Source organism: Rhincodon typus, chromosome 20 (assembly GCF_021869965.1).
Source record: "Rhincodon typus isolate 14 chromosome 20, sRhiTyp1.1, whole genome shotgun sequence".
In the NCBI taxonomy this organism is placed as follows: Eukaryota; Metazoa; Chordata; class Chondrichthyes; order Orectolobiformes; family Rhincodontidae; genus Rhincodon; species Rhincodon typus.
Window position 1 is genome coordinate 12,145,962 of NC_063351.1, and position 72,089 is coordinate 12,218,050.

Genomic DNA, 72,089 nt, shown 5'->3' on the forward strand with positions numbered 1-72,089 from the left:
TGCACTTGGCCCTTAACCTTCTAAACCTTTCCTATCCTTGTATTTGCCCAAATGCCTTTTAATTCTGTCAAATGCTGATACAACAAAATAATACCTGGACTCCAAGAGTTAAATTATGAGACAAAATAGCACAAGCTAGAGCTGCATTCCCTGGAATTCAGAATGTGAAGGAGTGATGTGACCAAAGCTTTTCAATGTACATATTAAGAGTAGCATAAATAGAAGGAACATTGTTTTTTGCTGGTTGGGGAAACCAGGGCTCAAAAACACAGTCTAAAAATGACAGTCAGACCTTTCAGTAGTGAAATTCAAAACACTTCCACTGGGGCTTTTCCACACCACAGGGAGTTCTGTCGTGGGGAACTGATCCTGTGCAGTCAGGCTTGCAGCAAGACCCTGTGAAACATGGTATCAGCCATGGCCAGTGAAGAGATGATTGTCCAATTAATGCTGCCTCCAAGCTCATACAAAACTCTTATAGCATTTTAAACTATCCACCAAGACCTCCTTCCCACTGATGAAGGCACCTGATGTAAGAGCTTTAGTATAACAATTCACATGTCCCTTTTGAAGATGCAGATAATGCTGGCAAATGGAATTAGGTCAGATTGGGAATGTCTGGTTGGCATGAATGGGCTGGACCGAAGGGTTTGTTTCTGTGCTGTCTGACTCTATGACTCTATGGCTAAGTCTCTTGCTTGTAGATTATTTTCAAAATGACTTCGGATTTAATGCCGTAAGAGAAAAGGTTGCTGCTGAGTTTACACAGAATCATAAATTCATACAGTACAGAAGAGGCCCTTCAGCCAATTGAATCTGTACCTCAAAAAATGCACTACCATCTACACCAGTCCCACATTCTCACACTCGACCCATAGCCTTAAATGTTATGACGTTTCAAGTGTGCATCCAAGTGCTTTTGCAAGGTTGTGAGGTTACGCGCCTCAACTACCCTCTCAGGCAGTGCGTTCCAGATCTCCACCATCCTGTGGGTGAAAAAATAACTTTCCTCAAATCTCCTTTATACTTCTTGCCTTTCACTTTAAAAAAATGTGTGCCCTTGTCATTGAGTCTTCCACAAAGGACAATAGCTGCTTTCTATTCACGCTGGTTATTTGCTCGTTGAGCTGGTAAGTTTGTTCGCAAACATTTCATCACCATGCTAGGTAACATCATCAGTGCGTACTGGAAAAACATGTAATGTTTTTGGCAGAGCTAGTAAGAACTATCTTACTAGTCGGTCCCGAACCGAAACATCAACTTTCCTGCTCCTCTGATGCTGCCTGGCCTGCTGTGCTCCTCCAGCTCCACACTGTGTTATCTCTAATGTTTTTGGCAGTCTTTGTATAGAGCAAACCGGAAGGAAACTAGCCATCAGGATTCACGAACACCAACTAGTTACCAAGATACATGACCAACTGTCACTCATTTCAATACGCGAGGACAAAGAGGGACACCAATTCAACTGGGACAACATAGCCACCCCAGGACATGGCAAGCAAAGAGACGCACGAGAATTCCTGGAGGCCTGGCACTCAAACCGGAATTCCATTCACAAACATGCAGAGCTGGAGCCCATATACCAACCACGAAGAAACAAGTCTGGAAACGATGACACCCACCCCAGCAAACCGAGACACATAAATAGCAAGTGGGATGGAACGCCGACACTTCACCGGAGGCGCACTGATGATGTTACCTAGCAGGGTGATGAAACATTTGCGAACAAACTTACCAGCTGGGCGAGCAAGTAAACAACCGCATCAACAACCTGAGCTACAATCTTCTCAAAATCCTTATCCACTTCTATCAGGTCTCCCCTCAACCTTCTCTGCTTCAAAGAAAACAACCTGAACCTATTAAGCCTCTCTTCATAGTTCACCAGCGTCTTGGTGAATCACTTCTGCATTCCCTCGAATACAGTCACATCCTTCCTAATAGTGTGGTGACCAGAACTGCACACTGTACTCCAGCTATGGCCTGGGACTTTTTTCACTGGAATGTAGGAGGTTGAGGGATGACCACATAGAGGTTTATAAAATCATGAAAGGCATAGATACGCCGAATCGCAAGGATCTTTTCCCTAGGGTGGGCGAGTTCAAAACTAGGGTCATATTTCTAAGGTTAGAGGAGAAAGTTTTGAAAAAGACATGAGGGGCAACTTTTTACACAGAAAGTAGTTCGTGTGTGGAATGAACTGCGAATGGAAATGGTGCATGCAGGTACAGATACAACATTTAAAAGATATTTGGATAAGTTCATGAATGGGATAGGTTTGAAGAGATATGGGCCAAACACAGGCAAGTGGGATTAGTTTAGTTTGGAACATGGTCAGAGTGGACTAGTTAGACCTAAGGGTCTGTTTCCATGCTGTACGACTCTCTGACTCTAAAAATGATCATCAGTAAGAGATGACACATATGAAAACGATGCAGGCAAACATATTTTTCTTTCTGAGCCAGGAAAATAGCCTGATGTAGGAAATGATAATTAAATCAAATTCGTTTGGAATGTTGTGCAATTCAGAGCCATCCTCTAATCTTTTAATACAGGCCTCTCATTAAAGAAATAAACGACCAACCATGCCCAGGGATTTGTGAGGCCCATGACTTCAATGGAATTTGATAGTTAAATAAATCTTGTAACCAAAGTGGGTTGACTTTCAGGAAAATTAGTAATGATCAAAAAACAAATTTAAAGCATTAAAATTTGCATTAAAACAATAAAATGAATTCATTACACCTATATTTAAGATTAATTGTATTAGAACTAATCATGCAGTCCAAAGATAGACTTCGTATGAGGATCAAGTTGGATAAGTCAGATTCACTTGACTAGCTTGGGCAAGTTTCACTTACTTGGGGGTTAAAGTAAACATTGTTTTAAAATACTTTATGAAGATCCAATTTGAAATATTGTAATTATAATTATTAAAATTTAAAAGTGAATTCTCTATTAGAAATAAATATATTTTCCTACATCACATGTCATGTGGTCATTTGTTTTCACTGAGACTGAATGGTATAAATTGTTGCTTTGATAAACATGTATGTAGCAAGTCAGGTCAGGTCAGAGCTGGGAATCTTGCAGTAGTATAACTTACCTCCTGACTCCCTGACGCCTCCACTATCTACAAAGCACAAGTCAGGAATGTAATGGAATATTTCCCACTTGCTTGGATGGATGCTCCAACAACACTCAAGAAGTTTGACACCATCCAGGACAAAGCAGCTCGCTGGTTGGTACCCTTCTACACTTTTAAAGGTTCAGTCTCTCTACAACCATGAACTGTAGCAACAAAATGCGTCATCTACAGGATCCACTGCTGTTACATTTCAATTCTCTTTTTTGACACCTTCCAAACTCATGACCTCCACCACTTAAGACGGGGAAAGCACGTGTGGGTAAACCTCCACCAACAAGTTCCCCTCCGAGTCACTCACCATCCTGACTTGGAACTATATCGCCATTCCCTCACTGTCACTGGACTAAAATCCTGGAATTGGCTTCCTAACAACACTGTGGATGCACATATACCAGATGGACTGCAGTGGTTCAAGAAGGAAGCTCACTACCACCTTCCTGAGGATAATTAGGGATGGACAATAGCAACTACATGCTATTTCAGAAAATATTCTGAAAACATCATTATGAGCATAGTAGAAAAACTGGTTTCTATGCTAACATTGATCACTTTACACTCAGGATGTTATTTAAGAAAATCCTATATTCTCACCATACAACAAGATGCAGGTTGTCACACTACTATCCCATCTGAACGCAGCTGTGATGATAGAGTGGGTGGCAATCCAAATTTAGAAAAGAACTAATCATTTTGAAAGTGAATAATTTGTTTAATTCTTACTCATACTGAGAAGAACATCACTGGGGAATGATCACTGAAACATCCTTTGAGTTCTTCAGAGTGACAATATATAATTCCATGTTTCTGGCAATTCCAGTATTTAAATAAAAGATGTTTGAACATATGATGATACGAAACAGGAGCAGGAATGGGCCATTCTGCTTTCTCAAGTCTCTTCCACTATTCAATCTGTTTCAGACTGATCTGGTTGTGATCTCTGCTCCATATTCTCACCTACTCCCTTGTTAGTCAAAAACCAATCTACATCCACCTTAAAATTATTCAATGGCCATGCTTCCACCATTGTTTGGTGAAGAGCGTTCCAAAGACTCATGAGCCTCTGAGAAAAAAGATTTCTTAAGCTATCTTAAGTAGAAGACACCTTATTTTTAAACTGTGCCCACTCGTTTCAGTATCTCCCACAAGAGGAATCATCCTTTCTGTGTCTTGACTGTGATGTCCTTCCAGGACTTTTTATAAAATCAGTAAAGTCAACAAAATCACCTCATATTCTTCTAAATGCCAATGGATACAGGCCCAGCCTGTCCAATGTATCTCAAAAGATAAAACTCCATCCAAAAGTAACAGTTGAGTGAACATTCTCTGAGCTGCTTCTAAAGCATTTATATTCTTTCTTATAAAAATAAGAATACAAACATGGTGTTTAATCTGGGTAAGTGTGAGGTGCTGCACTTTGGGAGATCAAATGTTAAGGAAAAGTGTATAGTTAATGGCAGGACTCTGAACAGCATTGGTGTACAGAGGGATCTTGGGGTTCAAGTCCATAGCTTTCTAAAAGTGGCCACGCCAGTAGATAGGGTGGTGAAAAAGGTATATGGCATGCTTGCCTTTATTGGTCAGGGAATTGAGTACAAGAGATAAGATGTCATGTTGCAGCTTTATAAGACTTTGTTGAGGCAACACTTAGGGTATTGCATCCAGTTCTGGTCACCACATTAAGGGAAAGGTGTGGATGCTTTGGAGAGGGTGCAGAAGAGGTTTTCCAGGATGCTGACTGGATTAGAGGGAATGAGCTATAAGGAGAGGCTAGAAAATTTCAGGTTGCTTTCTCTGGAGTGGCAGATGCTGGGGGAAGACTTGATAGAAGTCTATAAAATTATAAAATGCAGAGATAGGGTTGTCAGTCAAAATCTTTTTCCCAGAGTTGAAAAGTCTAAAACTAGGGGGCATGCACTTATGGTGAGAGGGGGAAAGTTCAAAGGAGATGTTAGGGGCACATTTTTTACACAGAGAGTGGTAGGAGTCTGGAACTTGCTGCCAGGGGTGATGGTAGAGGCAGATACAATAGCTGGTTTTAAGGAATTTTTAGATAAGCACATGAATATGCAAGGAATGGAGGGATATACATCAAGGGCAGGCAGAAGGGATTAGATTAATTTGGCATCAGGTTTGGCACGACATCGTAGGCCAAATGACCTGTTCCTGTTCTGGACAGTTCTGTATTCTATGTTCTAAGGAGACCATGCACAGTTTCCAAATATTGTCTCACTACTGCCCTGCACAACTGTAGAAAATCATCCCTACTTTTACATTCCATTCCTCGTGTAACAGTCACTAGCATTTCAGCTGCCTTCCTAATCATTTTTTGTGCCTACATGTTAACTTTATCTGATTCATGCATCAGGATACAGAGATTTTTCTGTACCTCAGATTCTGCAATCTTTCATAATTTCAATGACATGCTGTTTTTCTCCTCATCCTGCTAAAATGGACAGATTTGCATTTTCCCACATTATACTCCATCAAATTTTTGCCAACTCACTTATCAACATTCCTTTATAGACTCCTTATGTCTGCTTCACAGTTTATTTTACTACATGTCTTTGTTTTTATGAGAAAATGCAGCTATCATACATTTCTTTGCCTAAGTAATTAATACAAATGGTAAATTGTTTAAGCCCCAGCAGTGATTACTGTGACACTTCATTTGCCAAATCATGTTAACCCAAAAATGACCCATTCATGCCTATTCCATTTCTTGCAACTGTCCAATCCCCTACCCACACTATTATGTAACCCTTACACCATCAGCTCTCATTTTACATTGTAACTTTTAAATTGGCACCTGGTCAAACATCTTGTGTAATTCCAAATAGAGTACACCAACAGCTCCGCTTTATCGGTATTAAATAACAGTACAGCACAGGAACAGGCCCTTCGGCCCACCAAGACTGTGCTGACACATGATGCTTTTCTAAACTAAAAACCTATTGCCCTACATGGTCTGTATCCTTCTATTCCTTGTCTATTCATAAATCTGTCAATTTGCTTCTTAAATGTTGCTGTTGTATTCACCTCCACCCCTCCACCACCTATTCTGGCAGCACATTCCAGAAACCTACCGCCCTCTGCGTAAAAAATTTATTGCTCACATCTCCTTTAAACTTACCCCTTTTACCTTATATCTATGTCCCATAGTAATTGACATTTCTACCCTGGGACAAAGATTCTGGCTATCCATTCTATCTGTGCCTCTCATAATTTTGTAAATTTCTATCAGGTCACCCCCTCATTCTTCGATGTTCAAATTGAAACAAACCAAGACTGTCCAATCTGTCCTCATAGCTAATACCCTCCAAATCAGGCAACACGGTGGTCAACCATTTCTGTACCCTTTCTAAAGAGCTTGTTAATTCCTCAGAAAAATTCTCATAAGTTAGGTCATTGTCATTTCCCTTTCACAAAAATATATTGTCTTAGCTGGGTTGCAGAAGGATTTCCAAGTGGCGTGGTATATTGGCATTGAAAGAAGTTTCCAGTATTTTTTTCATGACAAATGTTAAGCTAATGGGCCTATAGTTCCCTATTTTCTTACGTCTTCCTTTCTTGAATAGAGGAGTCACAGTTGCTGTTCTCTAATATGATGTGACCTTTCCAGAATCCAAGGAATTATGAAAAATTAAACCCTCTGTATTGACCTATGTTAGCAGTCACTTCTTTTAAGATCATGGGATAAAGTCTATCAGGATATGGACTTATCAACTTTTAGTTCTGATAACTCCTCCACGTGCACCTTCCCAGGTGAATAATTGTTTTAAGTTCCTCCTTCCCTTTCACATCTGATTTGCAGTTATTTGAAAAGTTATTTATATCTTCAGTTCAATTAATATCTGTTAAGTTGATCTACCATTTCTTTATTTTGAATCATTTATTCACCAAACTCACTCTCTAGAGAACCAACACTCACTATTTTCCTTTTAAATACCTGTAGAATCTCCTGCTGATTGTTTTTATACTTCTAACTAGCTTTCAATTGTATTTCAATTTCTTCTTCTTTATTTGTCATTTGGTCGTTCTTTGCTGTTTTTCACATTCTGTCCAATCTTTTAAATTGTCACTTCTTTTTGTATTATTATTCACTTTTTGTTTTAATGCGATTCTATCTTTAACTTTCTTCTTAAATCATCGATGCACATCTTTCCCTTATTTATTTCCTCACTGGAACATATCTTTTCTGAGCAGTCTGAAACATCTCCTTCAATTTCTGCCACAGCATCTCTATTGTCCCATCCCATAACCTCATTTTCCAGCCAAATGTTTGAAATTCCAGAGTAATCTGAGGTAGACTGGGCACCTCACAGGGCCAAAAATGGCTAACATTTGAGCAACAGGTGAAGCTCACTGTTTCACATGGCAACTGTGCAACTGCAACATGACTGGTATTCAGGAGCTTCCATTAAGCAAGAAGGACATTCTGCCCATCACACAAATGAATACTGTGGTTTATGAGTTTCACTGCTGGCTTGATGTTAGGTATGTAGGTTATATGTTCCAAAGACTGGGGATAGCATTACACATCATGTCTGTTAGTCACTGTATCCAATCAGCCTGTGCTTCAAAAGCTCTAAACATGGTATCCAACATTAGATATGGCTCTGCAATTGGGCAACAGTTGCTGAATAATCCTGATTGCCACCCTATCAATTATCATGGAATGCTGAGGACATTAAAGTCATGTCATGCAAACTTTTCTTCCCATGGTACACACAGAACAATCCCTCATTCAATGTTACACTCCATGCAGCTAATGTGGGGCACACTATAGTACCATACAGTGTGAGCTATGCTCTACCCACTACATTCCCCCCTCCCCATCTCAGGATAGCAGACTGAAGAATCCTGGGGCACATCAGTGCTTTACAGATCACTATCTTCTTTACAGAAGTTAATACACCTCGGAACATCCTGCTCACTGAAGTTCCTACTGCCACCACAAAAGGAGCTCGAATGAAGGTCCTGGAGGTTTTTTCTCTCTGCTGGTGACTGTCTGAAGACCTGGGCACAGTGCCGAGAGTGTTTCGCTGACCTTTTGCACTCTGTCGAGGCTAATGAGATGTTTCTATTATGAGTTCAGCCTGGCAACACTGGTTGCAGCATGCCAGGCCTTGGGTGGACAAACAGCAGCATTGCAGGAACATGTGTCCATGACAAAGATGCAGCACTGTCAATGACACAGGTAGGCAATGAGGAGAATTAATCGAAGAATTCTTGGAGGTATCGCAAAGTGCTACCACAGCATCCTCTCCTTGTTCTTGCAGATGATGGTGTTCAATTTCGAAGATCTCCAGAAAAATGGAGATAGATGTCTTGCAGATGCACATGGCTGAATGCTGATGGGGACAGGGGTGGTCTGAGCTTTGGAAATGGCAGCTCAGCTGCTAATGGCAATGAAAGCTTTTCACCAGGAAGGTAGGGAATGGTAGTAACTGAGTACAGGACAGCTTTGGAAGAAGGATGCTTTGCATCACCTGACCTCATGATTGCCTCATGCTGCATGCTTTCTGGTAGCAGTTGCTTGAAGGTATGTGACTGAGTTGGTTTTGTCTCCATAAGACCATAAGTCCATAAGATACAGGGACCCAATTGGGCCATTTGGCCCATTGAGTTTGCTGAGCCATTCGAGCATAGCTAACATGTTTCTCAACTCCATTCTCCTGCCTTCTCCCCATAACCCTTGATCCCCTTTCCAATCAAGAAACCCATCTATCTCTGTTTTAAATGCATTCAATGACTTTGCCAATGAGTTCCACAGATTAACCATTCTTTGGCTCAAGAAATTTCCCTTTATCTCAGTTTCCAAGTGTTGTCCCTTCACTCTGAGACTGTGTTCTTGGGTCTTAGTCTCTCCTATTAGCAGAAACATCTTCTCCACATCCATTCTATCAAAGCCTTTCAGTTTTATGTAAGTCTCAATCAGATCCCCCAACTTATCATTCTAAACACCATCAAGCATAGACCTGCAGTCCTCAACTATTCCACATATGGCAAGCCCTTTATCCCCAGGATCATTCTTGTAAACTCCTCTAGAGGCCTCCGAAGGCCAGCATATCCTTCTTTAGATACGAGGCCCAAGTTTACGCATTCTCTTGTCCTTCCTATATCCTCATCAAAACATTATTAGAGCTTGTGTTGGCAAATATTGATTTTTAAAGAGTTGCTGCCAACCTGTCTCAAACTGCTACTAACCTGGCCGAAGCATTCAGAACTCACTGAAGAGAATGGCTGCTCCCAGCTGAATCAGTAAATTGAAGAGGATTTACCTTTTAATGGCTATTCTGATATAAGTAATGTGTGTGTGGGGTGCAACTCTAACCTCTCAATGTCACTTGGGGGAAACTTGGGTGGGTTCATTTGTCCAGGGGAAATTCCAATTTTCAGAAATATAAATTAAGCTCTGACTGTTCCCAACCTCTATTCCCAACTCCTGGAAGACATGAAAATCCAACCCATTCTATCAACAAATCTGATACCAGAACCTGAGCACAAAATCTGGATTGACACTGTATGCTTGTGTTACACAGTCAGAGCTTTCTTCATTCAGGGAAGTCAGACAAATAAGGAAGGACTTCTCTCACCACTAGCTAAGCTATGCCTTGTTTGTAAGTTCTGGTGACAAGATGTTCTCAAGAAACCACTTGATTTTCTATCACCTTTATCCACAGGCCTTTTTTTACATACTAACCACTGATGGACTTGTGGTCAAAGGTGTTTTTCTGTATAAAATTCTCCATGAGGGAAGATGGTATGGCACTGTATAATTACTTGGAAGCTTCCACAGCGATGTGGTTGTATTGATTGAAATGAAGTCAGCCAGGTGGGTGGCACAGTGGTTCAGTGGTTAGCACTGTTGCCTCACAGCGCCAGGGACCCAAATTTGATTCCACCCTCGGGTGGCTGTCTGTGTGGAGTTTGCACATTCTCCCCGTGTCTACATGGGTTACTTCCGGGTGCTCTGGTTTCCACCCACAGTCCAAAGATGTGCAGGTTAGGTGGATTGGTCATGTTAAATTGCTCATAGAGTCCAGGGATGTGCAGGCCAGGTAGATTAGCCATGGGAAATGCAGGGTTAGAAGGATAGGATGGGGGATGGGTCTGGGTGGGATGCTCTTCTGCGGGTCAGTGTGGACTTGATGGGCTGAATGGCCTGCTTCCACACTGCAGGGATTCTATGATTCTTGGTGGAACTTGTAGAATATGAGCTCCTGATTTGGGCTGTTAACCTGGTCCAATCAAGGAGCACTGGCTGACAGATATAAACAGGAGAGTCAGGGGTTCTGTTCACCTGAAGAGCTGACTCTGAGGGAGCAGGATCATTGTCAAGGACTCTCCACGTGTAAATAAAGGGTGACTTGGTGATAGGATGCTGGGCTCTGTGGAGTTGTTTCAGTGGCAGACACATATTTAGGAGCTCAAATGTGTCCACAGTCTCCCTTAACTTCAAGTCACAAACTTGCCAGGTTAGCTAGCACTTGCATTTTGAAGACATTAATTTGCCCATGCTGGGCAAAAATAAAAAGCTCTTCCAGCTGATGGTGCTTTATTCAGTGTATTTATTTCACCTGAATAAGTCTGTGAGATAAACCAGTACAACCAGCCACATGTAATTGTTCAGTACTTTAAACTATCGGGTTTCTTAGCAACCAAAAGTGTTCAACTTCCTTGAACTTAAATAAGAAAGTTAGTATTCAACCTCGAGATAACCACCTCATCTCTGAATGCATGTACCGTACCAGGAATTGTGCAATTCGAAAAAATCAGTGGGCTTTGTTTTCATCTCAAGATCTTTTCAAAACAAAAAGTAGATCTATTTTAAGTCCTAATTCAACATATCCTGAATATGGAAGAGCAGACAGGACATTTGAGAAGCAATGTCGAAGTTTTGCCTTGTTGTTCGACATGCTTCCATTTGATAATATGTAACATGCAATCGAAAGTTCTGCTATACTGATTGAGCGATGCCAGTGAGGGCATGATGTGAAATGGGTCCCTCCTCACTTAGAAGACATGTCATAGAGTCATTCAGCATGGTCCAACTCGTCCATGCTAACCAGATATCCTAAACTGACCTCGTCCTATTGGCCAACATTCAGCCTATAATCCCCCAAGCCCTTCCTATTCATGTACCGTGCCTTTTAAACGTAGTAGCCGTACTCACCTCCACCACTTCCTCTGGCAGCTCATTCCATACGTGCACCACCCACTGCTCAAAAAAGTTGCCCCTCAGGTCTCTTTTAAATCTTCCCCTGCCTCACCTTAAACCTATACCCTCTAGTTTTGGACTCCCCTACCCTGGAAAAAAAAAATCTTGGCTGTTCACCCTATCCATGCCCTTCATGATTTTATAAGTGTCTACAATGACACCCTCAGCCTCCAACCCTCCAGGGAAAATAGCCCCAGCCTGATTCTCTCCTTAGTTATTTTTTTTTCCCTTAATGTATTTTGGAGAATCTCTTTGGATTCTCCTTAACCTTATTTTCCAAAGATACCTTATGTTCCTTTTCTCCACCTCCTGATTTCCTTCTTAAGTATTTTCCTACTGCCTCTAGACTCCTCTAGGCATTCACTTGATTGTGGCTGTTTATGTCTTGAAATGATTTAGCAATACACTGGGGTCCACGGTCAGACACGATCTGATCTGGAATACCGAACAAACTGTCAACGACAGTCAAGTCATTGAACAATGGGAAATTTAAAGAAGTGATCCATCATAAGGATGTAATCTTCCCCATGGACTGGAATTAGTCTGTTGCCAGTTGAATCAAACATCATGTGGATGTTGAGACTCCCTCCCGACTGTTGGGTTTGATATTTTTGGCACCTTCGCAAGTTGTTGAATATCCTGACTTATCCTTGGTCAGTGCTCAGATTCATGGGTTAGCTGTCGTATATGTTCAATATCCGTGGGTCCCTGGTGTAATATGGACATAATATCTTGAATTGAATTGAATTGAATTGGCTTTATTATCACGAGTACAGTGAAAAGGTTACAAGTTATCACTTATGGCATCATCTTAGGTACCAAGGTATCTAGGTACAGATTCTTGAGTACAAATTCTTAGGACAAACACTAGAAAAATAAAGAAATTAAAAGTCCAGCATTATAGAACTTTGAAAGCACAAAGTCATAGTAAGAAATTAGAAAAATCAAAAGTTCTGAATAATAGTCCTTCCATGATAATATAATTAAAAAAGGAGAAAAAAAGAAATTAAAAAAGAGAACTTAAGACATAGTGCACTTGGTCTATTTCACAACCCCCAACCCCCCCACCCTGCCCCCATTGGAATCCTGGGCTGGAGCCACCGTGATGCCGAAGAAAGTGCTGCATGGAGCCACAGACTGATTGAAGCCGAGACTGGGAGACCCAGACCGATGCTGACCAAACCAGCTGCTGAAGCTGCCCAAAGGACTCCCAGGCTGGACTAGACCAACCATGCCACCAGGAAGATGTTGTCGAAGCCTCAAGGAAACCCAGGCCTTTGGAATCCGGGGCTTGAATCCACATTGTCTTCAGCCGCTGTTGAAGCAGCCTCATCGAAGGACCCACTAGGACACAGCCACAGGGAACAGCTGCAGCCATACTCTTTTCTCTGCTCCAGTAGCTCAGAGACCTCAGTGCTTCTGGTATTAGGACTTGTTTGCCCGTGAAAATGACTTATTGCAATATACACCGAGTTCAACTCTGTATGGTCAAAAGGAATGAATCTTCTCGGGTTCACCTTTAGTATTGTCAAGTCATCCTGTATAATGATTCTTTGCCTCTTTTATAGTTGTTCATTTTTAGCAGTTGCCAATTACAACAGTTCACAATGGCTCTGGCCAAAGTGTAATAAATTCTCAAGTTCAAACTTGAGAATATTTTCAACTTCTTGGTCTAGAATATCAACATTTTGATAAAGAGGAATATCTTTGTTGACCAGTGGTCAACCTTCTGAATTATAGCACTTCGCTTCATTCCATTCAGTTTTGCTCAAAGTTACCCTGGATATTGATGCCATACTTCACTGAAGGATCAGTAAGTTTGGTTGCATCAAGATGCAATACTGCACCACCCCTTAAAACTGATGAATTGGTCTGGGTACAGGTTTTGAAATTGTTTAGTGATTCAATTGCCTGATATGTGGCCTGTTACTTCAAGTTGGTTGCAGCTTGAATGTTACGAATTGTAACCATGCCGAAATCTGTGCAGACTTGTCGTCCTGCCGCTGCTGCATCATTGCAATTTCCTAGGTAGAAGATTTCAAGAAGCCAAGATGAACTTGTGTATTGGTGGTGTAGCATGAATATGCCAATGCAATGGTTCAAGAACAGAAGTCACTGGACACCATGTTATAGTCCCAAGGTTTATTTGAAATCACAAGCTTTTGAAGTGCTGCTCCTTCATCAGGTGACAGAGCAGCAGAGCTCCGAAAGGTTGTGTGATTTCAAATAAACCTGTTGGACTATAACTTGGTGTCCTGTGGTTTCTGATTTTGTCCACCACAGTCCAATACCAGCACCTCCACATCACAGTTCAAGAAGACAGTTCACCACCCACTTCTCCAGGGCAATTACACAGAGAGTGGTGGGCGTGTGGAATGCGCTGTTGGCAGTGGTAGTGGACTCTGATACTTTAGAGACTTTTAAGCGATTCTTGGACAGGTACATGGAGGATAGTAAAATGTAGGGTATGCAGGGTAGTTTGATCTTAATAGGATAATAGGTCAGCACAACATCGTGGGCCGAAGGGCCTGAACTGTGCTGTACTGTTCTATGTTCTAAATTAGGGATGGCCAATAAATGCGGACCTAGCCAGAGATGCCCACATCTCATAAACAAGTGAAAGAAAAATTCTTAAATCTTCCTCAAAAATTAATGTTGCTTGTCTTTGTATATTATGTGCTTGTTAATGATATGCCTCTGTAATTTGTTGGTGGGGTTTGAGAGTGAAGTGGTTTCAAAGATTTTTAGGGCAGTATGTTTTGACAAATTACAAACTGAGGCTGAAATGTACCATCACTCCATCTCACTAATCAAACTTCAAGTTGCTGTCTTCATTTTTCCTCAATATTATAGAATGAACGATACCTTATACTTTTTTTATTCGCTGTTCCACCTCCTCGGTAATCTTCAAGTCTTATGGTTGAAGTTTATTGAAGAAAGTTCTGCATAATTGCTCTGTGGTTACTGCTGTTTTGATATGGATGGTTTAATTAAAAGTTTATGTTGCTATTTACATTCATATCTGGTATTTATTCTGCACCTTTGTAACTATTTTTTTCCTGCTTTTGCAACTGTTTTCACTTCTGCTGAAACAGCCCCTTGTATAAAGAAGAATTTGTGAAGATCTAAATTGCGTTATGTGACCATTTATTGTCCAAGATTTGCTCCATCCCCATCATTTGCTTAACAGAAAATGAACCAGAAGCAATAAATACCAGCAGCCTGTTTGATGCACTGCAATAATATTCCAGGTCCACATCCTCCATTTGGCCATTCATTAATGATTCCTAACACCAGCACAGCAGTGAAAGCCAATCATGTGAACTGATGTCATCAGCAATAATGGAGGTTTTTGATACAAGAGAAATATGAAAAAATAAACAGGACCTCTGAGCTACTTTATCCACCCAATCTCATTGCCATAAATTATTTACTGATAGAGACCGTCTCCGTCTATTCTCCTCAACACCTCTACAATTAGCCAGCTTTATAAACACAAAGAACATGAGTAACCAGGTTAAGGCTATCTAGCTGCCTGGGAACTTATGGCCATCAAAATAAATCTCCAAATCAGAGTTGTGGGGGAATTGGTGAGAATGGACATGGGTGAAACCTCCTCTATAGTACTGTGTCCAGTTCTGGTTGCCCCATTATAGGAAGGATATTATCAAGCTGGAAAATGTTCAGAAAAATTTTACATGGATGTTGCCGGGAATGAAAGGTTTGAGTTATAAGGAGAGGCTGAATAGGCTGGGTCTTCTTTCACTGGAGTGTAGGAAGTTGAGGGGTGCCCTTATAGAGGTTTATAAAATCATGGGCATAAATAAACATGAATGGCAGGTGTCTTTTCCCTATGGTGGGGATTTCAAGACATGTGTTTAAGGTGAGAAGAGAATGATTTAAAAAGGATGCGAGATGCAAGTTTTTTACACAGAGAGTGGTTCGTGTGTGGAATGATCTTCTCGAGGAAATGGTGGATGTGGGTACAGTTAAAATGTTTAAAAGACATTTAGATAAGTACATGAATAAGAAAGGCTTGCAGGGATATAGTCCAAGCATTAGCATGTGGGACTAGTTTAGTTTGGGATTATGGTCGGCATGGACTCGTTATACCAAAGGATATGTTTCTGTGCTGTATGTCTCTATGATTCTATAATGCCTTCATCTACTTTACTATCTCAGGTGACGGGGTTGCTTAGCTCAGTTGGCTGGACTGCTGATTTCTGTACAAGATGAAAAAACTGCATCCTGGAAGGACTGGGTCAAATATTCTAATAGGGAGTTTCATTAGTGCTATTGTCGAGAGGTTAGCCAGATTGGCGGGGGTTGTGAACTTGACAGTGAATTAGTGAGAAGCAAAACTCATAAAGGAAGTAAAAAATTAGAAAGCAAAAACAGAAGATGAAACATCCACAATAATCAGATAGAGTGAGAATAGAGATTAATGTTAAAAAAAACAGAATTATAGTCACCCTATCTGAATGCAAGCAGCATTATCAAAAAAAGATTTTTTAAATACACAAATTAAGTATGATTTAAATACCGTTCAGAAATTGTGACAATAGGATGACCAAGATTAGGAATTGCATATCCAAGGATATTTGGTCTTTAGGAGAGCTAGGTAAAAGGGAAGAGCTGGTGGAATAGCACTTTTAATAAGGGATGCGAGAACAGTACATTAGTGAGAAAGAATCTTTGATCCAAAGATCATGATATAGAACCGGTTTGGGTGGAGCTAAGAAATGACAAAGGTCTGCAAACATTGACGCAAGTTATTTATAGTTCACCAAACTGTATTGATAATATTGGGCACAGTATAAATCTAGGCATTGGAGTAATGCAATGTGGGTGATATAGGAATAATGGACTACTGCGATTCACACATAGACTACGTCAGTCAAATCAATGCTAACACAGTGGAAGATGAATTTCTGGAGTGTGTGTGAAATTGGTTTCTGGAGCAAAATGTTGAGCAGCCTATTAGGGGTCAGGCTATTTGCATTTAATGTTGTGTGATGAAAAAGAACAAATTAATAAGCTTGTTGTAAAGGAGCCTTTGGGAAAAATGACAATATGATCGAATTTGCATTAATTCAGAAATTACAGACTTATATCTGAAGAAAATACATTATGACTGTATGAGGGGTAAGTTGGCTATGGTGAATTTGGAAATTACAATAATTACAATTATTGGATGGTAGACTAGCGAGTATTTAAAAACAACTACAGGTCTACAACAGATATATATTCTTCTAAGGCACAAACATCCAAAGAGAAATGAAAATTTAACCATTGTAAATCAAGTAGGTTAAAGATTGCATGATACCAAAGGAAATGGCTTATATGGCTTCCTGAAAAAGGGTAAGCCTGAGGATTGGGAACAATTTAGAATGCAGCAAAGGAGGACAAAGAAACTAATTAAGAAAATAAAAAGAGCATATAGATACAAACTAATGAGGAACATAAAGGTAGACTGTAAACATTTTTTTAGGTACGTGAAAAGGAAAAGATTAGCTAGGACAAATGTGGGCCGAATATAAATTGGGACATGAATTATAGTGGGGAACAGGAAAATAATGGACAAACTAAATAGTTACTTTGCATCTGACTCCAAGGAAGAAAATATAGAAAATCTCCTAAAAATGTGAGATGACCAAGGGACCTATGAAACAGAGAAACTAAACAAAACAACCATTAGTAAAGCAGTAGTACTTGAAAAGTTAACTGGATTGAAAGTTGATAAATTTCCTAGTGTTGGGGAAGGTGGATAGAGAGATGGATTAATCGGTTATAATCTTTTGAAATTCTATAGATTCTAAAAAGGCTCATGCATTCTATAAAGTAGGAAATACAACCCCATTATTTTATAAGAGAATAGGAAGAGTAAAGAGATATATATCTGTTTTCTTGATGTCAACAGCAGCGAAAATGTTAGAATGCACGATTAGGTAAAGATAAAGTTGCTGTAGTTCCAGAGGACTACTGGAGAGAGATGATTGGTGGTAGTTTAACCTAAGGGTCACCACACCTCAGGCAAGGAACAAGGTTCATATTAACCTCAGCCAGTAGGGGAATTGAACCCAGGTTGTTATTGTCACTCTGCATCACGAACCAGCCATCTAGTCAACTTAGACAAACAAAAAAGAAAGGCTACTTCAAACCAAGGTCTCGGCCTAACTGCCTAGCTACCAAAATTGAGGATCACTGAGGTGAACACCAAAATAATATAAATGCTAACATCCAAAAGATACTGCACGAACATCACATCAATCCACCCTTTTTGGCTTAGACTCTGATCTATAGGTCTTGTGTATTTTTGCCTATAGTTTCCACCCATGATATTCCTAAACAAACTGTGTCCCATCAAACCTACCCATCCTATGTAACAATGAATATGCGTGCTTGTAACTAAATGGATGTTTAAATTGGTCAGATTTCACATTGTGATGATGTGTGGAATAGTGAGGTTTGATTTCCAGTGTATTATTCTCACCAGCCTGTTACTTGTGGGATATCATATGGATCAGTGTTAGGTCTATGGCTGTTAACAATCTACATAAATACTTTGATCATGGGGACCAATGACTCTTGTGGCACAGTGGTAGAACAAAGGACAATACAGCCCAGGAACAGGCCCTTCAGCCTCCAAGGTTGCGCTGACACATTTTACCCTTCCATACTAAAACTGTCTTCACTTACAGGATCCATATCCCTCTCTTCCCTTCCCATTCATGTATTTGTCCAGGTGCTTCTTGAATACTGCTATTGTGTCTGCTTCCAACATCTCGTCTGGCAGCGCGTTCCAGACACTCACCACTCTTAGTGTTGAAAAACCTGCCTCGCACATCTCTTTTAAATTCCACCCCCTGCCCAACTGTAACTTAAATGTGTGTCCTCAAGTAACTGACCAGTCCACCCTGGGAAAAGCTTCATACTTTCCACTCTATCCATGCCATTCACAATCTTATAAATGTCTATCAGGTCACCCCTCAACCTCCTGTGTTCCAGTGAAAACAAACCCAGTCTATCCAACCTATCTTCATAGCTAAAATCCCCCATACCAGGCAACATACTGGTAAACCTTTTCTGTACCCTCTTCAAATCATCCACATCCTTCTGGTAGTGTGGTGACCAGAACTGTACGCAATATTTCAAGTGAGAACGAAATAAAATCCTATAACTTCCAATGAAGGCAAGCATGCCATAGGCCTTTTTTACTACCTTATCTACCTGTGCTGCCACCTTCAGTGATCTGTGGACCTGCATACCCAGATCCCTCTGCATATCAATACTCCTAAGGGTTCTATCATTCACCGTATAATTTCCACCTTTACTTGACCTTCCAAAATGCATCACTTCACATTTGTCCAGACTAAACTCCATCTGCCAATTTTCTGCCCTTGCCTCCAACTAATCTATACCCTGCTGTATCCTCTGACAATCCTCATCACCAACCACAACACCATCAATCTTTGTATTGTTCACAAACTTATGAATTACACCAGGCACGTTCTCCTGCAAATCATCTATATAGACAACGAACAGCAGAGGTCCTAGCACTGATCCCTGTGGAACACCACTAGTCACAACCCTCCATTCCGAAAAGCATCCTTCCACCACTACCCTCTTATGATTAAGCCAGTTCTGTATCCATCTTGTTAGCTCACCCCGTGATACCATGTGACTTCACCTTTTGTACCAGTGTGCCATGAGGGACTTTGTCAAAGGCTTTACTGAAGTCTATGTAGACAACATCAACCACTTTTCCCCCATCAATCATCTTCGTCAACTCCTCAAAAAACTCGATCGAGTTAGTGAGGCACGACCTCCCCACACAAAACCATGTTGTCTATCGCTAAAAAGTCCATTTGCTACTAAACGCATATAGATCTTGTCCCTGAGAATCTTTTCCAATCATTTCCCTACCACTGACATGAGGTTCACGGGCCTGTAATTTTCTGGATTATCTCTGCTACCCTTCTTAAACAGTGGGACAACATTGTCTATTCTCCAGTCCCCTGGGACCCCACCTGTGGCCAAAGAGGATACAAAGATGTCTGTCAATGCTCCAGCAATTTGTTCGCTTGCCTCCCTCGATATTCTGGGATAGTTCCCATCAGGATCTGGGGATTTATCTATTTTGTTGCTTTTTAAGATGCACAACACCTTTTCCTTTTTAATAGCAACTTGGCTTAGAAATTTGACACTCCCTTCCCTGAGATCATCTTCCACCAATTCCTCCTCTTCGATGAATACAGTAAACAAAGTATTCGTTTAGGACTTCACCTACGTCTTCTGGCTCCACACATAGATTCCCTCCTTTGTCCTTGAGTGGGCCAACGTTTTCCCTGGATACTCTCTTACTTTTATATATATATAAATATATATATATAAAGCCTTGGGATTCTCCTTAATCATGTTTGCTAATGAATTCCATGACCCCTTTTAGCCCTTCTAATTCCTTATTTAAGTTATTTCCTACTTTCCTTATATATTTCAAGGGCTTCATCAGTTGCCATCCTCCTAGGCCTTACGTATGCTTCCTTTTTCTTTTTGACTAACGTCATAACATCTCTGGTCATCCAAGGTTCACATAACTTGCCATATCTATTCTTCAGTCTCACAGGAACGTGCGGCTTCTGAATTTGTATCTACTTCCATTTGCAATACTCCCACATGTCCGATGTGGATTTATGCTCAAACAGCCATCTCCAACCAACATTCTCCAGTTCCTGTCTAATATTGATGTAGTTCGCCTTTCCCCATTTTAACACCTTTACTCAAGGACTGCTGTTATCCCTATCTATGAGTACCTTAAAACTCATGGCATTATAGTCACTACTCCCAAAATGCTCCTCCACTGAAATTTCACTCATTCATCTGGCCAGGCTCTTTTCCGAAAACCAGATCCAGTATATCCCCTTCCCTGGTTGGACTGTTTACATACTGTGTCAAGAAAACCTCCTGAATTGTCCTTACAAATTCTACTCTACCCAAGTGCTGATAGTGTCCTTACTTCTGAGCCAGGAGAACTGGGTTCAAGTCCCACCTACTTCAGTGTTGCACAATAACATCTCTGAAGAAGTTGATACAAAAAATAGCATCATAGAGGTGTACAGCACGGAAATAGACCCTTTGGTCCAACTTGTCCATGTTGACCAGATATCCTAAACTAATCTAGTCACTTTGCCGCCTTTTGGCCCATATCCCTCTCAATCCTTCCTATTCATGTACACTTCCAGCTGCCTTTTAAATGTTGTAATTGTACTAGCCTCCATCACTTCCTCTGGCAGCTTATTCCATACACCCACCGCCCTCTGTGTGAAAAAGTTGCCCCTTAGGTGCCTTTTAAATGTTTCCCCATTCACCTTAAAACTGTGCCCTTTAGTTTTGGACTCCCCTACCCTGGTGAAAAGACTTGGCTATTCACCCTGCCCATGCCCCTCATGATGTTATAAACCTCTATAAGGTCACCACTCAGCCTCCGACGCTCCAGGGAAAATTGCCCCAGCCCATTCAGCCTCTCCCGGTAGCTCATACCCTCCAACCCTGGCAATATCCTTGTAAATCTTTACTGAACCCTTTCAAGTTTCACAACATCTTTCTTACAGCAGGGTGACCAGAACTGAACACAGTATTCCAAAAGTGGCCTAATGTTTGAATGTGGAGACCAATGACTCTTGTAGTACAGTGGTGGCCTCTGAACTGGGAGACCCACCTCCTCTGTAAGATCTCTGAGCAGGTTAACTGGGAAAGTATCTGAAAATGGAGATCAATTGTGATATTTCCAAATTTGCTGACAACGTAAATCAGATTGGAAATGCAAGTTGTGAGGAGGCTTCAAGAGGACCTTGACAGGTTAAGTGAACGGTTTAGAATGTGGCAGTTGGAATACAATGCGAATAAATGTGGTTATTCACATTGGTGCAGAAAGGCAGAATATTTTATTAAATGGGGAGAGGTTGGGAAGTGCAGTGTCCAAACGGACCTGGGTGTCCTTATCCATGAGTTACTAAATGTTTGCATGCGGGTGCAACAAATAATTATGAAGGCTATCGGTATGTTGGGGGAGGGACCTCTTGTGGTGCAGTGCTAGTGTCCCTAATGTAGTGATTGTAATGAGGTCAGCCAGCTGGGCCTCAAAAAATGAGCTCCCTGATTGGGGCTGTTAATCTGGTCCAATCAGGCAGCTCGGACTGACAGATACAAAGTGAGGTGTAAGGAAGTTGCACGCAGTAGTCCCTTACAATTGCAGGTAGTGGTGTTTCACAGACTCCCAGTCCAAATGCTTATTTTGCGGCACTGTGGAGTCCATGGACCATGTATATATTCATTGTAGGCATCTGCACTCCCTTTATAGTTAACTGAAAAACCTTTTATTATGTTTTTGGTTGCACTTCAGCCCCACGCTCCTGACCTATGGGCTCCCAGTGTGGAGGGGTGTGGGCAAATTGGAGGATCTCCTCATGGGTCTGCTGCTGAGCCTGGCCAGGCTGGCTATAAACAGGTTCTCAGGCAGTGGGCCGGGTTGGGGCTTCGTCGCTGCTGACTTCCTGCCCTTGTTTTGCGGTTACGTTTGAGCCCAAGTGTCCATCAGTGCTCTTGATGCCTTTAGGGAAAGGTGGGAACTGCAAGGTTGGCGGGGGGTAGGGGTGGAATGCTTTATATCCTCCTCCAATTCTATTTTGATTTAATCCCTACGCTCCTCCTTCACTTTCTTCACGTAAGCTTTGCACTTATCAGGCTTTGCTTGTTAATGGTTCACTGGCCACATGCGGTGCTTTCCTGGTGGTGGGAAATACGAAGTTCTGGCACAATGGTGCCTTTTTACTGAATCACTACACATACACACACGCAGTCACGAGTGATGTGGGGGAATAAAAAGAGAAAAAAAAAACAGTAAATTCAGGTCTCCTCAGTTTGGGGACTGGCTTTAAGCTGGCTGGTCACAGCCTAGAAAGGAAAAATGAACAAAAAAGGGGAAGTGTCAGAGGTAGTGACACCGACGGCTGGCCGAAGAGGCAGTACTAAAGTCAGGGATAGTTCATTTGTAACTAAGGGTGACTTGGCGATGGGATACCAGCTCCTGTGAAGATAATTCACTTACCCAGGGACAGTGAGGCACAGGTTCACGTCCCGCCTACTCCAGAGGTGTGTGATAACATCTCTGAAGAGGTTGGTTAGGAAAAATAGGAATGGTATGTTGGGCTTCATCACAACAGGATCCGAGAACAGGAGTAAAGTTGTCTCAGTAGGCCCTAAGTTGAAAGGTTGATTCCCTTATTTGAGGGAGGGATATACCTATCATACAGGAAGTAAAATGGATAATCGCCTGGGATGGTGAAATTATCTATGAGAAAGCATAGAAGAATGTGGGTCTGAATTCCTCAGAGTTTTGGAAAAATTTAAGATGATCCTCCAAGGCGCTGATAGGATGAATGTCGTTGGGCTATTTCTTCTGCAAAATTACTAGAACCACATGGTCTCTAAAAGGGGGCGTGAACTGCTCGTAACCTTTTGATTCTGTTACAGTTAAACTTGACCTATTAAAAAGATATTTAAAAAAAAACAGGTTTAATACAAAGTATAACGTCATGAAGCACTGGCGAATGTTATTTTGTTTTAAAAGAAAAACAAAAACCCTGCGTGAATTAAGGAACCCGTTCGGAAACGCTGACTCAGAGGAAGAACTCTTCTGAGCAGTGGGACGGCAGTTTCACGATTTATTTCACTTTCGCTGTTCAGGGAGCAGCAAAACCAAACCGGAGTCGGGGCTCGGTCTCTGCGCGACAGCGAACCAGAAAATGAAGCGAACGTGCCCGATGTTGTTGGTGTTGTCTTTGCTGGTGAGTGAATTCCAATCGTGACGGTGAAGAGGTAGGAAGTAAGGTGCAGGTTTGAAAGCACGGCCAGGCTGTAGGGTTACACAAGGAGCTGTCTGTTAGCCCCCCAGCGCCTTCAGTGGATCGCCTTTAACATGGACAGGAGGAGCGTTAGCTATCAGGGGCAGCGTGTTGCTTTAGTTTTGTCGTTTAGATTTGTTGAGTCCTGTACAACGCCCAGACTCGACACTCATGGAAATCAAAACTGACCACTTTTTGCATTCAGCACCCCCCAACCCAAGAAGTGCCATTGATTGTGTGACGTTCACACCACACTGTAGGAAGGCAAAAAAAAATCGTACCTTCTGTATACAGATCGTCCAGTGTTTATTCCACAGTTGGGCCACAACCCTCTCTTGTACTGACACTTTAAAGAGCACATGACTACAGCATTAGCGGAAAAAGACTGTGATGTATTTTTGATACCTTCTGTTTCTTTTTATTGCTGTAAGTAAATAATTTTGGTGTTTGTGTGATTTTTAGAACGTAAGAATTCAGAGCAGGAGCAGGCAATTCGGCTTCTCAAGCCTGTTTCCCCATTCCACACGATCATAGCTGATTTCATCTTGGACTCAGCTGGTTTCCTGCCGCTCTCCATAACCTTTCAAGCCGTTACTAATTAAAAATCTGCCTGTCTCCTGTTTAAATTACTCGATGTCCCAGTGCCCATCACATTCTGGGATCTTGACTTCCACAGATTCACGTCCCTTTGTGAGAAATAATTCTTCCTCATCTCCTTTTGAGATCTGCTACCCCTTATCCTGAAACTAAACTAAGTCTCATTCTAGATTGCCCCACATTGTAAGCATTCTACTCTATGTCTTCTTTGCCAATTCCGTTCAATTCTTTTCCTTTTTTAAAAATTCCCCCCACACTACCACTGCACCCAATTCCCTTTCATATCTTATATACCTCAATCAGATATCCTCATATTCTTCTAAACTCCACAGAGCATAGGCTTAAACTGCTCAAACTCTCTTCAAAAGACAAAACCCTCATCTCTGGAATCAATTTAGTGAACCTCTTCTGAACTGCCTCCACAAACAGGGGAACCACATCTGTATGCAATATTCATTTGTTCTGGTGATGTGAGCAGCACGGTCAAGGCTACTATTTATTGCATGAATTTGAGGTGGTGAACTGTGTTTTTGCATTGTTGATATCTTCGGGGTGTAGATACATCCACGGTATTTTTTTCTGTAGCATTTTGATAGAACTGAGTGGCTTCTTGTGCCATTTCAGCGGTCAGAAGTGAGTCATGTTGTTGTGGTTTGGAATTTTGCGTAGTGTACATGGGGTAAGGAGTACATTACCTCCCCTGAAGGATAGCACTGATCTAAGCGGGTTTCTACGACAACCTGGTAGTTACATGACCATTATTAATGTGGTTAGCATTTCATTCTGATTAATTCATTAAAATTTCACCCCTCCCCCCACTCCTGCAGAGGGACTTGAACACTTGTTTCGGGTGTGTTAGTTTGGGCCTGTGTGTTACTAGCCCAGTAGTATCACTACTGTTCCTAATTTGGAACAATATTATATATTTACACTTGTTTATTTGAATGCTTGTTGCTTCCTGTGCCAAGTGTTAGTACGAATCTAATAAACTCTGCAAAAGATGTTTTTTCTAAACAATAAAAATACGAAGGAAAATTTTAGTGATATACATAGCTATATTAAATAATAAATGCTATAATGTATCAGTTTGTCACTTTAAACTTAAATTGCAAAGAAAACTCTTCTTTTTAAGAACAGTATTCCTGTAAGTGTATTTCCCCTAAGATAGTGACTCATATTGGAGTTGTTTCTCTTGTACTAGCAATCAACAGGGTGATGCCTTAATGACCTATCATGTGAAAGACTGACAGTTTACTGTAATGAGATTTATGGTTTGAAAAGCTTTATGGTTTAAAAAGCCAAACCCACTCCTCTGATCATCCATCAAACACAAACCTCACACTCGCACGCTATCTCACTTGCGCTGACGCTCACACACTCGTACCCACACTGTTTCATGCTCACACTCTCTAACTCACGCTCACACTCACATTCATACTCACATTCACACTCTTTCACACACACACAGATCCAGGCATCAGGTTAAATAATAGACAAAAGCAAAGACTTTTTCTTGCTAGTTAATAATTGGTAACAAATATTAAAATAATGACAAATTTTGCTCAGCTGTCGTATTTGAATCGTAAGGCTGACGGTATGGTTTATTTGGTAATGAAAAAGTGAGAATAGCAGGGGCTGAATTTTCAAAGTGAGGTTGAATACATTATCTGGATAATTTCTGACTTCTCCACTGTATTAACAGTAGTAATGACCTTGTTATGCAGATCCTAAGCTTGGCATCCACTGCCTCCAAAACAGGAGCAGCAAAAGTAGGCATCAGCAATGAGGTGGCCTGCCATGGCCTTTTCAAAGAGAGCAGACCCCCTCCTCACTGGGTTTGGAGGATAGTCAAGGTCTGACGCAGTTGAATTTAAACACAAAGGTAAACATTTTAATTTAAGCCATTAAAGGGGGAAGTCAATGCAGCCACATGCAGACTGGACCAGGTAAGGATGGTAGTTTCCTTCCCTAAAGGGCATTAGTGTACCAGATGGATTTTTCCCAACAATGGTTTACAGTCACCGCTTAATTCTATATTTATATTGAATTCAAATTCCACCATCTACTGTGGTGAGATTTGAACCCCAGGTCACTTGAACATTACCTGGGCTTCTGGATTAACAAGCAATAATCCCACTAAAACATCATCTCCTCACGTTAGCCAACCTACTATCCAACCTGTTCTGAGGAACATGAATAGGAAGGGTTTAGAGGGATATGGGCCAATTGCTGGCAAATGGGACTAGATTTATGTAGGATATCTGGTTGGCATGGCAGAGTTGGACCGAAGGGTCTGTTTATGTGCTGTGTGTCTCTTTGACTCTATGAATTGCAGTACAGTTCTGCTATTGCTGATGACCCACAGTACCTCATGGATGCCCAGTCTTGAGTTGCTAGATCTGTTCAAAGTCTGACCCATTTAGCAAGGTGATAGTGCCACACAGTTCGATAGAGGTTATTCTCAGTTTGAAGGTGGGACTTCACAAGGACGATGCAGTGATCACTCTTACGAATTGTTATGCTTTTCCATCTTGTTGGCTCCCTCACCACCTGCCACAGATCCAGTCTAGCATCTATGTCCTTGAGCTAGTCAACTCCTAAATCAGTAGTACTGCTGTTGAAGGTTCCTGTCCAGAATACTTTCAATGCCCTTGTTACCCGCACTGCTGTCTCCAAGTGATGATGAATGATTTGTCAGGAGTGGAGTATTGCGGGGCGGAGGTTAGATATGTAGTAATCAGGAGGAGGTTTTCTTGTACATCTTTGATTCAATATCATGAGACTTCATGTGGTCCAGAGTCAATGTTGAGGACTTGCAGGGCAGCTCCCCTGCTGACTGTGCCCTGTTGTTTTTCCACATCTGATGAGCCTATCCTTCTGGTGGGACAGGAGAAAACCAGGAATGGTGGTGGTGTTTTTTGGGATACTGTTTGTAAGGTATTAGAATAATTCTGTGTTAGACTGTTGCTTGTCTGGTGTGTGAGGCAGCTCTCCCAATTTTGGCACGAGCCTTCAGATGTGATCAGACACCAGCTAAACGGCACTCTGCAGGGTTGATTTTGCTGATGCCTTCATTGATGTCCAGTCTATCTGGTTGCATTCTTCTTTTTTCAGACTTCCTAGCAGTTCTTCTGTCACATACAGGCCAGACCAGATAAGAACAGCAGTTTTCCTTCCCTAAAAAAAAAACTTTGGTGACCCATTTGGGTTTTTAGGCCAATGGTTTCATTATCATCGTTAGACTCTTAATTCTAGATTTTTATTGAATTCACCAGCTGCTGTGGTGGGATTTGAACCCGGGTACCCAGAACATCACCAACCCCATGACTACACTGCACCATCACCTCCATGTCTTGTCATAACTATTACTCACTAATAAGAATAGATTTTTGCATGCTAGATTTCATTCTTGAAGTTTTTGGCTCATTTATTTTAAATATCTTACATGTGATTATGTTTCATAATTTAACTAGAATCTTACTTTTTTTCTTTGTAAATAATTTTCTTGGGGCAACTTTATAGATATCCTACATCATTGTTCTATCCAATCGTGTTTTGCAGATTGTGACAGATGCCCATCAATCTACCTCCGAGGAGAGGAATGCTGTTCAAAATAGTTTATCAAATGCCAATATTTCAAGTCCTGTACGGAGATGGCCTGTAAAACGACGTTTCCGAAGGAATGATAATTGTCCAGATTTTTCGTCATCAAATTGCAACAAATGTAAGCCAGGTAAGTGAATGTTAACTCTGAACACGTACGTTGCATTGCATTGCTGCCATATCTGCAAACTACTTTTAAATAGCACATATTGGAAACCTTTAATAACAACAAAAACCTGCATTACTGTAATGCTTTCACTAAAGTGCAGTCACACAAAAATGGTACCAAGACACTGAAGGATTCATTGGCTTGGCGAAAGATGTGGGATTTAGGTAGGGCCTTTCAGGAGATGAGATATTTGAGAAGTAATGGCATGGCTATGAATGAGATGGGCAAGGCAGTGGCGGAAGGGAGAAGAGAGGTTTGCATAAAATGATAGAATCTAAGGAAGGAACATTAGCGGTTTGGAGGATAGTCAAGGTCTGACGCAATTGAATTTAAACACAAAGATAAATATTTTAATTTAAGCCATTGTGGGGAGGGGGGTCAACATAGTGGGCCTCTGCAGCCACAGGCAGACTGGACCAGGTAAGGATGGCAGCTTCCTTCCCTAAAGGGCATTAGTGTACCAGATGGGTTTTTCCCAACAATGGTTCACAGTCATCGCTTAATTCTAGATTTATATTGAATTCAAATTCCACCATCTACTGTGGTGAGATTTGAACCCCAGGTCACCTGACCATTACTTGGGTCTCTGGATTAACAAGCAATAATCCCACTAAGACATGATCTCCCCATGTTAGCCAACCTACTATCCAAGTACTATCCGACCTGTTCTGAAGAAGGGTCCTTGAACCAGAAATGTTAACTCTGATTTCTCTCCACACTGCTGCCAGACCTGCTGAGATTTTCCAGCAATTTCTGTTTTTGTTTCAGATTTTTAGTGTCCACGGTTCTTTTGGCTTTTTCCCCACTATCCAAGCTGATGTATTACCCCTCACGCCATGTGATCTTGTGCGTTAACCATTTGTTTGGCCTCATATCAAATGCTTTCTGGAAGTCTAGATAAGCTATAATCTACACTTTGCTTGTTACATCTTTAAAAATCTCTAGCAAATCAAACGTGATTTTTCCTTCATAAAATTATGCTGATTCTGTTGGATTGTGTTTTGACTTTCCAGTTATCCTCTTGTTACTTCCTTAATAATGGATTCTAACACTTCTCAATAACCTATGTTAAACTATCTGGACTACAGTTTCCTACCTCTGCATCCCTCCCTTCCTTTTCGAATAATGGTGCAAAAGTAGCATTTTTCAATCCACTGGAACCTTTCTCACATCCAGGGAATTTGGAATATTATAACCAATGGATCCACTATCTCTGCTGCAATTTCCTTTAATACCCAAAGATATCGGCCATCAAGGCCTGGGGACTTTCTGCCTTCAGTCCCAGTAGTTTGCTCAGTACTTTTTTCCTGGTGATGATGATTGTTCTTAATTCCTCCCTTGTTATAATCTCTAGTACCATCCCAATAGTAATGGGTAATGCAGTGTCATCCACCTTGAATACTGAAGCTACGTACTGATTTAGTGACTCTGCTATTTCAGTGTTCCCATTACTAATTCCTCAGTCTCCTGCTCCAAGGGGTCAACAATCACTTTAATTACTCTTCCCTTTTATATATTTGCGGAAGTTTTTACTATGGGTTTTTATAGTTTGTGCTAGTTTTGTTTCATAATTTGCTATTGCTCTTTTTATTATTATTTTAGTAACCTATGTTGATCGTTAATTTTCCCAATCTTCCAGCCTGTCACTTACCTTTGCAGTTATGGTATGCCTTAGTTTTTGTTTCTTTATTATCTATAACTTCCTTGCTTAGCCATGGATTTTATTTTTAACCCCCTTACGGTCTGTCTTCCTCCCCGAAATATATTTTAGTTGGGAGAGATTGAATATCTCCTTAAAAAAAAAAAATTGTCACTGCTCATCAACTATCTCACCTTTTAGTCTTTCTGTCCAGCGCATTGAGGCCAGATGTGTTTCCATGCCTGTATAATAACATTAGTTTAAACCCATAATGCTAGTGTAGGACTCCTGTTTCTTATCCTTGAACTGAGTTTGAAATTCTAGCATGCTATGATCACTCTTCCCTAGCTGAATCTTTTCCACCTGATTACAACTACATTTCTCCTTCCTCCTGTCTCTTGAATGGCTTCCTGTTAATTAATACCATCTCAATACATAATACCACATTCAGAATTGCCTGTTGCCTGGTTGACTCCACAGCATATTACTCCAAGAACCAATCCCTAATACATTCAAGTGAATTTTTCTTCAAAGCTGCCTTTGCCAATTTGATTAATCCAGCCATGATTATTGTTATACCTTTCCTCTAAGCTCCCAGTATTTCCTGGGAGCTTACACTCTGCTCACTGTCGATCTACTATTTTGAGACATATAGATTACTCCTGTTAGGGACTTCTTTTCCTTTACTATTTCTTATTTCTACCCAGGCTGATTCTACATCTTGATAGAATCATAGAATTCCTACAGTGTGGAAGCAGGCATTTCTGCCCATTGAGTCCACATCAACCCTCCAAAGAGCAAAAAAAAAGACTCAGACCCACCCTTATCCTATCCCTGCATTTCCCACCTTAGACACTATGGGCAATTTCCCATGGCCAATCCACCTCATCTGCACATCTTTGGACTGTGGGAGGAAACCCACACAGACATGGGAAGAATGTGCAAACTCCACACAGACCCGAGACTGGAATTGAACCCAGGTCCTTGGGGCTGTGAGGCAGCAGTGCTAACCACTGAGCCACCCCAGTGTTGATATCATTTCTTACTATAGCACTGATCCCATCCTTTGCTAACAAAGTTACAATACCTCCTTTTCCTTCCTTCCTGTCCTTTTGAAACACTGAGTACCCTTGGATATTCACTTCCCAAACCTGCTCCCTGCAACCAAGCCTCCGTAATTGCAACCAAATCATAACCATTACTCTCTATTTGCACTGTTAAGTCATTAATTTTGTTCCAAATGCCTTGTGCATTCAGATACAAAACCATGAAACATGCTCTCTTCACAAATGTTCCTCCTCTTGTCCAATTCCTGGGTGTGATATGATGTTCCCATAGTCTTTCCCCTTTCTTTTCTGGTAACAATCAACCTAATCACTAAACTGCACTCTTGTCTTCTCCTTTAACTTGGACTTTCTAATTTTCCATGCAGTTGGTTCTGGGACCATCACTAAACCTCTCTGTAGTCCTGGTTCACCCAGTATGATTCAGGTGGAGTCCATCCCGTTGGAATAACTCCTTCCTTTCCTAATACTTATGCCAATGTCCCATGAATTGGAACCTGTTTCTCCCAAACAAATCTTTCAGCCATTAATTTACCTCTTTAATCTTATTGACTTTGTGCCAATTAGCTTGAGGCTCAGGTAGTAATATGGAGATTATGACCTTTCTGGTTCTGCATTTTAATTTAACCTCCAACTGCTGATATTCCCACAGCAGAACCTCATTCCTCTTTCTTCTTATAACATTTGTACCTACGTGGACCACGTCAATAGGATCTTTCCCTTCCCAATCCAAGTACCTCTGCAGCCCAGATGAGACATCCTGAACCTGAGCACCAGGCAGACAACACGGGCTTTAGGACTCTCCAACCTGTTTATTTGCCTGACTATGATCCCAGATCCCAATTACATTTCTCCTTCCTCCCCACTCTTGAATGGCTCCCTGCACCATGGTGCTGTGGTCAGTTTGCTCATCCTCCCTACAGCCCCGACTCCCATCCATACAGGGAGCAAGAACTCGAACTTGTTAGACGAGCTCAAGGGCTGATGCTACATTAACAGTACTTCCTGAATCTCTCTACCTACCGTGCTTGTAGTCACCCTCTTGTTCCTGTCCACAGACCAAATTCGAGAGAGTTAATCCCAAAGGTGTGACTGCCTCCTGAAACACAGTGTCCAGGTTAACTATTCCCCCATCCCTGATGTGTTGCAGGTTAAGTTCAGACTCCACCACATCAATTCTCTTTCAGAGTTGCTCAACCAACCAAGATTTAGTACAAGGTGTAGAGCTGGATGAACACAGCAGGCCGAGCAGGAAGGCTGACATTTCGGGCCTAGACCCTTCATCAGAAATGGGGGAGGGGAAGGGGGTTCTGAAATAAATAGGGAGAGAGGGGGAGGCGGATAGAAGATGGATAGAGGAGAAGATAGGTGGAGAGGCAACGGACAGGTCAAAGAGGCGGGGATGGAGCCAGTAAAGGTGAGTGTAGGTGGGGAGGTAGGGAGGACGGACAGGTCAAGGGGGCGGGATGAGGTTAGTAGGTAGGAAATGGGGGTGTGGCTTGAGGTGGGAGGAGGGGATAGGTGGGAGGAAGAACAGGTTAGGGAGGCGGGGACGAGCTGGGCTGGTTTTGGGATGCGGTAGAGGGAGGGGAGATTTTGAAGCTTGTGAAATCCACATTGATACCATTGGGCTGCAGGGTTCCCAAGCGGAATATGGGTTGCTGTTCCTGCAACCTTTGGGTGGCATCGTTGTGGCACTGCAGGAGGCCCAGGATGGACATGTTGTCTGAGGAATGGGAGGGGGAGTTGAAATGGTTCGCGACTGGAAGGTGCAGTTGTTTATTGCGAACCGAGCGTAGGTGTTCTGCAAAGCGGTCCCCAAGCCTCCACTTGATTTCCCCGATGTAGAGGAGGCCACAACGGGAACAGCGGATGCAGTATACCACATTAGCAGATGTGCAGGTGAACATCTGCTTGATGTGGAAAGTTTTCTTGGGGCCTGGGATGGGGGTGAGGGGGGAGGTGTGGGGGCAGGTGTAGCACTTCCTGCGGTTGCAGGGAAAAGTGCCAGGTGTGGTGGGACTGGAGGGGAGTGTGGAGCAGACAAGGGAGTCACTGAGAGAGTGGTTCCTCCGGAAAGCAGATAAGGGTGGAGAGGGAAAAATGTCTTTGCTGGTGGGGTCGGATTGCAGATGGCGGAAGTGTCGGAGGATGATGCGTTGGATCCGGAGGTTGGTGGGGTGGTACGTGAGATTGGGAATTGGGAATTCCTTTGCCTCCGCCGCATCTGCTCCCAGGATGAGGCATTCCACTCCCGTACATCTCAGATGTCCTCGTTTTTCAAGGACCGCAGCTTCCCCCTCTCAGTGGTCAAGAACGCCCTCCATCGTGTCTCCCACATTTTCCGCAGCTCATCCCTCACACCCCGTCCCCGCAATAACAGCCAAAAAAGAATCCCCCTCATCCTCATGTACCAGCCCACCAACCTCCGGATCCAACGCATCATCCTCCGACACTTCCGCCATTTGCAATCCGACCCCACCACCAAAGACGTTTTTCCCTCCCCACCCTTATCTGCTTTCCGGAGGGACTCCTCTCTCCATGACTCCCTTGTCCGCTCCACACTCCCCTCCAGCCCCACCACACCCGGTACTTTCCCTGTAACCGCAGTTAGTGCTACACCTGCCCCCACACCTCCTCCCTCCCCCCCCATACCAGGCCCCAAGAAGACTTTCCACATCGAGCAGATGTTCACCTGCATATCTGCTAATGTGGTATACTGCATCCGCTGTACCCGTTGTGGCCTCCTCTACATCGGGGAAATCAAGCGGCAGCTTGGGGACCGCTTTGCAGAACACCTCCGCTCGGTTCGCAGTAAACAACTGCACCTCCCAGTCGCGAACCATTTCAACTCCCCCTCCCATTCCTCAGACGACATGTCCATCCTGGGCCTCCTGCAGTGCCACAACGATGCCACCCAAAGGTTGCAGGAACAGCAACTCATATTCCGCTTGGGAACCCTGCAGCCCAATGGTATCGATGTGGATTTCACAAGCTCAAAATCTCCCCTCCCTCTACCGCATCCCAAAACCAGCCCAGCTCGTCCCTGCCTCCCTAACCTGTTCTTCCTCCCACCTGTCCCCTCCTCCCACCTCAAGCCACACCCCCATTTCCTACCTACTAACCTCATCCCGCCCCCTTGACCTGTCTGTCCTCCCTGGACTGACCTATCTCCTCCCTACCTCCCCACCTACACTCACCTTTACTGGCTCCATCCCCGCCTCTTTGACCTGTCTGTTTCCTCTCCACCTATCTTCTCCTCTATCCACCTTCTATCCGCCTCCCCCTCTCTCCCTATTTATTTCAGAACCCCCTTCCCCTCCCCCATTTCTGATGAAGGGTCTAGGCCCGAAACGTCAGCCTTCCTGCTCCTCTGATGCTGCTTGGCCTGCTGTGTTCCTCCAGCTCTACACCTTGTTATCTCAGATTCTCCAGCATCTGCAGTTCCTACTATCTCTGATACAACATTTAGTACAGATGTGGTCACTGTGAACCACAATGATGTCCACCAGCTCCCACATCATACAGGTACAACAAATTGTCTAGCCCAGCACCTTTATTTTATTTACTTAGCTGTTAATTTGATTTTTAAAAATTTCTTACTGGTCTTTTAGATTTTTAATCTGTGAAACATTTCTCCTATTTTCTTGTAGTCTGAAAGCAATTTATAATAGGCATTCAGATTAGCAGCCATTACCAAATAGTTAATTTATAGTTTTCCCTGTGATGTCATTCTCTTTTGTCCCTAATCCTGTGCCTCAATTTATCCTGTTAAAAATACCTTATAAACTATAAACCAAAAAAATGCAGAAATTCCCGTTCTGCATTGAATTCCCGTTATGCTCCACAATCCTAGAAACACTCACTCAGTTGTACTCTTTCTGACTGCTTGTGTGAAGCTTACTGATTGGATTAGTTCAGTCTGGAGATGAAAATAGACGCATGGATGGGGATTTCAGTAGATGATAGACTATGAAAGGTGCAAAGTTGGATGATTTATTTTTGTAATGGCAACCAAATTAAGCTCAAATCTACCACCAATATTTGGCTCGATTCTCCTGAAGTGTTAGGTATTTTGATGTATTCAAAATGGTTTGAACTGCACTATCTTTTTAAAATCCTTTCTCTATTATTGGTTAGATGCTGCATTTTGGTCTGGTCCTCATTCACATTTTTTGCTCTTAGGTACTTATCTGTTAAGCTGCTCTTGCAATTGTGAACAGTGTAAAGACGGCGAATTTACAGATGCTGAAAATCTCTTGGATAAATGTGAGCGATGTACGCAATGCCAAGAGCATGATGGTAAGGATATGTTTTTTTTTAAGTGAGGTACTTCTGGAAACTGTTCACTAACTGCTCCAGATTATGTGTACCAAATATTGAATGTATTCCAGTAAAATACAACCAGATCCACACAGCACAGAAGTTCATTTGGCCTTTTTGGCTTGTGCTGCCAAATTAAAAAGAAACATCCTTTGCAATGCAGAATGGCTTTCAAGTCTGACATTTGTTGCCCAATATTTAATACAGTTATGTTGTTTGCTTGCTCACCTCAAAGAACAATTCCCACTCTGCAATTTCTCATTGAAATATAAACTAACTTCCAATCTGTAGCATCCTTTGAATGTGCCTCCAACACCCTATCAAGTAGCATATTCTAAATCACAACAGCTTATAACAATCAAATGAAATCTTCATCTTCCTTTATAGTTCTTTTACCAATTTGTTACGTCTTTGAATTCTTACTGGTGGAAACATTTTCTCGTCATTTATTCTTCACAAAAAGCTTTCGTAATTTTGAGCACGTCTACTAAACCTTGCCCTTGTCTTCTCTGCTCTGAGAAGTTTCATCCGTTTCTGGAGTGTCTCCACAATACTCAAGATATTGATGGAATAGTGAATTGTTTTATGGCCATATGGCAATTTATTAAAATTAAAGCCTGAAGAGTTATGGCATGGAGTTGGATTTTGCAGCCTATGATGAACAAACAGCAACAGTTGTGCATTATACTTAACATGCCCACAGACCTTCAATTGAGGTTTACATTAGATCTTCTGGTGATGAGAGAAGCCTTTTAGTGCAATGGCCACTATAGCAGATCTGGGACTTGTACGAATAGAGTTCGAAGCTGCGTATTGCCTGAAACAATCGGCTTGAAGAATTGTCATAAGTAGGTAGTGGAAGCTGATACTTTTGTGACTTTTAAAGGGCGTCTTGACAAATATATGAATAGGATGGGAATAGAGGGATATGGTCCCTGGAAGGGTAGAGGGTTTTAGTTGCGACGGGCAGCATGTCGGTGCAGGCTTGGAGGGCCGTAGGGCCTGTTCCCGTGCTGTAATTTTCTTTGTTCTTTGTTCTAGCACAGAGCCTAAACCAGGAAGTAGCAGTTAGACTATTAAAGAAAATGTCTAATAGTCTATAGAAAGTGAAATAAAGAGAGCATTGGAAAGATTGAGCATGAGGGATTAAAGAGATGGAAAGAGAAAGTAAAAGCAAAGTTTAAAAAATTCTATTGTAATTAAAGCCTGAAAGAGTGAGACTCCATATTTTAAAGAAGTTATTTTTCAGATGCAGAGAGGTTGTTTGGTAGGCTTATTGCATGGAAAATTTATTTCCACTAGAATGAGTATGTCTTAATATTTTAGATGAGGTTGGTGGGCATTTAGTAAGTACTTCTTACAACTTCATACCCTTTTGTATACTTAAATTCTGAGTCCCTACTGCGGCAAAGCTTTGGGAGTAGCAGGAAATTTGGACAAGAGTTTTCTGATTTCTGTATTTGGCTGTGCATGTGGTGCAGTTGCTGGAATTTGTCCAATTTACTTTTCAATAAGGGTGAACAGTGATGGCCTTACCATTATTTCTACTGTAAAATCCAAGCAATCAATTGACAACTGCAGCCTGGGACTTGTACTTTTGAAACTAAGGGTTTCTAAGCTGGCTCAGCGTTTTATTTATGGTGAACCTTTGAAAGATCTGGGGTGAGAAAATTTTGCAGGGTTGCTGCTACCCTACAACCTATTCCTTCTTCAAATGCCCACTAGTATGTAGAAATTGAGTTACTGGTGTACTTCAGAACCAATGGAGCAGGAGCAAGACTTAGTTTCTGCTTCCCACTGTGCCTTCAATGAAGGAATAGGTCTCGGGGTGGGAGCGACTCTGATATTTCATCGCCCTGGAGGCTTGTAATTTCCACTGGAAGTGAACATCAAATTAATTAGGAACTCATAAAAGGAGAATTTGAGAAGCAGTTTCTAAACAATATTGTGAAAATGTAATTGGTATAAAGTTCAGACTGTTGGCTGAGGCATGCCAGACCACTTGCTCATGAGGACACTGCTGCTTACACAGTGAGCCTATGTTGAAAGCACACAGAACCTGATAGAAGTTTAAGGTTCTTGTGAAGATTTGTAGCTCGGGTTGTGGATGAGTTGTTGACTTGCTCACTGAGCTGGCTGGTTATAGTTCAGATGTTTTGTCACTGTGCTAGGTAACATCATCAGTGTTGCCTCCAATGAAGTGGTGTTATTCTACTCTGCTTAGTATTTATGTGATCCGGTCTGTTGAGGTGTTTTGTGCCATTTCCGTATAGGATCTAATTCCACATGTTTATTGATTGCATCATGGGTGGAGAAGCAGACCTCTAGGAATTCATGTACGTGTCCATGGTTAGTGTGAGCTAGGATGGTCACGGGATCCCAGTTAAATTGATGGCCTTTGTTGTCTGAACTGGAGATAGAGACAGCTGCACGCACACAGACTCATGCATGTGCGCAGGCACATAAGCACGTACAGAAATGTGCGAATGGACACAAACACACAGACCTTCCTGCGCGCGTGTGCTCACACACACATCTCCTCCGTTCCTAGGGTCACACGAGACCTGCAGTACTTGGCAGACTGAGTGTCATGACTTACGGAAGTCTGCTGAACAGTCTCACCATCGCTTAGGGGATAGCCTGTTCCACAAGTTATGTGGCATGCGGCTAAAGATCAAGAAGAAATACAGGAGAAGAAAGGATAGAGGCAACTTAAGCAGACCCTTTCTGCATGTCTTTCAAGTATCATACTAATAACCACAGCCCCCATTCAAATGTTAGTGGGAGAACATTTAGGGGATAGAACTCATTGTCAGCCTAAATGATAATAGAATGATAATAGAAAATGGGCTTTCAGACTAAGAATAATTAACTGGGGGAGAGCTGATTTTAACGGAGAAGAATGAAACTAGACCAGATAAATTGGAGCAAAATGTAGTTGGGAAAAACGGTTGTTAAATAATCATCTACTTTTGAAATGGAGATGTTTTGGGCGTAATCAAGGTATATTCCCTCAAAAGGCAAACAGATGTGTCTCAGAACCTGTTGCTAGCCAGCCCCGTACCACTGCTGAGCTCATTTGAGTATGTTCCCTACCTTTTGGGTTTAGATCATTGGGCTGACTTTATGGTTCATTATCACTGGACATCACTGAGGGCATTTACCGCCCACCTCTGATTCTGTGTCTGGTTGGCACGTAGTGAGATCTTGTGGGTAATCAGCACTCGGGCTTTATTAACAAAGGACATATGTAGAAGATGGTAAAAGACGGCATCTTACTTAACGCCTCACAGTCCCAGGCTCCTGTTCCATGTGACCTAACATCCTGTGTCTCTCCAAATGCAGCTCCTGCCTCTGTGGCCACCCTCTAAATTAAACACGGTGCCAACTTCCAAGCTGATGGTTGCATTTGTTAAATCGGGTGCCAGTGTTATTTTCATCATCATTATTGTTGCTTTTCAACTGATGCCTGTGCAAGTAGTAATTATGGAGTTTCTGAAAGGCAAACCGTACAGTCGTTGGATTGTGCTGAGGGGGAGGATAGCAGCTTACAAATATAAAGGAATTAGGGTAATGGGATATGAGGAGGATTAGTAACTGCCTTCTGTACTCTTCTATGGATTCAGCCCTGTTGGTGCCATATCCTCAGAAGTGGCCTCCCATTGGCTTAAGGCCATGTAGGTGTACCTCCCAACTTTTCCGGTGCAATTCTCTTCCTGTAGGAAGTGTGTCAGTAAGTGTCACTATCGTGGTTGAATAGCTGACAGTGTGCGCCAACTGAGATATTGAGGATGGAACTGAGGTTGTTGGTAAGTGAATGATTGAAATATTGTGTATTGAGCAGTAAGTAAGCCTTGTAATACAGTTGGTGGAATAAGGAAATTAATATAAAATGCACTGACCTTGACAATCTGTGTGTGATCATTAGATCATTTAACATTTTGGTGGCGCCACATTCAGGTCCTCAAGGCTTGTCTCCTGGCACTGACCACCGATTTCTGAAAGGTTCCCCCCACACTCTCCGTATCCTCCCTCCTGGGAATTTCGACTGCTGGGGGCCTCGGCCAGGGAAAAGAGGGAGAAGGTGGCAGCAGCACACTTAGGAGAAGGAGGCTAAGAGATGGATGTAGGGAGCAGAAAGAGGCTGCAGTTGGGAAGTGGTGAGGAGGAGGGGGTTGCAAGAGCAGTGAGGGGTGCAACAGGAAGCAACAAGAGGGGCATGCTTCCTTTTGACCCACTTGAGGGAAGAGAATGCTTTTGACCAAAAGGTAATCTTCAAGGAAATCTCAAGATAAGCACTGAAAAGAATAATGATTTTGGTTCCTGTTCCTAATCCCCCAGAAGGTTTTGCTTGTGCCATTTAGTGTCGCTGAACGAATTACTGTGGGTTACCACTGCTTGTGTGTCTGCGTACTGTGTTTAATTTGAATGGGTTAGCACTTCCTATAAAGGAGCACTAAACGTTTGTGTGGAGATGTTCCATAGCACAATCTTAGGGACTTTGTAATTTCAAAATACAACTGAAAGTACATTCAAAGATATTGATTAATAAATAAAATTGATTATGGATCCATATTTTTTTAATTGCTCAAATGGGAACACAGTTTGGTTTACTTAACCCGACTTTCCACATCCAACTTTAGTTACCAAGTCAACACTCCAGTATTTTCATTACAAAAATTGTTGTAGAAACTCAGCAGGTCTGGAAGTATCTGTGGAGAGAAAGCAGAGTTAATGTTTCGGGTCCAGTGACCCTTCAAAAGTTGTGGAAAGTTGGGTAATTGGCCATTGTCCATATGGGGTCGTAGGTGTCTCATTCTTTTAGAGAGAGGCATGTGGATATGTAGCTTGAGGGGTACTGGCCCTCATCAAATATACAGAACAGTGGGTTCCTCAAGGCACAATTAATCCTCTTACAGTTTCTGGGATGGTGACTGTTGCTCATACACCTACAGTGAAGTGTGGTGGAATGTCTTTGAGTTAATTGTGCCAAAAATCAAAAGTCTTTTGCTTTTAATAAAATACCTTTTGACCCTGCAAGAGATCTTCTAAACAGTGAACCATCGCAATTACTTCCTTTAATAATAACATATGCTTTGGCAGTCTCCCAATATTTCATGCAAAACTCTTGGACCAAATGTTGAAGAGGAGAATTGATGTACTCTCGTGCAGTTTGCAGTGGTAATGACAATGGGACTATCCGTGTTCCTATTACCACTGAAGATGAAAACAATGACAAGCATTCTGACATCTCCACTACAGTCAAAAATTGACAAGATCATTCACTAATGCAGTAAAAACTCTGGAAGAGTTTCATCAATTAAATGAGATGTAACTAAGTTTATAACTGCAAGCTAACTTGACAATCACTGTGAAACATCCTTACTGGCCCTGAAAAATTTTATACCTTTCTTTTGTATTATGATAAATTCGTCCACATATTTCTAAAAATTTAGTTTGTCCTTTTTTCAAAATCTATTTATCTATCTGATAGCCTCTATCTTAATACAGTGATATTTACATTTTACTCTCTGAAGTGTCTTCAACTCCTTGGCTTGCTTTGTGAATACTTCAGTTTGAATGGTGCTGTTACAGTGCCACCAATTCGTTCTCCTGATTTGGTGCCTGATTTGACCTTTCGCTGAGAAAGAAGTGAATTCTCAAAACAGAGATCGCTAGATCCATGTGAACAGTTCTCTGTGAGGTCTCTGGTAGTGTTCTCACTTCACCGCTGACTCTCAAAATATAGGCCATATGTTGGCCTCAGTCTGTGTGGTCTATGACTGGGTGAAGGCTGAAATCTGTTTCACTCCCTTCAGGTAAGAAAATGAAAACCAATTGTACCACAACTAACGACACAGTATGCAGTTGCTTGGAAAATTTCTTCAGCTCAACCGATGAACACCAATGCTACAAATGTGCACAGTAAGTTAGAAAAATTACAAACTCTGATTTTGTTTACATGTCAAGTATTGGATCAAAAAAGGCAAGTTAGCGTCAATCCATATGGTTCCAGTGAGAGCACTCCTGCCTCTTGACTGAGATGTTTGCAGTATCAAGTCCTATTTCAGAGTTTGAGCATGCATTCTGGTGTTTTAGTGAAGGATTGCTATATTTTAAAATAACAAAAAAATTAAGGTCTTTTGTGCATCTCCAATTTGCAATGCTCCACCACTAGTGACAATGTTTATTGTGTAGGCAGTAATTTCTGGAATTCCCTTAATAAACGTGTCCTCTTCATTTCTGAAGAAGGATCCTGACCTGAAACGTCAGCTTTCCTGCTCCTCTGATGCTGCCTGGCCTGCTGTGTTCCTCCAGTTCCACACTGTGTTATCTGTGACTCCAGCATCGGGAATTCCTACTATCTGCTCTTCACGATTTCTTTCACCCTTTAGGATGTTCCTTCCAACCTGAACTCTGACCAGTCACATGTGTGAATAGCTCATTATATAGTTTGATGCTTCATTTTGCTTGCTAATACAATGCTTGAAACAGTTTATTATGTTAAATGCAAGTTGCTGTCTGATGTATGTTGGGTGTAGCTTTTTGTGAAGAAGACCAGGGGAGTTTAAACTTGAATTAACAATATTAGAAACAGATTAAATCATCAATTATTGCTGGACAATTGCTAATGCTGTATTTGGTTATCTGGGATATGGCTGTAGGGTGTTGTGGATGCTTAGTGAACATCAATGACTGTACTTCAGAAGTAATTACTTAGTTGGCTGTTAAGCTCAATGAGGAATCTTCAGGACATGAAAGTTGCCCTGTATAAAGTGTAACTGAAATAACTGTCTGTGGAAGGCAATAAGTTGGCACGATGGCTCAGTGGTTAGCACTGCAGCCTCACAGCACCAGGGACCCGTGTTCGATGCCAGCCTTGGGCGACTGTCTGCGTGGAGTTTGCACATTCTCCCCGTGTCTGCATGGCTTTCCTCTGGGTGCTCCAGTTTCCTCCCACAGTCCAAAGATGTGCAGGTTAGGTGGATTGGCCATGCTAAATTTCCCATAGTGTCCAGGAATGTGTAGATTAGGGGTATGGGTCTGGGTGGGATGCTGCGAGGGTCTGTGTGGACTTGTTGGGCCAAAGGGCCTGTTTCCACGCTGTAGGGATTCTATGATCTAAGTCATTTGATTTTCAGCGTGCAATTCTCTATCAAACCCAAGAGCTGTAGACAGCATTGCACACACCAGGGTGTGAGCTGATTTGTGTGACTCGCTGGCACATAATTCTCTCATTTTTATACATACATCTGTAGAGAAGCATGGGATCAATTGGGTAAACTGCAAAGTTTCAATTATTGATTACATTAATCATAATCGAGGCAGGTTTTGTGATTAACTCACTATGTATTTTTAAAGGAAAGAACTTGCAGTTTTATTTTCTTCTTTCATGGAACCTGGCAAAGTCAGTATTTATTGCCCATTCCTTGAACTGAGTTAAACAAAAACCAAAAGAACTGTGGATGCTGTAAATCAGGAACAAAAACAGAAGCTGTTGGAAATGCTCAGCAGGTCTGGCAGCATCTGTGAAGGAAAAAATCAGCGTTAATGTTTCAGGTTTGGTGACCCTTTCTCAGAACTGAGTTGCTTGTTTAGGTACTTCAGAGGACTATTTAAGACCCAATTGGAATTGTATGTAGGCCAGACTGTAAGGACAACAGATTTCCTTTTTTTTTAAATGACATTAGTGAGCCAGATGGGTTGTTAAAACAAGCTGTGATGGTTGTCGTGGTCACCACTGCAGATGTGTTGAATTTTTAATAGCCACCAGCTACTATTTTGGAATCTGAATCCATGTGCAGTGGCATCAGCCTGGCCCTCTGGGTTCGGTGACATTACTGTCTTGTGTTAAACTCAGGGCATTGTATATAGACCTTCTCTGATGCCTTTCCGAATCTCAGCATATTCAAAAGCACTTCACAGACAATCTGAAGCAATTCATTGACTACAAATTCATTGTGAAGTACAGTCACTATTGTATGTTGGAAATTTGAGAGCCAATTTATGAACAGCAAACTCCCACAAAGAGCAATGTGGTGATGGTCAGGTAATTTGTTTTAGTGATGTTTGTTGTTGGATAAATATTGGCCAGGCCAACAGGAGTCACTTCCCTGTTCTTCTTTGCAATAGCATAGCAGGCTTTCTTGCATCCAGCTCAGTGGATAGGCTGGACCTTTGTTTTAATGTTTCATTCAACAGATGACAGCTCAGATGGTGCAGCTCTTGTTCAGCAGTGCAGTGGAATATCAACCTGGATTCAGTGGTCAAATCTCTGGAGTGGTCAATTGAACACTCAACCTTCTGACTCAGGAGAATGTAACACCATTGATACCATTTTTCTGTTCTTCTACATAGTCAAACACCTCAATGAAGTGATGCTCAGAGTTGTCAGTATCTCATGCAGATTGTTCAGCCACATTTTATAATCTTTAGTTTTAAACATATTAAGAGTAAATGAATTCTTGAAGAAATAGAAGGCAATTTTGAGTTTTGGCACTGTGACTAACTGAATTTCCGCCATCTCGTCTGAGTAATTTTCAAATAATACTGCTCAGAATGTGACAGCGCTGTTGAGATCTTTTTCTGAAATTGTCCTCCCAGTGAGGAACCTTACACTGGAGGAGTAGTGTATGTCATTGAGCTTTCAGTGGCATCATCAATACGGTCTGGCGGGAATGCCTGAAACCAAATTCAACTAGAGAACAAGTGATGGTTATATGTTCATTCAGGGATAATTGGGAGTTGGCTGGATGGCTGGTTTGCGGTGAAGAATAATGCCAACAGCATCAATTCCCTACAGGCTGAGGTCACCATGAAGATCCTGTCTTCTCAACCTCACTTCTCGCCCGAGAGCCTCAGGTTAAACTCCCCATACGTCATCTCACTCACAGTCCTATCAGACTATGGTGACTTTACTAATTGCGGGAGAATTGGATGTGTTTATGGGGAGCAGATGTTTGAGCTGGAATAAAACACTGAACAGAAAAGTATATGCTTAGACTGTGTCTAACCAACCTGTAGACTCTGTGGTTGATTGTTCAGGTACCTGGAGTCCAATGGGTTTTGACAATTGCAACCCAAGTTGCAGTGGGTTCAAGCTTCAGCTTAAAGCAGCCCATTATTTCACCAGCTGGCCACCCATATCTGGAAAGCACACAGGTTTTGATGACTAACCAGTTAATGAAGGTTCTCTTAAGCAATTTACTCAAATGGGTAAAGTGAAATAGTGGATGACAGTGGAAATCTGAATTTAGCAATTCCGGCAGCATCCAGGAAGGAAGGAAAAACCGTTTTGAAGTTTCAGAACTGACCAGCTGATTCGTTCCAGTAGTATATGTTCCTGTTTTCTAAAATCAACTGTTTCCATGTCTTTCATTTCCCACCAAAGGTGCAATGCAGAAACTGAAGAGGTCGAACAACCCTGTACAGAAACACAGAACACAGTCTGCAGGAAGAAAGGTGCATATCTTTTTTTTTTCTCTTTTCTTCTTCATGTCGTACATAGGACTGATTTAACAAACAAAAAGAAGGAGCAGTAGTAGGCACTAAACTGGCAAACAGTCACCTTGATGCAATGTTACAAAATTGCAATGACCTGACAAAGTTAAGCAATATATAATGTTTATACAATGCATTCTAACCACAGAATCCCTACAGTGTGGAAGCAGGCCATCTGGCCCATCAAGTTCACACCAACCCTCCGAGGAGCATCCCTCCTAGGCCCAACCCCTACCCTATCTTTGCATTTCCCCTGGCAAATCCACCTTGCCTGCGCACTGTGGGCAATTTAGCATGGCCAATCCACCTAACCTGCACATCTTTGGAGGAAACCGGAGCACCCGGAAGAAATCCACACAGACACGGGGAGAATGTGCAAACTCCATACAGACAGTCACTTGAGGGGAGAGTCAAACCTGGTTCCCCGGCGCTGTGAAGCTGCAGTGCTAACCACTGAGCCACTGTGCCGTCCCACTGACTAGAGTGGCTCCTGTACAAAATGTGTTGTCCATGAGGAAACAGATTCTCCTGTTTTGTGACCTCTTGGTACAAGTGGCTGCCACTCTCAAATCGTCGTAATCATTTACATTTGTCTGTTTTACAGGTGGCCAATCAGTACCTGTTGCTGCTGTGGTGATACCAATTATACTAGTACTTGTAGCAATTGTTGCCATTTTGTACAAGAAAAAGAAATACCTTCGATGTAAGTCAAAAGAAACTTAAACTGTTTTACTCTGAAAAGGAATGACAGCAACTTTATTCTTTCTGATATTGGCCAGTATGATTTCAAACAAAATGACTTAGATACATCTGGTAAGGAATCAACTGTTGCTCTGACCTGTCTCTAAGCAATTAATAAGCCATTGCAAGGTGCTAGTTGTAAAAGTAGACTTCTGTTAAACATTTCTCCAGTCTTGTGATTTCGACAAAATAAGGCCCAGATTTTAATTGTCTGCATTGAAGAAATGATGTGCACTGTTCACCTTCCTTCGAGCTGGCCACAGAGTTTCTGTGGACTTTTCAGCACAGTTATTATCCAGTTTCATGTCTATTTCAGGGTGATATTTTGATGGGAGCAGAGGGTTTAGGTTATGTCTCCACAGATAGAGATGACTGGATTTTTCACATGATCGGATTGGAGAAGCTCATTGAGGCATTCCAAGTCCAAACCAATAAGGAAGATGACAGAAGTATAAATTCTTAATGTATAGAAAGCTCAATAAAAATTGGGAAACTCAGAAGGGATTAAGGAAAAGAGACAAAAGAGAGATTCTGGGGAAAAATGTTTTAAACTGTAAATGCACCAGCCCTAACTTATTCACCCATTTTTGACACGGACCTATTGAGTAAGTGCAATACCTCGCAAGTTCACTAGCAGCCTTTTCAAGCCTGTTGGTGAAGATTGCAACGACAAACTGTATGAAAGAGCAGGCTATCTCTGGCAACAGCTTCTGGATGTTTGCAATGAACAGTATATGTACATATCTTAAAAACCTGTTTCCTGAATTGCCCCAAATAATGGTGGTCATTGATGGTCTTGCCATCATTATTCCCAACCAAAATCATTGAAGCAGTTTATTTGGCTGTTATCACTTTTCTGTTTGTGGCAACATTCTGTGCACAAGTTAATTGCTGCATTTTCTACATTCCAATATTGATTGCACTTTGAAAGATTGGCTGCAAAGTTCTTTGGAAGATCCTGAGAGTGCGAAAAGTTTGGTATAGAGGCCAATCTTCCTTTATTTTCACACTTTAAGAGCAAACTAACTACATTGCACCTATAAAACCATTATGACATTTAATGGCACTTGATCCTTGATATAAATGACTGGTCAAGAACTCTTCACAGGATTTTAGCTACCACATTATTGGCATGTTGGGGCACAGCAAATATTCTGTATGTATCAGAGGAAAAAAAAAGCTGCCAGTAATTTCTAGTCCACTTGCTTAATGCTTTTTTCTCTTCTGGGACATGGGAGTTGCTGCTGGCCAGCATTTATTACCCATTCCTAGTTGCCCTTGAGAAGGTGGTAGTGAGCTCCCTATTTGTACTGCTGTAGTCCATGAGTTGTAGGTCAACCCACAATGGCTTTAGGGAGGGAATTCCAGGAATTTGACCCAGCGACACTGAAGGAACGATGATATATTTCCAAATCAGGATGGTGAGTGGCTTTGGAGGGGAACTTGCAGGTGGAGGTGCTCTCATGTATCTGCTGCCCTTGTCCTTCTAGATGGAAGTGGTCGTGGGTTTGGAAGGTGCTTTGGTGAGACAAGAGCTTGCTTTTTCCACGGGAAGAGTGAGCAGTCTCTGAGATGCCAGTGACGACTTGAATTCTCTCTGTGGGACATAGCAGAAGTGACCACAGTTATGTTATTGCTTTCCAGAGTCACAGTTAGCTCTCTCATGTTTAACTACATTTCAAAGTCTGAAATGCAGCTAGAAACTTAGTGAAGGTCAAGTGGTTGTTATCCTATGGGTTACTGTCTCGTTGGAGAGAGACAACTGGTGGGCACCACACCTCCGGTAAGGGACTAGGTAGACAAGGTGGGACCTTCATGTTAACCTCAGACCAGTATGAGATTTGAACCTGCACTGTTAGCATCAGTCTGTATCACAAACTAGCCATCCAACCAACTCTGTTAACTGACCCCCTAGAGGTAGTATATCTCCAGCCCTTTTCTGAAAAATCATTTTAAGCATCATAAATAACTTTAATGTTGTTATCATTTAGCTAGCAATAATTCTATAAATTAGTTTCAGATCAGCGCCTAATCTACTCCTCTGTCATTGCTAAAAAATATCTTTTCCTATTTCAGGCAAAAAGACGTCTGGTGATAAGGTAAAGTCTAATTACATTTTTTTTGTTAATATAGACATAGTATACTAACGTTTTAATAGAAGTTGTATTTTGGAATCCCATTTCAGTAAATGGAACTTTTCAATGAGGTGAAAGCTATTTCTAGATATAAAGTGTCGTATTGCCTTCTGAACATTTAAAAATGATGGAATTCAGAACTCTCAATATTTCTACACATCGCAATCTTTGATTTTCCTTATGTGGCAATATATAGTTGCAAGTAAATTATCTGTATGGCCCAGAATTTGCAGTGTGCTCAATTGATTTTACACTGTATGATCCAGGTACTGGTTTTTCATAGGGCAGAGAATCACACTCAATTCTGTTTGCCACATTACACACGAAAGGTTTTGAAATCTGACACACCAAGTATTTTAAATGAATTTGTTATGGCTTATTGGAAAGTCTTTCACCTGTGAGTCCATGGTTATGGTTTGAACTTCCATGAAATCGTGTGATTCTTTTGCATTTCTATTAAAATCTAGATATCTTTTCATCTATGTCTGACATGTTTGCTAATTGATTTCTGTTTCTTCTCCACAGCCAAGCAACTGGATAAATGGTAATTGTTTGCTGACTGAGACTTCCTTACTTGAGCAGTTGTAATTCTTTGTCATCAGCTGAGCGATTTTCCATAATTGCATCCATCGTTAATGTATCTCAATTTTTTTCCCCCAATCTAAAGTGTTTTTCTGCTGTTGACACTAATCTTTGGGGTGCTCATTCTATCCCAGGATCATATTCCCTTTTATAGAGTCATACTGCATAGAAACAGACTCTTCGGTCCAATCAGTCTATGCCGATCATAATCCCAAACTAATATAGTCCCATCTTCCTGCGCTTGGCCCATATCCCTCCAAACCTTTCCTATTCATGAACTTATCCAAATGTCTTTTAAACATTGTAACTGCATCCACCACTTCCTCTGGAAATTCATTTCACACATGACCTACTGTGTTTAAAAAAAAAAAAATGCCCCTCATGTCTATTTAAATCTTTGTCCTCTCACCTTAAAAATATGCTCCCTAGTCTTGAAATCTCCCACCCTAGGAATTTTTGTCCTGCCTTCCCTGCTTTAACACACAATTAAGAATGTTATAGTAAATGTACATGTCAATATTTAATCCAGTATGACTGCATTCTGTGTCTTCAGCCTATTTACAGTAGGCAAAGCCTGTGATATCCTCATATCTATTACACACTTTTCCTTCTTATCCTGCTCTCTGCACATATGTAGATGTATTTGTAGTCCGTTTGATCACAACTAATGCACACAAAATTGCAATTTTTCCATACGACAGATTTTGTCTCCGTATCAGAACCTCTCGTTGATTGTCATTTACATGCAGAATTAAGATGCAAATTGGAATGCACTCTACCTAAGTACCAATATTAGATTTGCCAGAGTGGGTTGGCCCACTTGCTGATGTCATGATAGTTGTAGTAAGGCATAAAGTGGATAGCTATCCAAGTCTTTGGGGACATTATGCTTAAAGCAGGGGTATTATTTCACCCAAAAGAAGCTTGGTAACAGGTTTCTATTGAACAATGTTTGGTGAAAGTTGATAATCAGTAAGTCAATATAAGGCCCTCAGTATTGTAACATTCTATCGCATCACAGTTTAGTATTTGAGCCCTTTCCATTCACTGGTTTTTAGTGAGCACTTGTAATGGCTGTGGCATTTAATTTTTCTGCATCTTTAATTGTGGACTGAAATGAGGAAAACACTATTTTAAATCTAAGGATTGGTGGAGGATTACAACACGTATTAAATGCAAGTGATCTGACACTTGGAACCACCATTTTCACAGCTGTTTCTTTGAGCTGTGGTTCAAGTGTTTTTCCAGATGATCTGGGGCTGAGAGGCTGTGTCGAGTTGGAGGTTTGGTTGGTACAAGTAGCTGATTGGTCTGAAAACTATTGACCAGTTATCAATGACAAAGCCTTGCCAAAAACTGTATGATTGATTCTGAGGTAGTTGAACAACTTGGAGATGTGAACAAGAAACAGAGACGTCTTCAGGTCTCCACCAGCTCAGCAGCCCTCTGTTCCTACAGTAAAAGCCAATTTAAATTCGAAGAAAACCAGTTTTTCTTCCCTTTAGTTGCTGTATGCTGCAACTTTTAACTGGTAAATCAGAGACCTTCTATCAATGAACCAGCCACCCTGTGCCTCTTGCAAACCAGTGGAAACGTTCAGAGAAATAGGACTGAGAAGCAATGTTCTGATCAGCACAAGAATCATAAGGACCGTGTCAATAACCCTGTGGCCAGGAATTACTGAACAGCTTTCCCAGACTTTCCCTCTGTTCGTAACGCCTGTGTTTATTTTCCCGTCTGTCTCTGAGTGTGCCTGTGTAAGGGTAAGTTTAAAAGGAGGTTAAAGTTTTAATTAGTAGAGTTACATGCTAATGCTTTAAGATTGAACCTAGAGTCTAATTACTTGTAATTAATTGTAAATGTAGTTAAGGACAAAAACCTGGTTCTTGCTTTCTGTCGACCTGGGTGTTAAAGACTGGTAGACTGGGGAGTTTTGCATACTTGAATAAAATCTTTAACTTTTGTGATGACTCTGGAAATAATGGGTCTTGATTTCTAGTAATTCCTGGCCACAGGATTATTGACATGGTCCTTATGATTCTAGTGAGGAGTAACACACTGAAGTCAATGTAAAATAAAATTGGGTTGCTGGTGTGTTCCTGCCAGGATTCTGCAGGGGTGGTTGGGGTCATTTGGTTAAACTGAATCCCTCTGTATTTCTCAATTAGTTGACAGTGGTAAACGAAATAACTCTGTGTGATTATTCCCATACATCTGTCTGATGAGATTGCCTTCTAGAACTTGTTCATTCATAAAAGTGGTAGAGATTAGGTATATCTAGTAAGGTTAAAACTGGACATTAACTTCAAGAGGTGTTTTTGTGCAGTAGCTGGGACTATGTGAGATGTAATGGGAAGCAATGTGAGTCACCTTTCAACTGAAGGCTTGGTTCGTGTTTTTAAGAACATTTTTGAAATTTACCTACATTAGTTTGTGTTTCAGGTAAAGAACAGACTAAACCACCAGAGGTAAGTGAGAAATAGTAGCTATAGTCAAAGCTTTTCATTGAGTAGAACCTAGCAACTAGTCAAAGCAATAATGACCAGAGGTCATCTGCCTTATGGCAGGGATGAACAAGGAGAGATTATTTTTTCTTTCAGTCAAATATTGCATGGGTTTGATAATACAATATCAAGTGTTCCAGCATCACCGTCTCAGGGCATCTTGGAATGTGCAATAAATATGGCCTTCCCAGTTATGTCCGCTTCCCAAGAATGTGCAGTATTACTGTTGAGTATTCCTGGTGAGGAATGCTGCTGACAGGGATCACTAATCAGGGCATTCACTGACCTGAGGCCTTCCTGTACAGTCCTTTCAAACAAACGGATTACAGTCCAATGATCTCACCATTTCCTAACCAGTGCTCCCTATGAGCATTGCACCTCACTGGGGAATGCTCAGTCTGGCAAATTGTCGCTTAAGGCGTAACTGTAACTATGTTGTGTGGTCCATATTGCCGTAAACAGGTTCTGATAGTATTAATATGAATTATAAGTATTGTTCTATCAAAATGCAAGATACCCCAAATAATAAACTTATAAAGATATTTTGGCCGTGAGGGGCTTTCCTATAATTTGCATTCTTTTCCCCTGCACCAGCAGAATGGAAACGGTATAAGGGATGTGCACTCATTCTATAACCACAGGAACTGCTGGAAATTCCCTCCTGCTCCTATTATTGGACTGTAACATTTTGTAATATTTGATTATATTCTGCAAAATAGCACGTGCAAATGGCTATAATGTGACCGTTTGTGTGATGAATTATAACTTGAATCTCAGTTGTGCTTGCGTAGCTTCACAACATTAATTTGAAGTTTCAACACTTTGCCATGTTCCCAGTTATAGCTCTGCCTCATAGGATAACACATATTCTAATTGTTTTCCTTTTCATTCTTGCAGGTACCAGGTACTGTATGCAATCCACTGGTCTGTACAGAAACTTTTCTCATAGTTCGGCTCTTCTTGGGTTATATCCTTTACAGCATTTTAAATGATCATGCAGAGATATGTAGGCCTGTAAGGGGCCATTGTGAGTCATATTGGAAATTAATTATTTTCAGTAATTGTGTAGTGACCGTGATGCTGCATTTAGTTGGTTTTGTTGGTCCATTTACCTCAGGTGTTGAAAATTCCTGATATAGTTTATGCTCAGACTTGATGCTATAACTGTTTCCACAGAACCAGAGAAGATATAACAAAAAGGTTTAATGTTGCTAATTGTTGCTTTTGAAAGAAAAGATCTCTGCCTAACTGAATAACTAATCAGAGAGCTGAAAGGTTAATGAAGAATTCATCAACTGTATTTTGCAGCTGCAGCAGTAGAGGTTTGAGTCAGTTGTTTTCAGTTTTAGTCACTTAAGCAGAGCTACAGAATGACACAGAATTGGTGATGTCGTAAGTTCCAGTTATGTCTGTGCTACTCCATTTGTGCCATTATTGAAAAATGTTTCATGATGCCACAAACCATTGGAACTGTAGTGGGCAGTGTACAACATTAAAATGTCATTTGGCCAACCATCTGCAGGAACAATTCAAAATAAATTCTAAATGTATACATTGCCAATGCTTAAAATCTGAAATGAGAACAGGATGTTCTCAAATACTCAGCAGATCTGACAGCATCTATGGAGAGAAAAACAGAGAACTTAGGAACATAGGTGCGGGGGTAGACCATTCAGCTTCTCAAGCCTGCTGTGCGATAAAATGTTATCTCCGTATCCATTTATGCCGTTGGTATTTAGAAATCTGTCAATCTCAAAACATATGCAGTGACTCAGCTGCTGCAGTCCTTGGGTTACAGAGTTCCAAAGATTCACAACCTTCTAAGTAAAATAAATTCTCTTCATCCAAGTCCTCAGTGGCTACTCCCTTATTTTTAAATTGTGCTCCCTGTTTCTAGTATTTTGAAGTTTTCGATGAAATCATCTCTCATTCTATGAGATTCTGGAGAATACAGGCCCAGTTTGCATGATATTTCTTCATAGGACAGTCCACCAACCTGGAAACCAGTCTGGTGAGCCCCATGCACTGTCGCTATGGGAATAATATCTTCCCTGAGAATAAGGAATTACACGCAGTATTCCAGGTGCAGTCTAACCAAGCTTCTATATGATTAAAGCAAGACTTCACTACTCCTGTATTCAAATCTTCTTCTAATAAGAATAATGTTCCGTTAGCTTTACTAGTAGCTTGTGCACCTGCACATTAGCATTCAGTGACTTATTGACAATGACACCCAGGTCCTTCTGTATATCTACATCTACATCTACATTTCATAATTTGTTATTATTTAAGAAATAATTCTGCACATCTATTTCTCTTACCAAAGAAGAAAGCTTCACGTTTCCACGTTATTTCCATTTGCCATGTTGTTGTCCACTCACTACATCCACTTGAAGTTGCTTTACATCTTTCTCACAGCAAACATTCCCACCTTGCTTTCTGTCATTTGTGAGATTGGGCATATTACATGTGGTCTCCATGTCCAAATCACTGATATTTCAATTGTGAATAGGTGGGGTCTAAGTACTGATCTTTGAATACCCCATTACTCAGTCCTCCAACACAAGATGCCCCGTCTATTTCTGCTTTGCTTTCTATCTGTTAACCAGTCTTTAAACCTTGCCAGTGTATTACCTCCTATCCCATGTAGTTTAATTTTGCTAACGACCATTCTGTGGGAGATGTCATGAGTAGCCTTCTGAAAATCCAAGGATACAATAGGTACTGACATCCCTTCATCAGTTCTGTTGGTTACATCCTCAAAAAAAATTCCCAACACATTCGTCAGACTTGATTTTCCAACTTGCCCTAATTTCTTCAACAGTGCCATTTCCTACCTTCCAATCTGCAGGAATCATTCCAGAATCCATAGAATTTTACGAAGATGATAGTGGATGCATCAACAATCTTCATAGTTACCTACTTTCTGGTCCTACGGACTTAACAGCTTTCAGTCCCTCTAATTTCTCAAACACAATCTTTTTACCAATACAAATGTCCTTCAATTCCTCTTTCTCACCAGTACCTTGGATCTCTAATTCTGTGGGATTTGTCATTATCTTTCTCAGTGAAGTTTGGCACAGTAATAATTTAGCTTCTCTGCCATTTTTCTATTGCAAATTCTCTTGACTGTGCTCAGAGTTACACTCCCTCTACACTGACCCCATCAAATGTTCCTAGGTAAGGTGCAGAGTAAAGGTTTGACATTCTAACCTCTGGTAAAGCTACTCACAACCTTTTTAATTCTGAAGTTGCAAATATCCAAACTCTGATCACTTGTAGGGATCTGGAAATGATTGAAACTTCTGTAGTGATGGATTTGACATTCATTCCAACAGTTAAACAAAGTCAGTTTGTTAACCATTTTAAAAATTCAGAAATTTATTTTGCACTTTGCAGCTCATCAAACTGTCAGATGAGAAAATCAGATAAAATGTTTGGAATGAAAATTGCTTAAAGGGCGAAGAAAAAAACCCAGACTTGTCCATCTTTTCTGTGCTCTGCAAGAGTTATCACAGCCTTTTCTCAAAGAGGTCTGAGTTGGTTCTGACAGAAGATTACAACATCAAACATTAACTCAGTTTCTTTTTCCATAGATAACTAGCTGAGTATTTCCAAAATGAACCCCTTTGCTTTGTTCTTTATCACATAGTTCTCACTTCTCTGTGTGATCATTTTAAATTAGTCATTGACTTGTCAATCAGAGGAAATGGCTGTTTTCTATCATATACTGCTGCTAAAGCCATGTGATTTAATGCAACATGGATTCTGAAATAACTCCACAGAGGCTGGTATCCCGTCACCAAGCCCCCCTTTATTTACATGTGGAGAGTGCTTGACACTGATCCAGCTCCCTCGGAGTCAGCAGTCAGAGTGAACAGAGATCCTGTCACTCCTGTTTATATCTGTCAGCCGGGGCTCCCTGATTGGACCAGATTAACAGCCCCAGTCAGGGAACTCAGATTATGAGGGCCACCTAGCTGACCTCGTTACAACCACTACAGATTCAATGAGGCATTGATAAAGTCCGCATCGCAAAACAACTTTGAAGGAGCACTTAGCATTCTGGATGATTGCCAGAACCAGCAGGCCCATCCTCGCTGTTAACCCTGACCATTCGTGACTTAAAATTTAATTCCTTTTGAAGATCACTGTCTTCTTAAAGAATGTATAGCTGTGCTGATGGATTGGTTCAAGCAGAGGTGAAGATGGTTGATACTTGCTTTTAAGTTGAAAGTTAAGGTCTGTTCTGGGTAAAGAGTGCTGCATTAGGAATAATTAAGCAGATTTTTCTGAATGTCTGCTGCTATTACAAACTCTATTGGATTGTGATGATTCCTGTTCTGACCATTTACACAGTTTCCATTGAGATTGAAGTGCACGATATTCCAGAGTTTTCTCTTTCCTGTGACCTCCACAATTCTCTGAACTGTAACCCCTTAACTATCAGTGTTTTTTTTTTAATTTGCATGCGGGAACAAGGCAAGCTTGATGTCATCTAATCATTACATCTGGATATATTTGATTTTTTTTTAATGAAGTAGATTGTACAGCACAGAAACAAACCATTCAATCCAACTGCACCGTGTTAGTATTTTTACTCCACATGAACTTCCTCCTACCCTTTTTATTACCAAACCCCCACCAAACAGAAGCATCTCCTTTTAGTACGCTGAAAGGACTATTCTATTCCTCTGAAACACCCTGGTCTACTCCTGTATCACTCCAACACCCAGGCCTCTTCATGCTTTAGGAGATGTAGCGCCTACCCTTTTTTCCCACTTTCCCCACTTGCCCCTCACTATCCAAGTGCTCTGGAACACCCCTTCCAGCTGAGGCAGCAAATTACATAGACCTGTTTCAGTTTGCCATCTTGAATTTTCTGCTCACAATATGGTCTCCTCTCCACTGGGTAGATCAAGGGCAGATGGGGCTTTGTGGAACACATCTGTCGGTCTGTAAACATGGCCCTGGCTTATGGTGGCCCATCATTTAAATTCTAAGCCCTGCTCCCATGCTGAAGGTTTTGTCCTTGACTTAGTGTATTGCTGCCCAAAGCTTCCACTGGAACAGCACCTTACCTTTCAGTTAGGTACACTACCACCTACAGATTCAACATCGCGTCCCATAATTTCAGACTATAAATGCTGTCCCTTCATTTTGTTTCACTTTCTTTTCATCTTGTTTCATTTTCTTTTAAAATTTGTTTTTTTTCCTGTACACTCTCTTTCAGACAGCAGCACATTTTCTCTACGGACAACTTTTGTTTATCTCTTCCTCATCGCTGTTCCTTTTGGACCTATAGAACTAATTCTTCTGTCACTCCACCTCACCTGACTTCCACTGTATCTTCCTTTGTCTTTGTCCCATGCACACATTGCTCAAAAGATATTACACTTTTAACGTTCTCTGTTCTGATGAAAGGTCATTAACCTGAAACGTTAACTTTGTTTCTCTCCTCACAGGTGCTGCTGAGTTTCTCCAGCACTCTGTATTTGTTTAAGATTTGCAGCATCCATGTAGTTCTGCTGCGTGATTAATATATCCTTCTATTACTTTAACCACTTGTAACCTCACTCGACTTATCCCCACGTCTGACTGTCCACTTAGAAGGGTTCCTCCTGAATCCCTGATTGGATTTATTGGTGACTATCCCCCATGTGTGGAAACATAATTTCTGCACTTATTTTATGAAACCCTTCCATAATTTTAAAGTGAACCTTTTTAGCTCAATCTTCTGTTCCTTACAGGGAAAAAAACCCAGCCAGGCTGTTCAGTTTTTGTTTCTTTCAGTTTTGTCACTATTTTTACCAGGGTATGTAGTGAATCTTGGCCCTTCGCAGGTGGAGGTTGAGTGTGTGAAGAAAAGTGGTTTCTCGCTTAAAACGGAATAGTTGTTGTTGTGAATATCAGGGAGGAGCTACCTAAGGGACTTTGACTTACAATCTTCCATTCTTCAGGCTTGGTATTCAATGAGTGATGTCTTTTCTCTTTCTTGAACAGACATTGAGCTTACTGAAGAACATTTGCAATTGATGGTGATGGAAATTGAACCGAGAATGTACCACGAGCTTGGGATAAGCTTAGGGCACAGTGAACCTAAGGTGCAGCAGATTCGAGCTGATTACCATGATGATATAAAGCAACAGGGTTATCAAATACTGTATGCCTGGTTCCAGGCTCATGGAAAGAAAGGCGCATTCCCTGAATTGATTAACACGTTCTGGAGAATGGGATATGTCACCACTGCCGAAAACATTATGGAAAAAATTATTCCAAAAAGTGAGGCTACAATTGACGCCAGCACACTGGATGGGAGTGAAAATGGCAGAATGGCAGATATGGTGTCTTAGTTGGTTCACTAGTTCTCTCAGGTCCTGTGTCATCAGTGATTTCAACGTTTGTTACAAGTTGCAAATTATCATCTTCAGGCTAGCGTAGTTCTGTGCTCAAATGATGTAACTATCCCAGGCGTGACTCTATAAATGAATTAAAAATCAGGATTCCAGCAAAGATTGACAAGAAAGTTACAAAGAGGACATTGCACTGATTGATCTAAAATTAATTACTGTTATCATTTAGCCGTAGAACCCTTAAAGAATCTTTTGGCAAACACAATCTCTCCCTGGTATGATTTTATTTACTAGAGAGATAGAATCTCATTCTATTTACTTTGATTATATAAGTATTAACATAAGAAGAGTGAGTTACATGTGAGGTGCAAAAGAGATGTCTTCACACTAAGTCTATCATGCAAGTGATTAGACACGGAATGAGAAACATCCACTTCTAGTTTAATAGAGTAACTTGGATATTAATGAGTCTGCTAGTCCATAGTTGGCATGGATTTATCTAGTTTACCTATTCCAACAAAACTGTATCTGCCTGCATTTTAATCCAAATTTGACATCTTTTACGCTGATGTTTGTGACCTTGGGTGGAACTAATCAGATTCTTCAGGTTTGCCACACTGTGTTGGACTATTTTATATCCTGCCATAAGTAGCAGTTTGACTACTCCACTTTACACTGCTGCATGGGAAGGTTAGATTTCTAACGAATGGCTAGATAGGCTGGGACTTTTTTCCACTGGAGCATAGGAGGTTGAGAGGTGACCTGATAGAAGTTCATAAAATAACGAGAGGTATAGATAGAGTTGATGGTACTTGCCTTTTTCCTAAGATAGGGAATTTCAAGTACTAGGGGACACATTTTTAAGGTGAAAAGAGAAAGATTTAAGAAAGACATAAGAGGCAAATTTTTTACACTGAGGGTGGTCTGTCTGTGCAATGAACATCCTGAGGAAGTGGTGGATGCAGGTACAATTACACCATTTAAAAGACATTTGAATGTATATATGAGGAGGAAAGCTTTGGAGGGATATGGGCCAGGAACAGGCAGGTGGGACTAGTTTAGTTTGGGATTATTGTTGGCATGGACTGGTTGGACCGAAGTGTCTGTTCTGTGCTGTATGACGCTATGACTCTATGATTAACTCTGGGTTGCTTGAGGGTGGAAGAAATATGGGCCCATGTGCCAGAAGATAATTTGCAATACGGGTATATCCGCCCTCTCGTTTACAGATCTCTTCCTACAGTAAGTGACACATAAGGCAGATGAAACACATGTTCATGTCGTCTTCCAAGTTTAATTTTCTCCTGGAACAGGTCACCTATGATAGGGTTAGGGTTAGGGTTAGGGTTAGGTTTAGCACAGTTAGTTGTCAGCACAGGTTGTAGCCTGAGAAGCATCAGGCTACATTGAGAATGTCTAAGCATGGACACGCTCCCATTTGTACACTTCAATGGGCACATTGAAAGGATTTACAGGGTGATAATTGATCTGTTTGGCAACATTACCATCAACCAGGCCATCAAAGCCTGATGGAGTGTTTGAATCCAGAGTCAACCACTTTGCCACAAACCACTTTGTCATTTATTTACTAGCTCAGTTTAAAACCAAGGAATTTGTCAAAACTTGGTAAAACCTTCATGCATTTGTGCCAAAACATAATGTCAGACTTATTTGGCAGATTAATCTCAGCCACACTTCCTTTTAAATACCTTTTATTACAACCTATTTTTCATTGTTTAGATACCTATTTTTATTACTAAAATTTTAACATTTTTAGCGTTTGTTACAGGATTTTATTCGTATTCAGATTGAGAATGACGTTCAACAATTTAAGCAAATATTGTTTGAAAAGTGCAAATGCTCAATTGTATAGTGCAATTCTACCAGCATTGAACAATATGGAGAATATAGAACAAAAGGATATTTTAAAAAACTGTGTCTCCAATTACTCAGCAGTGTCTGTCTTTAAGTACACTTATTTTTGCAGTGAGTTACGAGGCAACAGCGCTCTCTACTGACATTGAAGAACGTTAGCTCAGAGATCTGCAATCTCTATGGTGAGAACTTTTTATTTCCTGAAGACAGTTTAAATCTGGCGGCAAGTCATCGTTGACTGCAGTCTGTGGGTGCTTCAGTAGTTTCTTAGAAGAAGTGTAGAATCAGGGACTGTATTTGAGCTATTCTGTACACTTCAGATGTGGCTGTCAGTTTGTGTGCGGTAATATTGCCAGTTGCCGCAGTTTCACGACTAACTGCAGAGCAAAATCTGTTATATTGTTCCATGTGCCATCATCCTGTTATGAAAATGCTCTGTTCTTGCAAGTGCCTGTTTAACATAAATTCGTCTTGACTATTTTTGTGAGTGCAATATAGACCAATCTCTGAATTGCAGACAAAGAGCAAAGCAAAAAACTTTGACAACGTATCACTCCAAAGTTTTAAAGAGGTGTGCGCTATGTATTAGTGGATTAATGTTTTTTGTGCAACCATCAAAATAAGTGCTCGGGCTGTTGTGATGCAGTGGTAGTATCCCTTCCTGTGAGCCGGGGGGCCTTCATTCAAGAATCCCATCCCCAGAGGTGTGTTATAACATTTCTGAAGAGGTTGATTAGAAAATATTGGAAAACAAATACTGTAAACACAGCATTGCCCCATTGTTTGACAGCGAGCTGTAATTCTTAAGGGCGTGTGCAGGTCCATAAATCATCGGCTCAGATTTCTAAACTATGGGGCTTACTGAAGGTGCATCAGCCTGAAGAAGAGTTTACATGTTAATGAAAACAACACGAATGCCTAACTGTACTGTTATCTCTTTCATCACTAATGTGTTCAATAAATGTTAGTATTAAGGAAACAAAATGATGATTCAAAACAAATTTATTTGCAACAGTTTTTCTGCTACTTTATTATAAACGCTGAACACATAATTAGAGTCTGGAGGTAGGTACTGCATCGCTGGGAGCCTTTTCTGTCTTTTATCCAGTTCTCGGCTGGTTCAATTCTTACTCCCCCTGACAAGTCTCAGCAGCATTATTGTGGAGAGTTTTACATTTTTCTGCTATTGTGTTTTTTTTTTGTTTGGAGAAGTATTTCCTAACAGCAAGCTCTAATACACACACAAGTAAAATTCAACTTTTCAGAGAGAAGGCAAAGTTAGAAAGTAATGTCTGTAAGCTGACCTGCAGTAAAAAAAAACCCGAAGTGATTAATTAAGAGTGATACCAGTAAAACATTGATATTCATAACAGACCCTGCATTGTGGAAAGAGGCCATTCAGTCCATCAAGTCTGCACTGACCCTCCAAAGAGCATCCCACCCAGAAGCAACTGCCCCCACCCCCATAATCCTGTATTTCTCAAACCTGCAGAAAATTTAGCTTGGCTAATCCATCTAACCTGCACATCTTTAGACAGGAGGAGGAAGCCCACACAGCTATAGGGAGAACATGCAAACTGCACAGAGATGGTCACCCAAGGCTGGAATCAAACCTGGGTCCCAGATGCTGTGAAGCAGTAGCACTAACCACTGAGACACTGTACTGTTCTGGACTGCTGAAAAGTGAATTCTAGTTTGCCCAGATAATAAACTAACAGTGTGAATCTACAAATGGTCCATTCAGCCCAATTATAAATAAATCTTTCAACTTTTTAATGAGTGTACGTTTAAAGCAGCAGCTGTCCAATCCACGAATCAGCTTTGGCTTTTTCTTCCAGTGATGAAGACCTGCAGTGAAGAGACATTAAGGAGCAGCTCAAAACCAACAGGAAAACACTGTCTTGTGCCAATAGATCAATCCCAGCTTGGATTACAACAGACCGGCCAGTCTGCCTGTCACCCCAATGTCCGATCTATCATGTTCAAAAAGTCTTATCTATTTGTGGTTTCCCATGTCCCTGCTATTGAATGTCTCCGAGTTCTGAATGGCAAAGTGAACAGTCAGTGGCATGATGTGTTTTCACACTGGCACAAGTTCTCCCTACCTGCCTTTTATAGCCTGTCCTGAGCTGTAATTCAGTCTACTGATGCTAGCGCTGGACACTGTAACCCACCTCATCATGTAATTGTGTCCGCCCAATTTTGTGTAAAATTACCCAGTTACATCCTGTGCACAAAATGCAAGACAAATCCAACCCAACTCGTTACTGCCTCATTTATTCTCAATTTGCTGATGATTGAGAGCAGGGTCACCAGCAAAGGTATTAAACAGCAACCTGATGTTCAAAGTGGATTCCTCTAAACTCACTTCTCTTGGAAAACAAAAGGGAGGTGACGGTGATTGCCTTTAACATTAAGGCAACATTTAACTGAGTGTGGCATCCAGGACCCCTAGCCTAACAGGAGTCAATGGGAAATAATCTCCACTGGTTGGAGTCATACCTAGCACGAAGGAAGATGACAGTGGTTGGTGAAGACCAATCATTTCAGGCACAGGGCACCACACTGTCAGTTCCTCAAGGTAGATATTTTAATCAATATATCTAGATCTGTTATGACACAACTCTGGAGCAAGTGGGACATGAACCACTGGGCACTAGGGACATAGGGACACTACCACTACGCCACGTAGGCCTTAAATTCCAAATGGTAAAGTTGTAGGCCCAACCATCTTCAGCTGCTTTATCAATAACCTATCCTCCATCATAAGATCAGAAGTGGGGATTTTCTTCTGATGACTGCACCGTGTTCAGCCCCATTTGTGATTTGTCAGGTGAGTGCAGAAGGAGACGATTCAGCGCATCATGTCTGCACCTTTCTCCAAATTAGCATTTCATTGAGTGCCATTCTGTCAGCCTGGAGACCAACATCTTTTGTTTCCCTTTTCAAAATAAAATGCAATTACCTATCAAATACTTCAATTAAACATGTCTCCACCACATTACTGCAAGTAACATATTCCAGACCTTAAGCATTTGCTGAATGAGAATTTTATTTTTTCATACTGCTTCTTTTGGGAATTACTTTAAATCTGTGCCCTCTCATTCTTGATCCTTCTACCTGTGGGAACGGTTTCTCCCTATCAAGACCCCCTGTCATTTTGAATGCTTCCATCAGATCTCCTCAGGGCCTTCTCTTCTAACTTCTCCAAACTATCTACACCTGTCCAACACCAAAAGTACCTGCAATAAGACCAGGTGTTGTTCCTTATGTTACAGAAACCTGTTACTGTATCACATTGTATTCACATCAGAGGGCGGGAGACATAAACACTCTTTGAAACCATGGCTTAGGTTATAAACTCCCTGAAAATTATTAAACAATGAATGGATAAGTGAACACTAACAATGATCCATTGTAGATTTATGGTTCTGATTCTTCTTCGGAAGACAGGAACCAGTTGTAACTGCTGCGCTGCACATCAATGTAAATCTTATGAAACAATAAAGGAGTTTTGAAGCGACGTGTGCTCTTTAATTCAGCAATTTGTAATGACAAGGTTTAACTCAGCCACTCGTGGAGTTTTTTTGGCAGCTAGGGTGTGGCTGTAGGAATAATTGGTACATCAGATCCACTCTTCCTCAGAGATTACTGCCTGTTCTCCTAGCTGCTTTCCCAACACACCTCTGCAGCATCATGAAGCATACTGAAGAATATCACCAGATCTGTTCAAACACATCAACTGTATCTTGAGAAGCCTAATTTTGTTTTAACCTGGTTTTATTCTTGCCCTGGTGCTGATATAACTTCTGTTCCAGCTCTCGTCTGCCTCAGGGGTATAGATCCCCACAGGAGTCATCAGCCAAAGTGGGTCACTCTTGTCTCCATGGAGATAACCAAGGAGGGTTTGTGGACTGGCAGAGAATAAAGGAGACAAGGCATCTTTCTAGATACTTGGTGCCCACTTTGCAGTAGCTGCAGAGTCACGGATCATTTGGGTGTTTTGATTCACGGGAATACTTAGCTGATCTGAGGGATCCTGTTTGCCTTGTGGGTCCAGTCGATCACCTCTTGGACCTGTGGAAATCAAGCCTACTCTGCAAATCTTACAGCCCTGTGGGTTTGAATGGTCTCTCCCTGGTAAAGGTGGCATTGGCAAGCAGAACATTGGAGACCTGGGTGGTGGCATTCAGGTGAAAATATAGATGGCACCAAGACATTTCTGAATGGAACTGGAGGCAATGGAATTCAGGTCTGTTGTCTCCTTGGTGGCCACTGATGATGTGGTTACCTGGTGAGGCCTGGTTGCAATGACCTGATGTGAAAGCCTGAGCGCCCTGGGGCCTGTATTGCACTCCCATGTTTGGGAAGGTGAGATCCTGTGCTGGGATTATCACCTCCTTTGAGCTGGAGTTCTCTGACCATCTCTTTGCCCCATGAGGCAGCATGTTGCAACTTCAGCCTGTGGCCTTATTGCTGTTGCTGCAATAGACACTGATTCCCCGAGCTCCTTACAGAGGTCCAGTCTCTGGCTGCACAAACTTGCCCCGTGCTGCAGTGCAAGCTGACAGTGGGCAAGTTCAGGTGCACCAAAGCACTGAAAGATTACTTCAAAAAATTACAACTTGCTGCTGAAATAGATGATTTTGTGCTGACAGCAATATCCTGGGAGCACATGCCTTTCACATTGGTTAACCACAATCTTGTTGATCTGTCTTTACTGCATGTCGATTTCAGTAAACAGCACCCCTGCACCCTGGCAAGATGCTTTGGCTATTAAAACAGAATATAGCATTAAACGCAGACTTAATTAGGCCTTCTAATATTACAGAGATAACAAGGTGTAGAGCTGGATGAACACAGCAGGCCAAGCAGCATCATAGGAGCAGGAAGGCTGACGTTTCGGGCCTAGACCCTTCTTTAGAAATGGGGGAGGTGAAGGGGAGTTCTGAAATAAATAGGGAGAGAGGGGGAGGCGGATAGAAGATGGATAGAGGAGAAGATAGGTGGGGAGGAGACAGACAGGTCAAAGAGGCGTGGTTGGAGCCAGTAAAGGTGAGTATAGGTGGGGAGTTAGGGAGGGGATAGGTCGGTCCAGGGAGGACGGACAGGTCAAGGAGGTGGGATGAGGCTAGTAGGTAGGAGATGGGGGTGGGGCGTGAGGTGGGAGGAATGGTTAGGGAGGCGGGGACGAGCTGGGCTGGTTTTGAGATGCCGACGGGGGCGGGGAGATTTTGAAACTTGTGAAATCCACATTGATACCCTTGGGCTGCAGGGTTCCCAAGCGGAATATGAGATGCTGTTCCTGCAGCCTTCGGGTGGCATCGTTGTGGCACTGCAGGAGGCCCAGGATGGACAGGTCGTCTGAGGAATGGGAGGGGGAGTTGAAATGGTTCGCGACTGGGAGGTGCAGTTGTTTATTGCGAACCGAGCGTAGGTGTTCTGCAAAGCGGTCCCCAAGCCTCCGCTTGGTTTCCCCGATGTAGAGGAGGCCACAACGGGTACAACGGATGCAGTATACCACATTAACAGATGTGCAGGTGAATATCTGTTTGATTTGGAAGGTCTTCTTAGGGCCTGGGATGGGGGTGAGGGGGAGGTATAGGGGCAGGTGTAGCACTTCCTGCGGTTGCAGGGAAAAGTGCCGGGTGTGGTGGGGCTGGTGGGGAGTGTGGAGTGGACAAGGGAGTCACGGAGAGAGTGGTCCCTCCGGAAAGCAGATAAGGGTGGGGAGGGAAAAATGTCTTTGGTAGTGGGGTCGGATTGCAGATGGCAGAAGTGTCGGAGGATGATGCGTTGGATCCGGAGGTTGGTGGAGTGGTACGTGAGGATGAGGGGGATTCTGTTTTGGTTGTTATTGCGGGGAGGGGGTGTGAGGGATGAGTTGCAGGAAATGCGAGAGACACGGTGGAGGGTGTTTTCGACCACTGAGGGGGGGATGTTGCGGTCTTTGAAAAACGAGGACATCTGAGATATATGGGAGTGGAATGCCTCATCCTGGAAGCAGATGCGGCAGAGGCGAAGGAATTGGGAATAGGGGATGGCCTTTTTGCAGGAAGGTGGGTGAGACGAGGTGTATTCTAGGTAGCTGTGGGAGTCGGTGGGCTTGAAATGGATATCGGTTTCCAGGTGGATGCCAGAGATGGAGACAGAGAGGTCCAGGAAGGAGAGAGAGGTATCAGAGATGGTCCAGGTGAACTTAAGGTTGGGGTGGAAGGTGTTAGTGAAGTGGATGAGCTGTTCGAGCTCCTCATGGGAGCACAAGGCTGCGCCGATGCAATCGTCGATGTAACGGAGGAAGAGGTGGGGGATAGGGCCAGTGTAGCTTTGGAAGAGGGATTGTTCCACGTATCCTACAAAGAGGCAGGCATAGCTTGGGCCCATGTGGGTACCCATGGCCACCCCCTTTGTCTGTAGGAAGTGGGAGGAATTGAAGGAGAAGTTATTAAGAGTGAAGACGAGTTCAGCTAAGCGGATGAGGGTGTCAGTGAAGGGGGACTGGTCGGGCCTGCGGGACAGGAAGAAGCGGAGGGCCTTTAGGCCATCTGCATGGGGAATGCAAGTGCATAGGGACTGGACATCCATGGTAAAGATGAGGTGTTGGGACCAGGGAATCGGAAGTTTTGGAGGAGATGGAGGGTGTGGGTGGTGTCACGGACGTAGGTGGAGAGTTCCTGGACCAAGGGGGAGAAAATGGAGTCGAGATAAGTGGAGATGAGTTCGGTGGGGCAGGAGCAGGCAGAGACAATGGGTCGACCAGAGCAGTCAGGTTTGTGGATTTTGGGAAGGAGATAGAAACTGGCAGTGTGAGTTTCCCAATGGCTGGATGGGAAATCTCCCTGTTTGATGAGAAACCTCCTGTGAGGTGGGTCGTCTGCAGCTCCCAATCCAGCACCGCCTTTAGGTTATTTAACTCCATAGATGCAATTTCCTTCCCTTCCCTGTAAAGTCACCCTCCAGAGTGTTTGACTGGGTAGATATTGGCATTTTCATTGTTTCTTTAACACTCTGCCCAAATGCAGGTCCCACTCATTATGACATTATGTCCAGCTCATCAGGATCATGGATTGAACTCTGTGCTATTGGCACCAATCTGATCCACACTGGCCATCCAGTTAACTGAGGCAATTGATCAAGTGCTGTTTGGGCACCTAAAAGGCCAACAAAAAGCCTTTCTTGGTATGAAAGACCCTGAGGGGCAAAACCCAACTGGATGAGCCCTCCTGCCAATCAGGTGCCATCAGCTCTGGGGATTGCCTTTTACTACGGACTCCTTGACTGTAATCCTTTTATAGGGCAGCATGGTGGCTCAGTGGTTAGCACTGCTGCCTCACAGCACCAGGGACTTGGGTTCAATTCCAGCCTTGGGTGACTGTCTGTGTGGAGTTTGCACATTCTCCCCGTGTCTGCGTGGGTTTCCTCCAGGTGCTTCGGTTTCCTCCCACAGTCCAAAGATGTGCAAGTTAGGTGGATTGGCCATGTTAAATTGCCCATAGTGCCCAGGGGTGTTTAGGTTAGGTGGGTTAGATAAGGGAAATGCAGGGGTAGGGGAATGGGTCTGGGTGAGATGCTCTTCGGAGGGGTGGTGTGAACTTGTTGGGTTGAATGGCCTGTTTCCACTCTGTAGGGATTCTGTGATCTATGATCTATGATCTAATCCCCTCCACCATCTTTACACTAGAAGCTGGATCTTGGGCCTCTGACAGGGATAGTACTGGCAGTAGCCAACCACTTATGCAGGAGCTACATGAAACCCCACATGGCGAGTTCCCTTGCCCACCACTGATGCTGGGTGAGGCTTTTAAATTGGCATAAACAACGCACTTAAGGACTTCAGTTAGGAGGGGTGGAAAGATAGTCCATGAACCTTCTTGCTATGGACGTAATGAGTGGCAGGGACCCAACTGAGCTCTCTCCCACCTGCTAAATTACACAGCATTAAATTTTAACCAATGTGCCTTTTGAGGAATGTCAACAAAAGGACAGATAATAACTGTAACTTGACAGATTTTTCCTTACAGGCATTGGCACCATGATAAGCCAAGATCCCCCTGCACCAAAGCACAAATTGCTTGATAAGATCACATGAAAGGTTCCATAATTTCATCCCTGAAAACACAACAATGGCCTGTAATTGTATGGATGGCATATTGGCTATGATATTGGAAGCTGTGACTGTGATTTAGACTCATAGAGTTGTGCAGCATAGAAACAGGCCCTTCAGCCCATTGTATCTGCACTGGTTCAAACCCTAATAACAAGCCTACCCCAACCCTAAACCTAACGCAAACCCCAATCCCAACCCCAACCCTAACTCTAACTCTAGCCCTCATCCTAAACCTAAATCTAACCTCAACACAAACCATAACCCTAACTCTAAACCTAACTCCAACCTTAACACTGACACTAACCCTAACCCAAATCCTAAACCTAACCCTGAGCACAATCTCAAAGCAAACCATAACCTTAACTCTAACCTTAATACTAACCCCAACACTGTTGTATCTGCTGTAATTTTATTTTCCAGAGTCTGGCCCATACCGTTGTATGCCGTGGCATTTCAAGTGATCATCTAAATACTTACTAAATGTTGTGATAGTTCCCACCTCATCACCCATTTGTCAACATTAAATTCCATTTACTATCATTCTGGCCATCTTCCTTAAATCTCCTGTAAACTTCCTGTCCCTTACCTTAAATCTATACCTGTTGGTTATTCATCTTTCTACTGAAGTGAAATTTTCTTCTTTCAGTCCTATTTATGCCCCTCATAATTTTCTCCAACTCAATCAGGTCCCACAACAGCTTCTCTGCTCTAAGGAAAACTGCCCAGTCTACCTAGTCTCCTTTCAAATCTCGAAGTCACGCAACACCAGGTTATAATCCAATAGGTTTATTTGAAATCACAAGCTTTCGGAGCGCTGCTCCTTTGTCAGGTGAAAGCTTGCGAAATCAAATAAACCTGTTGGACTATAACCTGGTGTCGTGTAACTTCTGACTTGGTCCACTCTAGTCCAACACTGGCATCTCCACATCATAGTCCTTTCAAAGCTGTAATTCTCCAGCTCAGGCAACATCCTGGTCAATCCTCTCTAATGCAATCATATCTTTCCTATATTTTGGTAGCCAGAACTGCAGAATGCCTAACTAATGTTATATACAGCTCCATTATAATCTCCTTACTCTTGCATTTAATGCCTTGACTAATAGAGGCAAGTATCCCATATATCTTCTTAACCACTTCATCCAGTTGTCCTGTTGCCTTCAAGGATACCTCTGATACTTAGTACTTCCTAGGGTCCTACCATTCAACCTGTACACCCTTGCCTTGTTAGTCCTCCTAAAATGCATCATCACTCATTTTTCAGCATTAAATTCCACTTGCTATCATTCTGCCCATCTAATCAGCCCGTCTGTATCATCCTGCAGTCTAAGACATTCCTCTCGCTATTTACCACTCCACCAATTTTCTTGTTATCTGTAAACATATAGCTCATATCTCTTACATTCATGTCTGGATCATTACTGTACACAATAACAAAGGAGCCAGCCCCGAACCCTGCGGTATACCAGTGGACACAGGCTTACAGTCACAAAAACGACCTTTGACAATTACCCTCTGCTTCCTATAACTAAGCAAATTTTGGATCAAATTTACCAAGGTGCATTAGCACTCATGGATTCTCACATTTTTGAACAGGTTTCCTTGCAAGACCTTGCCAAATGTCTTACTGAACTTCATGTAGACTGCACCCACTGCACTACCATCATCTACGCACCTAGCCATCTCCTTAAAAACTGAATCAAACTCATCTGCAGTTCCTACTATCTCTCCCTCAATCAGTCATGACTTCCCCCTGAACATGATGGAATACTCTCTACTAGCAATTCAAAAACCTAGAGTAAAAGCAATGGACAATTTGTACTGGCGTAATACCGATCTAGAATTATCCACAACACAGCTATGAAAATCATAGAATCTCTACAGTTTGGAAGCAGGCCATTTGCCCCATCAAGTCCACACTTCCCATGGCTAATCCACCTAGCCTGCACATCCCTAAACACTATGGGTAATTTAGCATGGCCAATCCACCTAGCCCACACAGACGCAGGGAGAATATGCAAGCTCCACACGGACAGTTGCCCGAGGATGGAAACGAACGCAGGTGCTGTGAGGCAGCAGTGCAGTCCCAATGGGTAAAGGGAGAACAGGGCTGCTTTTTAAATCTATAATTTCTTGTTGGCAATATAAAATCTAGTTTTCTGCACAATCTATGATGTTTCTTTATCTGTATCAGTGGATATGTAACTTGAAAGATTTGTTCATTGTGCTGACAACTTAGAATTGGTGTATTTTCTGCAGAAGGATATGATAATATTGAGTGAATGCCCAGAGGTAGTTCATTTTCAATAATGCAGGTCTATAAAAAGACAGATTTTGGAGGACAGTTGGAGGGATGAGATTTGATAGAGAGAAATGAGTGAACATTTAAGCTAGAATGACTTTTCTGCAGAAATTAACACTGTCACGCTTTCAAATCAATTAATGATAGAGGGACTAGGCAGCTGACCTTTATACACTCTGCAGACCAGGTCACTCAGCAGTAGAGTCTTCTTGACTAATTTGTCAGAGCACTCATTTATGATACTGCAACCTTCCCAGTGGTCTATTCCACATTGTCCTTTGGGGCACCAATGATGTTAGCGTGATCCAAAATGTCACCAGTTCACCTTCATTCCAACTCAGTTTAACCAGGTTAACTAACAGTTCACCCACGCTTCATGGGTTCCGAGCATCCTCAATAGTAGACTTTGACTTCAGGTACTGAGGTCTTAGTCTCTACAATATTCTTCCTAAATATGGTCATCTCTCCCTGTGAAACTTAACTGTTTGACTAGACTGATCCTCTTTTATATGGGGTTAGAGGACATCCTTTTGTAATGCTTTGGAACATTTTCCTCTGTATGAGGCACTATACAAATGCAGGTGGCTGTTGTTGACAATTCAAATAAAAATGCTTGCTGCTGACAGGGTGTGGCGCTCTTCTGCTTAATTTAAAACCTACCCCTTTGATCAGTTGTTCCGGTGAAATTTCCAGTTTATTGTTTGTGATTTCAAAGCCACAAGATGGCCTCATGTTATTTTGAACAAACTGAGGAAGAATAAGGCACCCACAAAAAAAATCATTCTGATCAAAGGGAATTGATGGGAATGTCTACTTTGTAACAACATAGAGAAAAGTTTGGAGTCTATGCTTGAAGCAGAGATTAATTTTAAACCTGAAGTGGCATCAACAGGAACCGGTAAGGAGAGAGTGAAATAACCCACGTGTTCCCAATAGACCTGTTTAACATAGTTGGTCCACTTCTCACCTTGAACGTACAGGAACATATTGCAAGTTGTATGTCAACAGAGAAATAAAAATGGAGAAACATTGGTCTCTTTGCCCAGCCTCACAGAATTAAAGTCATAGAGTCATACAGCACAAAAACAGACCCTTCGGTCCAGACAGTCCATGCCCAACAAAATCCCAAACTAAACTAGTCCCAACTGCCTCCTTCTGGCCCATATCCCTCCAAATCTTTCCTATTCATATGTTTATCCAAATATCTTTCTAATATTATAACTGCACCTGCATCCACCCCTTCCTCGAAATTCATTCCACACTCAAACCACTCTCTGTGTAAAAAAAATTGCCCCCATGTCTTTTTTAAATCTCTCTCCTCTCACCTCTAAAACTGCACCTCTATTTTGAAATCCCTCACCCTAGTGCAAAGACAACTACCATTAACCCTATCTATATCCCTCATTATTTTATGAATTTCTATAAGGTCATCTCTCAACCTCTTACGCTCCACTGAAATAAATCCCAGACTTTCCTTATAACTCAAACTTCCATCGTCAGCAACATCCTTGTAAATCTCTTCTGAACCTGTTTCGACATGCTATGGGGCAGGTGGCATCGACTCTAGCCCAAAAGGGATTTTTTGGTTTTTTCGAGGTAATATTCTTGCTGGGAAAGATCAACCTTTTTTTTAAAGTCTGGTGCTTTATATAACTTATAAAATTATTTTTAATTGACTTGTTTGGGCATATTACAGCACAACCATATGGCAGGGGGGTCTTATGAACAGACCACCTACCCTCGAGGCAGAACTCTACCAAACTACCATAAGAACATTCACAAATCATTTTTATCAGTTTGTTTAAATGTGTTATGACACATTTGTAGGACAAGTGGTGGATGAACAAATGCTTTAAGCTTACATCAGAAGATTTGCAACTGTAAGTCAATTTCAGTCAGGCTTTCCTGTCTATTTTAAACAGGGCCTTCAGGCTAACATCCAGAGATGGTTAATTAAGCAGATCCTAGGTATGAAGGGATTGCCGTATGAGGAGACCTGGAATAGGTTAGCCCTATACTCATTGGAATACAGAAGAATGAAAGGCAACCTAATTGAAACATACAAAATTCTTAAAGGACTTGACATGGTAGATACACAGAGGTTGTTTCTTCTTGTGGGTGAATCTAATACAACAGAGTGTGATCTCAGAGTAAGGAGTCACCCATTTAAGACAGAGATGAGGAGGAATCTCTTCTCTCAGAGGTTAGCGAATCTGTGGGGCTCTTTACTGGAAGGCTGTTGAGGCTGGGTCATTAAATTTACTCAAAGCTGAGATTTTTAATCAGGAAGGGAATCAAGGGTTAATGGAAAAGGCAGGAAAGTGGAGTTGAGGATTATAGGATCAGCACGGTGGCTCAGTGGTTAACACTGCTACCTCACAGTGCCAGGGAACTGGGTTTGATGCTAACCTTGGGCAACTGTCTGTGTGCAGTTTGCATGTTTTCCCTGGGTCTGTGTGGGTTTCCTCCAGGTGCTCTGGTTTCCTCTGGCAGTCAAAAGATGTGCAGGCTAGGTGGATTGGTCATGCTAGATTACCCATAATGCCCAGGGATGTGCAGACTAGGTTGATTAACCTTGGGAAATGCAGGGTTATGGGGTTTGGTCTGGGTGTGATGATCTTCAGAGGGTCAATGCGAACTTAACGGCCTGCGTCCATACTGTAGGGATTCTATAATTGGCCTTGACTTCTTTGAATGGTGAGGTAGACTCAGTGGAGTGAATGGCCTACTTTTGTTCCTATATGTTATGGTCTTAACATTGGAACTAGCAGAAAAGAACACAATCCAGGCAAGTAAGTAACTGCATATTTTTAACCATTCCCCCAACCAGCCTGTTTCTGTTGGACATATAGGATTAAACCAAATCCCCATGTTGATTGGTAGCAGTCACTAAACAGGGGCTGGGCATGTTGCCATACATTGCCATGCTGTTACACCCATGCATGTCCCAGACATGGCCAGCACATTGCAGCTGGTAGAACTAAGCGACCATGTGTTGAAGCCAGAGGGGAGTCGTGTTCAGTCGCGTTCAGTCGCAATGAGCTCATGGCACAGGGCAGTCCCAGCACAGTGAGTCAAAGATAGTGTCTGATGTGGGTGGAAGATACCAAGAACTGCAGATGCTGAAGTCTGAGATAACACAGTGTGGAACTGGATGAACACAGCAGGCCAGGCAGCATCAGAGGAGCAAGAAAGCTGACATTTCGGGTCGGGACCCTTCTTCAGAAATGGGGAGGAGGAAGGGAGCTGGGAAATAAATAGAGGGAGAAGGGATGGGGATGGTGATAGGTTGATGCAGATAGGAGGTGGTGGGGATTGGTCAGTGGGA

At 42.0% G+C, this 72,089-nt stretch overlaps 1 protein-coding gene across 3 annotated transcripts; it reads left to right on the forward strand.

Annotated features, from left to right (window-relative positions):
• The first annotated feature begins 21,916 nt into the window (after positions 1-21,916).
• LOC109929457 (tumor necrosis factor receptor superfamily member 6-like) lies at positions 21,917-59,339 on the forward strand. Of its 3 annotated transcripts, none has more exons than XM_048608897.1 (12): positions 21,917-21,987; positions 23,112-23,212; positions 27,428-27,599; positions 34,527-34,643; positions 40,484-40,589; positions 44,056-44,126; positions 44,770-44,868; positions 46,983-47,005; positions 47,567-47,585; positions 50,054-50,091; positions 51,025-51,031; positions 56,131-59,339. In XM_048608897.1, the coding sequence occupies exons 1-12, from the start codon at positions 21,972-21,974 to the stop codon at positions 56,478-56,480; spliced, it is 1,119 nt and encodes a 372-aa protein (XP_048464854.1). In that variant the 5' UTR covers positions 21,917-21,971; the 3' UTR covers positions 56,481-59,339. The 3 variants fall into 3 exon arrangements, with proteins under 3 accessions (XP_048464854.1, XP_048464855.1, XP_048464856.1); XM_048608898.1 differs by having other exon boundaries at positions 21,918-21,987; positions 50,066-50,091; XM_048608899.1 differs by lacking the exons at positions 50,054-50,091; positions 51,025-51,031 and having other exon boundaries at positions 21,918-21,987.
• The last annotated feature ends 12,750 nt before the right edge of the window (positions 59,340-72,089 follow it).

Coding starts and splice junctions, on each gene's coding strand:
- LOC109929457 (XM_048608897.1), top strand. Junction 27,600..34,526: donor TTGCAACAAATGTAAGCCAG/GTAAGTGAATGT, acceptor TTTTGCTCTTAG/GTACTTATCTGTTAAGCTGC. Junction 40,590..44,055: donor CAATGCTACAAATGTGCACA/GTAAGTTAGAAA, acceptor TTCCCACCAAAG/GTGCAATGCAGAAACTGAAG.